The following is a 72,089-nucleotide window of genomic DNA, read 5'->3' as shown; positions in this document are numbered from 1 at the left end:
CCCAAATGTGGCATTTCTGGCTGTTACCTGGGTAACCTTGGCCTTGCAAATGTGGTGGTTTTACCCAGCTGGGCAGCTGAGCTCCACCACAACTGCTCTTTCATTCCCCCTACCCAAAAGGAAAGGGGGAGAAAATATGATGGAAAGGGCTCAAGGGTTGAGATAAAGACAGGGAGATCGCTCAACAGTTATCATCATGGATGAAACAGACTCATTGTAGGGAGATTGATAAAATTTATTGCCTATTGCTAAAAAACTAGAGCAGTGAGAAAACTCAAACTAAAACCATCTTCCCCCACCCCCCACCCTTTTCTACCTCCTCCCCACAAGCAGCACAGGGGAACGGGCAATGGGGGCTGCGGTCAGTCCATGGCACTTCGTCTCCGCCGCTCCTTCGCGGTCACTCTCTGCCCATGCTGCCTTCTTCAACACCTCCTAAGAGACTTCTGTCAGGATTTGGGCCTTCCTTCTGGAAAATTTCCTAGCCAACGGTGATATTGCTGAAATAAAAGACTTATTACTACAGATTAGAAATGTTTTAGCTGCTCTTTTTCTTTCTGTGAATCTTTAGTAAAAGGTTTTGAAGTATGTTTTTTGGTTGTTTTGTTGTTGTTGTTATTTTTGGTGGAGTTTGGCATGGTATTCAGGATTTCCTTGGTGTCACATATTAACAGGGCCACACGACTCTTCTTCACATCTGGGTCTGCTTCTCCCATGAGAGTTAGCCCAGTGGGGTGATGCTGGGACATGAGGAGCAGGAACAAGAAAAGCTAACAGAGGACAGAAGAGAAAAAATATCCCCTGCAGGATGATTTGAAAGGTGGGGCAGCAGATGAAGCTGCTGGGAGCCTTTGGGAGATCAGCAATCCCACATCCAAAACTAGAGTGGGAAAATGCTGGCCAGAGCAGCTTGCTTGCTCCAGGCCAGACTAGACCATCTCCTGGAAGGTTTTAAAGAGAGGTCAAATGCTTTTTCAGCTTCTACCACAGCTGCAGCATGTATTTCAAACAATCAGGCAGGTACTGCTCTTGGGACTATAACAAGGTGTATGTGAGCATTGCAGAAGGAATAGATGCTGTAGACTACAGAAACAGTAGATTTTGTCTGCAATCTGTAAAGCATCTAAGAGAGTAAAAATACATATATATTCACCTGACTTACAGAGAGCTTAAAGATTTCCCCTGTGTGCAGCATCTGACCACTCTAGCCCTCACACGAAACAGTGTGGAAGGTTTGCAGCCACGTACCAAGCCCAGCCCTCTTGGGCTGGCAGCAGATGTTTGGAGAGGAGCAATGTTCCCATCTCACCCCCCCATTCCCAGCTCTAGCTGAAGCCTACAGGCCTCCGATTCACTGGTGTTTTATAATAAAACCCCAGGTCTCAAGGGCTTTTTGCACTTCTGAAGCCCTTATATTCAAGCAGAATGCTCTTCATCTCCTCTGCGACTGGGAGGAGGGGACGGCTGTCCTCCAGGTCATGGTGAGCTGTCCCTTCCAGTTACGTGCTGTGCGAAAGTGGCTGCTGGTTGGGAAGCACCAGGCTGCAGAAGGTGCTGCTCCACTGTCTCTTAGGCTTGTTAAGCAGCTGCAATAATCCGCTGTGGTTTTGGAGGAATTAAACATTTATGCAAGTTTGTTTTGTAAACCGAGAGCTTCAGAAGTGTCAGGGTTTGATTCAGCCACGAGAGCAGCCCCAAGGGCTGGATATTTATTGGAGCTGCTCTTGGCTGTGTTGTGTCGGACTCTGCTTCCAGGCCACCTCGGGCAGCACAGGAGCCTGCCACACAGCCACCACATGCAGCACTGATGTGAGCAAACCTCTGAGGAGCTACTATCAGCTCTCACCATCTTGTCCTGGTTTTGGTTCATTCATCCACATTTCCAGACTTCCTTGAAATTCCTGTGGAGGAGAGGATTGCATTAGGGAGAGGTAAAGCCTTGCAGAGAGAAAATAGGAATTCTCTTAGTTTTCCAAATGAACTCAAAAATATCCTTTCAAAAGGTCCTGAGGCTTTTGGTTAATTTCATTTTCTGTAGTGTTTTCCTGTTTTATCGTCTTCTACCTTTTTGAGTTCTGGCCACAATTAGAAAATAAAGTGCCAAAAGTAGCTCAGGGTTTTTGTATACTCTTCCTATGCCATCCAATCCAAGGGAGGTAGGATCCACGAGAGAGCTGGTTCTCTCAAGCTTTCTGACATTGTGAAGCCCAGAGTTCTACAAACTGGACTGAGGAGTTTTATGAGCCCACATGTTGAACCTTTTAGTTTTGTCCAGTGGTGTCCTCAAAACTGACTTGCCATGGCCAATATTTGCATTGTGTTTCTGATTCAGCAGCAACCTGAGATGTCATTGTCTTTGCTTCCATCTCCAGCTAAATAACATTTGCGTGAAAGTCAAACTGCTGAATTTAATCTCAGCGTGTATCAGCATTCAAAAACAGGGACGCTTGGGAAGCATGGTTTTAATTAAATAATAACTTTGCAGTTTCTCCAGATTTCCCAAGGATATCTGGCTCCTGGAGGATTTGGCGTCCACATTTCCTGCATTGTGTAACATGGCTCTGTCTAAGAAGAAGTAGAGAAGCATGAAAAACAGAGCCTGTAGCCTTTCAGCGCGGTGAAACCAGCATCATGACATACAGGCTATGGGAAACGTGACAGTAAGGGACTTTCAGGTTCATTGGGCTTGCCAAGTTCCTTGCCATCACACACCTCCATGTTATATAATCCTCTTAAAAAATACTGAACTGCATCCTAACAGTCACTTCATTTTTTGCTCACGTTGTTCTTGTTGGAAAGCTATTGCCAGGACATCATTCTTACGGTTAGAGGCGGTTTAATTTTCTGCCAAAATCTATTCACGGCTGTACTCATTTGCTTTTGTGCTTGCACGGCCCTGCATCTTTTCTCCTGTTAGAGGTCTACCCTTCGTGTTATGTATAAATCAAAACTGTTTCTCTTCTCAGTCTTAACTTTGTTGGTTAAACAAGTCAAACTCTTCCTGTCGTCTCTTGTATGATCCTCTCTCCATTCCCCGTCCCTCCTGTGTGCATAACCTGGACGTGGAATGTGCTGAATTTATCCTTCTTGAACATGAAAAGTGATATGTACTTAGGAAATAAAGTGCATGTGGCTTCTACAGTGCTATAACTATCTCATCTGTAATTATACTACATTGCCCCTCTGGAAAACATTTTATCACTACTGAAGGTGATCTCCTTACAGGGCTGTGTTACTCTGATGCAGCCATGTATGTGGTGAGGAGTGTAAAACCGCCACGTGCCTGGCTTTACCTTCATTGCTTTGCCTTCAGGGTCTACTGTAGAGAGACTGTGCACCGGGTTCACATGTCCTAAATCCCCTGCAAAAGCCAAAGTGGTTTGAATGTCTCAGGGACTTGCCCCCTGAGACCCTGGGGAATTAAACATTTTATCTGAAGAGAGGTGTTGGAGGTAGGCAGTATGGTTTCTTCTGAGGAAGGAATTGGCTCAGGACAAAGCCTAGAGACTGGTGTAAATAACACATTTAACTTCTGAGGAGCTGATCATATGTTTTCCTCCTGTGGGGATGGGAGACAGGGCAGTCTAAGCAGACAAGCTGGAATTTGTTCTCTTTTGTGGTCTGCCTTTATATTTTTAAGACAGTGGTGTCTAACCCATTTTTTCAGTATGTACTTCCCTGGCCAACCTAAAACTATGGAGGAAGTTTTATTTCTGATGTAGGTAGGGGGGCTAATTATTGCCACTGCAGGCAGCTCTAAAGAGATATTTTGGTTTTATACTTGCTGTATTCTCAGAGGATATGGCAAGGGAAGAGTAATATATTACATGTAACTGAGATACCTTTTTCCCATTACTTCTGTCTAAAATCATTGCTGCCTATACTGTCCTGCTTCTCTGTTCCTGCTGGCCTTTGGAATTATAATCTGCTGTGTTCATTAAGAGTCCATTAAAATCAATGGACCCTTAAAGACTACCTGGTAAATCTTGCAGCAGTCAACAGATTCAATCCAAGGTCCAACCAAACGTGTTAGAAACAGTTTCTTGCTGACCACGGCCACTACATCTAAGGCTGGTGTCTGCGGAGGAAATACTGTCATCTCTTCGTCTGTCAGCTAGCCTGCTGTTATTTGTGCTAAGGCTTCCCCTGCTGTGAAGATGGCTATATTTACAGCGGTTATTTATTCAGCACCATATTATGCCTAGCTATTAATCATATTGTGACATACTCTTTTTCATTTGGTTAACTGGAAGAGAACACCTTGCATATCAACCACAACCTTCCTTTTATTTTCTCTTTTCCAACTTGAATTGCCTGGTATTGATACAATAAAATTAAGTTCTAGAGTTTCAAACAATTTCTTTGCACCAAGATCTCTTCTGACAGATGAGGCAAATGCAAGGAGAACTTCCTACTGTTTGCTACATACACCTCATATAACCCTGCGTGCACTCATACTTGCGCCTCTGTTGTCAGGATTAATTCTGCTGGCATGAGTAGGACTGTTGCCAGCGGTTATTACACACCTTCAGAAGCATTTGTAAGAGCTCATCCATAGATTATAATTGCTACTGTGTCATTTTCACATATTATTAAAGCAGTTCACTCCTTATGAACTAAGCTTTCTGAGTATAAGCAGAACTTCTTACATCCTCAAATACAATTCGAGCTGCCTAAAAGCTAAGCATCTTGGCCAAGTGAGTTGACTAGGGCTTCCAGAAGTCAGAGAAGAGAGAGCATCCTGTGTGGGTGAGGGAGCCCTGGCACAGACTGCCCGGAGAGGCTGTGGGGTCTCCTCCTTGGAGATCTTCAAAAGCCGCCTGGACGTGGTCCTGGGCAGCCTGCTCTGGGTGTCCCTGCTTGGGCAGGGGTGGCACCAGATGGACCCAGAGGTTACTTCCTACCTCAGCCGTCCTGTGATGCTGTGATATACAGCAAACCGTTCCGGGGTTTGGAGAAAAAGCTCCTTCTGGAAATGTTGTATAGCTCAGACTAGGCAATTGACATTTTTTGGACCAATACAAGGAGAATGAATTCCTTCCTGTTCCACAGATGCATATTATTTCAGAAAATAACAGCCTGCTACAGAAGAAAAAGTAATGCTGTAGAGGACTTATTTCGCTTTTATAGGGCAAAATAACTCTTTAGTAGATTTTTTTTTTTCATTTTACATAAGCCTATTTTTGATCCCCTCATCACTGGAGAAAACTGACTGGGTGGGCATAGGGTCATAATTCTTTTTCAGTTTTAACCCAGAACTACTTATTCTCCTAAAAAAAATCAGAAATTATTTCAAACTGATTTTTATGCATTTCTCTGAAAAGCAATACATATAAATGTATGGGACAGAATGGAGATAAAGATGAATAAGTAACAGCATACTAGAGACATGGAATAGCTTATAGCATGACTAGAAGCAATATCTGATCATTTCTGAAAAGCTATTTCTTAAATTAATCGCACAAGATTTTGGGTGCAAAATCCTGTTGCTGTCTGGCAAAGATGTAGGTATAGCCTTATTTTATTGCTCAGATCTTACGTAAAGTAATTAAACTAGACTGTAAAATCAACTATCATCTGTACTCATGTTCACTTAGATGGGAGCAAACAGATGAAATTCATAGTCATTTTTTCCAAGCAATTTGCAGGCTGGAACTAATTAATACAAAAACGATTACAAGAAATATACTCTAGTATTAACCTCTAACTTAGATTTGTTCAGCAGGCTAATATGTTATTATTAGCTTCAGATACATTAACTGCTATTGAAATTTGATGGTGACACAAATATAGCACCTTTTCTCAGTTTAATCATCTTTTATCCACACCCACCGGTGGGTCTCAATTGAGCGACATGCATTTTGCATCTACAATAGCTTTTTAATCAAGCGCTCATTAGTGTACAGCTGCTGGTTGTTATTCAAGGTCCACACCCTGAGGTACAGCTTTTATCTCCCCTTGGCTTCCACAGGATGTATGGATGTTCCATTACATAGATGATAGTTCTGAAAAAGGGCTGGTATTTCACTAGCATCCTGACCAGTCCTGATATGTCAGTCAAATTTCTGTCATTTTGGGGTTTGTGAGGGTTTGTGTATGTTCTCCATGAATTCAAACATTGATCGTTCCAGGAGAAATCGCACGAATTTATTTGATTTTTTTTCTTCCTAGAAGCGAACGAGGAGCTGCACTTGACATTTCCATTTTGTTTTTTCAGTGTGAAGTTGTAAATTAGTCCCAGATGCCTTGCAGTTTGGGCATGGAGACTCATGAACTTCTGTAAACCTTTTGATGTTCTCTCTCTCTGATTAAAAGACTATAATAAATCTATCCACATAGAAGATGCCAAAAGCTGAAGCTGGAACAGCTTCTTACAAACAACCGTATCATCTGTCTAAAAATATGGGCTTGTATCAAACAGATAAACATTTCTTTACTAAAATTTCCTGGATTATCAGATATTACACAGGGAGCTCTACATCATGGTATTCCAAACACCCTGATCTTCTCTCACAACACACATTGGAGGCAGAAGAGAAAACACTTTTCCACATAAAATGGAATTAATTGCTGTGTTGTAATGTTATGGCTGAAACTGAGCAAGCTCTCAAGCACAGCTGAATAAATATCAGACACATCTGGGTGTAATGATGACTAATTATAATTTGGGAACATCTTCTTTATCGTCACCCTCTGACACAACTTCAAAACACCACCTTCAAAAAGGGCCACAGAACTACAAGCCAGTCTGATTTTCTTTGGTCCCTGGAAAGATCATGGAGGAAATCATCTCAGAGCACATTTATATGTGCAGGAAGGAGAAGAATGTGACTGGGAACAGTCAGCATGGATTTACCGAGTGTCAGTCATGTCTGGCCAAACTGACCTACACCCATGATAAAACGACTGGTTTTCGAGATGAGGGGAGAGCAGTAGATGTCATTTACATTGACTTTAGCAAGGCATTCAAGATTCTTTTTCACCATATTCTTGTATCCGAGTTGGGATGTTATGGTAGGGATGTACAAAAAAAAAAAAAAAAAAAAAAAAACAGATTATGATGTTGACTGGTGGGCTTTTGGGGTAATGGATAATTACTAGTCTCTACCTGGAGACTGTAGGGTAACCCCATGGTGGTCTGTCCTGGTACCTTTTCCATTTCAAATCTTGATCAGTGGATGGAAAGAGGCAACAGAGTACTTGGTCATCACGTCTGCAGATGACACCTAACAGGGACATCACTTGATATGCTCCAGAGCAGGGCTGTCATCTCGAGGGACTTGGAGAAATGAGCTGACAGAGACCTCATGAAATTCGGCAAAAACAAATGTAAAATCTCTTCATCTGGAAAGGAAAGACCCTTTGCAAGAAGTGGAGACTACCTGAGAAGCAGCTCTGTAGGAAAGGTTCTGGGGGTCCCAGTGAGCAGCAAGCAGGACATGGGCCAGCAGGGAGTCCTGGCAGCAATGATGGCCTGTGGCAGCCTGGGCTGCGTGAACAGGGGCAAAGCCACAGACTGAGGAGGCCATGGACAAGACAGAGGTGGCCTCTTCACAGCCACATAGGCAGGGAGGGTGAGAGACACAGATGGACAAGATGAAACAGAAGAGGTTCAGCCTGGATATAAGGAGAGGCTTTTTCCCCACAAGGACATTCAGGCAGTGGCACAGGTTGCACATAGACTTTGTACAATCTTTAGAGGTTTCCATGCCCAGATTGTGATAAAGCCTTGAGCAGCCTGGTCTGTCCTCAGAGCTGAGTCTGCTGTGAGCAGAGTTTGGGCCAGAGGCCTCCTGAGGTCCCTTCCAGCCTGAGCTACCCTGTGATCCTGTGACTTCATCCTGGTCTTCGTTTGAGACAGAGCACCGGCCAGTACAGCCCCTGAAGTGGCCTTTTAGTCATTTCAAGCAGACCATTCTGGGATTGCCATGACCTTTCATCATTGACTATATTTTAATTTATTTTTCTGTGGCTCCACTTTTTTTCACGGTATAAAAAGCCAAAGCCCAAACAGAAGCAGGTAGAAAAGTTCAAAGATCATTGAGTCCAACTGCCTGGCTCACCAAAAGCTAAAGCATATTTTTGAGGGCACTGTCCAAATGCTTTTTGAACACTGACAGGCACAGGGCATCAACCACCTCACTAGGAAGCCTGTACAAGTGTCTGATCACCCTCACGGTAAAGAAACTTTTCCTAATGCCCACTCTGACCCTGCCCTGGTGCAGCTCTGTGCTGTTCCCATGTGTCTTATTATCATTTACCAAGGAGCAGAGATCAGCATCTCCCTCTGCACTTCCCCTGCTCAGGAAGGTGTAGAGAGCAATGACGTTGCCTCTTAGCCTTCTTGTCTCCAAAATAGACAACCCAAGTGTCCTCAGCCTCTTATTGTCAGGTGAAGGGCGGTAGAGCCATTAGGGAAAATGGGCAACCATTCATTCAGACTGTTCAATCTTCCCTAACGTTTCATTTCAAATAATACTGCCACACTCAGGTTACAGAAACTCCCCACATAAGACAAGTCTTGGAGGGCTCCTCAGAAATCCAGCTCATTTACCTACTTTGGGGCTTTCCTATCTTTTCCTGTACATCCATTAGGCATTAACAGAAAAAGATCCCACCAGCTCCATCAGTTCCTAGTACGAAGTCCCTAGGATCACATTGAGAGCTCTGTAAGGAGCAATTCCTGTAGTTTAGCTGTTATTTAATGTTTTCATTCTTTTTGTGAATGTAAAATACCACAAACTCTATTTTCAAGGACTTTTTTTTTTTTTTAATACGATGGCTCAAATCTTCACTGAAGCCAGAGTGCCCAGAGCACACTCTAGGGCTTAGAAAGGTAAAGACAGAATGCAGCAATACAGCTTTTTTTATTTGTTTCTTTGTTTTAACCCACACCTTTAGATGGTGTGTTGCACAAGGCGGTTCACAGCATGCTGTCTGTCCTGGCCTCTGCTTCCTCTAACCTCAGCTACTACCCTTACTTTAATTAGGCGGAAGGCTGGTGACCACCCATGTTCCTTTTCCTTCACTCTTCTCTCTTTCTGCATCTCCAGCTTCTCAGAATACAGGCGATGTGTGTGAATTTATTCCAGTTCTGCTCCTCTGTCAAATCGTGTTGACACTGGGATAGCGGTGCCTGACTGCTGACTGACTTGCCAGCCCGCTGGCAGCGAGGTGCAAAGTGGCCGTGTCACACCTGAGCAGCTCGATCCGGTTGTTCACATGCACGAAATCTGCTGAGCTGAACAGAAATCCTCACAGACACGAAGATGCTGCTTATATAAATATTTGCCAGTTACAGTCTTAAGTCAAGAAGTAAAGGCAGGAATTAATTCCTCCGAGCACAACTTAGTAAACTGATAAATGATAAAATGAGAAATCCTTAAAATGCCCTCCCTCCTTGGGAGCTTTGTTCTGATTCATCATCTTGTGGTTTGTACTTCAGGTAAGAAGTGACAGCAACTTTGCACATTTATTTGGTGAAGAAATCTTTTTCCAGTGACTTATTTGACTTGTTTGCTGTCCTTTTTTTTTTTTTTTTTCTTTTGAGTGTCACATAATTTCGCATCAGCTTTCTTTTCTGGTCATATCTGATTCTTTCCATCTTTCTGAAGAGGATTTGTCCCCTATTCTTTTTATCAGAGCCTTTTTATCATTTTCTTTGCTCATAGTTGGAATCTCTCAAATTTCTTCTGGTTTATCAGTATCCTCCTATAGTGGAGTGCCTAGGAGTGCATGCAGCTTTCCAGCTGCAATCTTTCCTAAAGACATATAAAAAAGAATAATTATTTCTCTGGCCTTATAAATGATACCCCGTAGTATAATACACCAACAGCCTTCTGCAGCAGCACTCACAGTGCACTCTCATACTTATCACATTCAATATGTTATCTACTATCACCTCCAAAATTAATAAGTTATTAGTAACTTTGGAGCTCCCTGGACCCTCTGGGACTTTTCTCTTTAAATATAAGCATCAGCCTCATTAATGTCATTATAATTTATTCATCGCTCTCTAATGTTCTGTTTAATCCCTCTCTACTTTCAAAGTTAGTATTATATACATGTATGAACCCTGTTTGTTTTTGACTGACTAGAAACCCTCGAGGAACTGATGGATTCGACATTTAGCTGATGAATGGCAGTCAGTGCCTTGCAGCACCCTCAGTTATCAATTAGATTATGAATTTTGGAGGATTGAAACTATTGGCTATTTTTCCTTTTCCTTAGCCTGATCTTTCACCACTGATGTCAAAGGGTGGAGTGTGTTTGATGTCAGTGAAATGATATCAGGAATTCATGTCATCCTTTAGCTTTAGACATGAACTTTACTCACAATATATCAGCAGACACAGTAGGAGGTACAAGGGAAGAGCCTTGCTGGCTTTCCCCTATGACCTGTCTGCAGCTGCTGCAGGGATGCTGCAATGGAGGGGGCTGCCAGCAAATGTTGCCACAGGCAGTGCCAGGCCTTGGGAAATGAGTTTCTCCCCTGAGCATAGAGACATGCCACCCCACATCGAGAGGGGACTGTAAAGATGAGAGGTCTGCCATCTCTAGGGATGTAATTTCTGAAGTGCTGAAGGAAAGCAATTGTCAGCAATCTTCCGGGAAAGGAACAGCAAGAGAGTTATTGATTTATTCTTATTGTCAGGTAATCTGAGTGCGAGGAAAGACCAAAGTGTCAAATATACATTTCACGATTTCTGAGAACGTCTACATCAAGTTGACAGTGGGCAGAACTGGAGTACCCTCACTTCAAGTAATATATGCCTGCAAAGTTCAATAGCATTGTCATGATTCAAGTGTTTGCTTCAATCATCATTTGTATCTTCTGTTAACACTGGAGCTGGGAATAATGAAAATATTATTCATAGAATGTATTAGTTCCCAAATTCCATGAATATCATTGAATACATTATTCAGCCATTATCTCCCTCTTCCCCCTCACTCCTCCTCCCTGTCCCCAGGGATCCTCGGGTGACTGCCCATAAGGAGGAACAGAGACAGCTGCAGGCTGGCCCAGGGGGGAGATGCTGCAGCTCTTTGTGTGACCCAGGCAGCTGGATGTGAACATGCAACTGCAGGGGGTGTGTGGCTCTTCCATTTCTTTCTATCAATGGGACCCAAAAATATATTCTTGGGCAGGAGTCTAAAATGACATCAGATGCCTGGGTATAGACAACAGAATCAAATCCTGAATAATATTTAGATAAATATGCTTTCTTCAGAGGCAAATCATGTCTGGGGTGGCCTGCTTGTCACTCCCCAGGGACAGATGGGGCAGAGACAGCTTCTGCTTGGTGTCTGCAGCTGAGCTGTGTTTGTGGTGCTTCTGGGAAGGCAGGAGAGGGGCAGCGCCCTTCCAAATTTGTCACAGCGGGTTTATGTGTGGCTTATGGTCAAGAGGACATTGATCTGAACTATGCAGTGGCCCCTTTTTCTCTCCATTGGCTTTATGGAGAGGCCAGGGAGACCAGACATTTGCCTTGCAGAAGCTAAGCCACATTGGCGGACAGGAACACCAGCCTACAGGAGTTATGTGTTGCCTTTATTACTTCCCCTGATCATTTACAGTGTACTTGTCAAAGGCTGTCTGCAACAAGTGATTTTCAGCCCATCTCATCTGCCATTAGTCTGGTCTGCCCCACCACCCCTCACCCGGTGAGCAGGGCATCCTCCTCGTGTCATTTCCCTCGGCACGGTGAGAAGTGAGCACAAATGCTTGTTCACCCCAACGCAGCAAGAGACATATCTGAGGGGAAAATATCGCTGAAGCCATTTTCACCATCCAACTTGTAAAAATGACCTTTTTTTTTTTTTTTTTCCAAAGGCTTAGTTATTTGTTATCTAACTCTCACAAATACTTCTATTATGCCCTTCCGCATGTGGCTGCTCACAGGCTTTTGTCTGTCTGTCTCCCTCCCTTCCTCAACTGTTGGCATGTGTGGGATGCCTTGGAAACTCCCCTCCCTTCTAATGCCGAGCAATAGTTCAGGTCACTGGGGGCTGGGGGAGGCAGCATTCAAGTATACATAGGCTTGTAGTCTTATAAATGCCAGCTGGCAACCCACATGAAAGTGCTCTGCAGAAATAGAGCTGTAGGAGAAAAGCAAGGTGAAGCATGAGCTATGAGGCACTGCAGAGGGTGCAGCACCCCAGGTAATGTGGGCTAGCCCAGACGTTTAGCCCTGAGAGGAGAATCGGACCAAGAAGAAAGTGAAGCTTGTCCTTCACGAGTTGCAAACCATGAAGGACCATTGCAAACCAGTTGCTCACCCAGTTAGCTCTTCAGCCATGCCCTGTCAGCACAGCTTATAAAAATGCTTCTCTCAGGCATGGCATGGGCAGAAAAGCTCATTACATTGCTCATTTTGGCCAACAAAAGTAGGCAACGTGTCTGGCGATGCTTTCAGTGCTGAATGTCTGCAATGTGGACTACAAGCACAACCCCTTGCCTGGCACTATCCTTTTATTTCACTGAAGTCCTGCATGCTTCAGCGTGCACCTGAAGGCTTCCCTCGTGTTCTGAATAAAGCCAGTTTGAGCACATTATGGGTGCCTCTTCCTTCACGAGAAGGGAATTAACCTGTGAGATGGAAATGCTCTCCATCTCACAACCTCTCCCGAAACCCTGTAACATCCCCCCAGCCTGGAGTCTGCTCTCGTGCTGCTGGTGGAGCTCCTGTGGCTCAAGGACAGCAGCTTTGCTGCCCTGTCCACTCCTGTGTGAGAGCTGGGCAGCTCTTGCCTTTCTTTTGTCCCTAGGTGCTGCTCTGTCCTCTGACACAGGGAAAAGTCTGCTCAGCTCAGGTGGTTTAAATCAAATCAGGATTTAAGCATTTTTTAATTATTATTTTTATGGCATATGATTAACTGGCCACCAGTGAGCCGTGCATGCAAGATCAATATCAGTAATATGACAGACAAACCACAATGATAAAGGCCTACAAAAATGTTAATAAACACCTACAAATATCGAAAGAGCCCTCATAACTAATCCCCCCACCAAGGAGTGCAGTTATGTGCACACCGCCTCCTCAGAGGCCATGTGGGCTCCCAGCACTGACCCCTCTGCTGGCCACGGGTGCTCACCCCTCCTGTGAGTTGTGGGTGCTCCCCATGCACACACCAGTGACACCGTTTTGCTGTCCAAGAGGTGCTGTGTGACCTCCTGGGGTCTCAACAGACACCTCTGTCTCCTTCCGCGCCTCCATCTCCCCTCCCTGGCATGGAGATATACCTTATCTCCCTGCCTTTCATTTTCTTTCATTTCAAAACTGTTAGCCCTTATCCTGTTGCTACACTCCATGATAGGATCCATCCCCAGCTTTCCTGTAGGCCCCCTTTAGGCACTGGAAGGCTGCTGTAAGGTTTCCCCAGAGCCTTCTCTTCTCCAGGCTGAACAACCCCAACTCCCTCAGCCTGTCTTCGTAGGAAAGCTGCTCCAGCCCTCTGATCATCCTCATGGCCCTCCTCTGGACTCGTTCTAATACTTCCCTGTCTTTCTTGTGCTGGGGGCCCCAGAGCTGAATGCAGGCTCCAGGTGGGGTCTCACAAGAGCAGAGACGGGGGAGAATCCCCTCCGTCATCCCGCTGGCCTCGCTGCTTTTGGTGCAGCCCAGGACACAGGTGGCTTTCTGGGCTGCAAGTGCACATTGCTGGCTCATGTCGAGCTTATCACCAGCCAGCACCCCCAGGGGCTTCTCTTCAGGGCTCAGGGCTTTTTTCAATTTATTCTCTGCCCAGCCTGTGTTTGTGCTTGGGTTTGCCCCACCCAGGTGCAGAACCAACCCTTCCTTCCTTCCTTCCTTCCTTCCTTCCTTCCTTCCTTCCTTCCTTCCTTCCTTCCTTCCTTCCTTCCTTCCTTCCTTCCCTCCTTCCTTAAGCAAATCCCCAAAAGGAAATAAGGATGAAATTGAGTTTGGTAGCAACAGTATACTGAAAATATTAATAGTTCTCAGCTTGGCATTTCCAAGAGCTAAGGATTATTTTTTGAAATGTTATCCAGTAAAATGGTCAAAAGGGTTTCTTAATTAACAGTGTTAGCAGAAAATTCTGGGTATTGCCATGTGGTTTGATTTGTATAAATAGGTCCTGGAAAGTTTTTTCTATTGGTCTTTGCAGCAAAAGGCATTTGCTTCACAGCCTACTGCTCCTCCCCCAGTTTCAAATCAAGCAGAAGACAATTCAAAAGACAGTTTTTGGCTTATTCTATTTTGGGGTTTTATCTGACAGTTTCCCACAGTCTGTGTTTGTGGGGGACGGTTATCTCCTGTTTGCGTAAGCGAACGTCGTGTGATGACGTGGCCCTAAGAGACGTAAGAGACACGTAAGAGACGTGTGACTGACTCCCCTGCACATCAAGATTGACTAGCTCTGCAGGCAGGCACTGGAGCTTGCTGCTGCTGCCTGTTACAATAAGTTGGGCTTGGGAAAGTGTCCTGAAGCATGTTCATGTTGCAGCTGAGCAGCCCACCCTCTTCTCTCTCCCTTTTCATTTCCATCTACTTTATTCTTCTGTCTCAACAACCTACCCCAACCCTTCTCCAAGAAGACAGCAACTGCCCAGTGATGGTCTGGAAAAAGCCCAGAGGAGGTTTTTGACTGTGTCCTTGGTGAGGATCGGCTGCACCACTGGTCTGCCCAACGATCACAGGGTCCACTGGCTGTGGTCCGCTGAGCAGCTTGATCCCTTTGTTGATGCACACGTGGAAACCCACTCCACACCTTGAGGAACAGACTCAGTCCACTTCTGTGCAGAGCAGCTCATGAAGAGATGTGGCTCCGCTCATCGCACACCCCCCTCCTGCACATATCCGACAGCCCCTGAACCTTCCCTTTTCTCCCCCTTTATAGGGAAAATTTTCTTCAGCTCTGAGGATAGTCCACGTGCCATTCCCATCCTGGAGCAAAGCCCGTTATTTCATACAGTCAGAGACAGCTCAAACAAGAGAGTTTCAGTTGTTAATTGTTTGCCTTTTCTGCCACTCCAGCAGGAAAATCCTATCAAAAGGAAGTTAATTATTTAAATGCCTTCTCCATTTGAATTGCTCATTCAGAGCTGTTTCTTACACCTCAGTCACCCTGAGGCTTTTCATGCTTAGAGCAAACCCATCTTGGGTTTGTATTATTTACCAAATAGAGCTGCTGCTGACCGCAAATTTACAAAAGATCTGCTAGAGACAAAGCAGTCACTGTATTAGAATACAATTTTAGTCTGCACTGGCTCTGAAATCATTGCATTGTGCTGAAGATAATCACACAGAGGGCAATTATAGAAGCTGGAGAGGATCAAACACAGTAATAGGGATATAAAAGGAAACCTGCATTCTTTATATGCTACTCTCCGTGCATGTGAAAGCTTCACTTTTATCTTTCTCTTTACAGATGTTTCAAACTACATAGTAATTACAAATGCAAAAGGATTTATTTTTTTTTCCACACAAAACCATCTGATCTTAGCCACTCTCCTGAGCAACACTGGAGCAGCTTCCCAAGGCTTGCAGTAAGTTATCCATCACCGCAAACTCAGCCTGTACAAGATATGATGTAGTTCTTTTGGGGCTCAGGTCTCGATCCAGAGACTTCTGCAGGGGTCAGAATTGACAGCACAGTGGTTCCTCATGGATTTATTGTCTATTAAAAGATGTAAATAATATCTTGGCCAGAAAATTGATTGTCTCAAATATTACTAAAGTATCATTAGAATCTAAATCAGTATTCAACTGACTGAGAGTGCAGTGAAGTGTCAGGATAATTTTATAAGACAGTGATCATTTACAGCCACGCTAGAAGATTTGTCCTACCACCTAGCATGAAAAATCAGAACTAGTGGTTATGGCATGACTTTGGAACGTGCGGAAGAGTGGATCAGTGCCCAAGGAGTGTACGTGGTGGCAGCTGCAAAAACGCCATGTGAGGAAAGGTGATTAATAGGCACAGGGAGAGCCTTCAGTTTAGATCTGAATCAACTCTGCTCAAAAACTGCAGGCAAGTAGTCAAGTCAGTGGAGCACACAGGACTGCATTTCCTTCTGAAACTTGCACGTGGAGGCTTCCAAGGGTGCACGACTACATGTTATTGGAATTTGGTTCAACAGGCAGATAAAAGCAGAGAGGCAATGACAGATTTTGTCTTCTTGTGAGCCTCTCAAGCAGAACTAGTGCAAAGATAGCCAAGCACTCTGTCCAGGAGTCTCATTCTCCTAGCAATCCATGAGAACTTTCCCATGTGCTTCAGTGGGTCAAAGCCCATTTATCATATCCACTGAGAGGCCCTGAAGGAGAGGAGAGATGCTAATGTACCATGGTCCAGAGCAAACTCACGCAGGCAAACAGTGCTAATGGAGAGTGGGAAGAGGAAAGGAGTAGGTGAGGCTGAAGAACCCATAAGTCATCCTGCTAAATTCATTCCTGTGTACTGCATTAGTAGTTCAACTCTTCTGAAAACAGCTGTACTGAAAAACGCTGCCACATAATTCATTTGCAGCTCCTACAAGACTGTTTTTTTTTCTTGTTGTTTTGTTTTGTTTTGTCAGGCATCATAAGAAGTGTTTGATCACTATTATCCGACTGTTTATCTGAATGTTTCCCAGAATTGTTCCATAGCACACGAAATAAAAGAGAATATAACAAAATGCCACTCCTGCACCTTTCATCTTTTATCTTGGTTGTTCATCAGCAAGGTCAGCACTTTTTCCTGAAAGATCATTGAGCATCATACAGAACATGATAATATGCTCATAGCAAATATGGTGCACAGCAAATATGAATATAGGACCCAAAGCCTTCCGTGTTCAGCTCCACTTGCATGTCCTGCGCTGTTGGGACCCATGTCATCTTTGCAAGTACCATAAATGCTCAGGTTTGGGTTGATGAAAACTTTTCTCCTTTTTGCTTTCCTGAAATAAATTGTGTGAAACAATAAAAGAGGAGAAAATTAAAGGGAAAACACAAACTTTCCATTTTCATTTCTTGTCTAGTGATTTATGTAGCCTTGTATCTAATATTTCTTCCATTGCTAGGAACTGGCTCTAACTGCTTTGCTATTTCCTGTGAGTAATGATCAAACCAATAGACATTTTAGTACAAGACAGAGATTTGTTATCTTTACTTGCTGTAAAGGTATGTGTTGGTCTGGATATATTTCCTATGTATCAAAGTGTTCCAGGCAGAACTGAGTTTGAAGATATAAAAGTCTTTCATTATATTAACACCATCAGTCATCAATTAGGAAGGTATTTTTCCTGTTTAAAGAAAGGGATCTGAGTAAATGGCATAAGTTGTTGCAAGCTTTTGGTCTTCATGGAGGGTCTTTTTCAGAATGATGTAGTTTACAAAGTCTCTGAGGTTCTTTCATTATCACTGTCTATGTACATTTATGCCATCAGCAATGACTTGTATAGATTTCTATCCTTGGTGTTAAGCCCACAGAAAACTTGGCAAAGATCCTTTCCTCACAGCCAGATATCACCATTTCACTCAACCAAGTATTTCCTCTTAATTTACACATAGGTTGTTATTTCTTTGAGTCAGAGGCTTTTTGTAGTTGCCTTTATAGAGTTCCTAACACAATGAGGTGATGGTCACTTTGGAGGAAGATGCTCTGACTAGAAAAACCGGCAGGAAAATTCATTGGTACCGTTTTGCTGGGCTTTCATCTGGCTGATTTCCTAATGACTCACTTCATTAGGAAATGAGGCACTATGAATACATGCACGCACACATGCGAACTCGTGGATTAATAGGAGATGGGTTGGCAGCAAGGTGTCTACCAAGGATGCTCGCTGGCTCTGGCTCCGAGTGGCTGAGCCTGATTTATTGTCACTACGCAGGGTGCCAGGAGATGGTTGTAATGTACCAGGAGCTGGGGACATGCAGAAGAGTGCAATAATAGTATTATGCATCTCAAGGTGTATTGTGTGTGAATCTATTTGTGAGTTGTGTGGTGTACATTCTGGTTTCAATAGTGTATTTCCACTGATATAATACACTCAGGGCAGAACTGGACACTTAGAACAGTCTAAATGTGTTTTAAAAGAAAGCAGCAGCAGAATAAGCAGGGAAAATGCTTCATTTCTTTCTCTTCCCCTCTCTGTACCACAGAAGAGCATTCTGGTGAGTGCACAAAAATCTGTGCTCCCTTCGACACCAGACTAGCAGCAGAGGAACTCCAGGGCCATGCTCCTGGAGCCTGCCAAGGGCCAGCTTGTGTTCAGCATCAGTTCTCTCAGCCCTGCTTTAAAGGCCTGGGCCCTCTGGGCACAGACCAGGACTGTGGAGACTTGAGCACACAGCTCCACAGCTGCAACTCGGTCAGGTTTTGAATGGAAATTCTGGGGCTTGGGAATTGTCTTTGTGTTAGGGAAGACTCTTACAAGATCACTTGGTTGAACAGTGGTTGACCATTCTCTGTGGTAACAGTGTCAGTGGCTGACAGTGGTTAACCACTGTCTTCAGTCTTTCCTGGTGGATTTATACGGTGAGGGTCTTGGAACCCGCTGCTTTTGGAAATGAGAGCCTTCAGTTAACTCAGGGCATCATCAACAGTCCAACAAATGTGTCTATTCTGTGCTAGGAAATAAGTGGATCAAGTACCTGTGGCAAGAAATTTCTCTTTTTCTCTACCACCTTACCCTGAAGCAAATGCAGGAGTTATTGCAAACTGTATCCTTCACTTTGTGATGTCTGACACAGCCATCACTCCCAGCTCAAATGGAAAAAAAATTAAAAAAATGAAAAACACCCTAAACCACAGAGATTTAAGGCATTTTCTTATGTACTTTCTAATGCCCTACCAGTGTATTTTGCAGTTCTGCTGCCTGCTCTGCACATTGAGCCCACGCATATCCCTGTACTCACACCAGGGCAAAAAAGCATCACCAGTAATGTGGTCCAGTGAGCCTTGGGCACTGAAAAAGGAAGAATTAATGCAACGTATTCCCAGCTAGACAAACAAGCTCTGAACGTGATGAACCTGTGGTGAAAGATGTTGACCTGTTACTTAGTGGCAGTGTGACTTACGTGCCAAATCCATCTGGTGATTAGCATCACCCGTCCTCTCAGGAAGGAAGGCTCCAGCATATTTTTCAAATGTGATTAATAATTTATTTGGCATCTGGAAGTCACAGCACAACAGTTCATATGGAAAAGGGAGGATGTAAATTTTCTGCATCTCCCAGGCCCTACCGGGTTGTTATTCACAGCTAAGATACTATTTGTAAAATATTTGTGGATTTCATATTTTAAAGAGAAGTTCTGGACACTTGGGTTGATTTCAGATTTCCTGAGATGGAGGGGGCTGCACATTCATGAGAGAAGGCTGTGTTTGTGTTGCAGTACTGTCATCTGGAAGATGTGCTCTGATCACCAACTGAACCAGCCAGCAGATTTTTGTATGCAAAGGAACTGGCTCTAGAATAAGGGGAGGTTACGGTGAGCTTAGGCAGTGCCTTTTGAATGAAGATTGTCATCCAAATCCATGGCAGTCAAGGGGAAGCTTTCCAAGCCCAGTCCCTGGTCACGAACACAGGGCACACTCTGCCTAACCTGGAGCTCAGGTCAGAGTCTATTACATGCAAGGAAATGGCTTCAAGGTTTTAGAGCTGTACTGGTGATGTATTACTGTCTTTCTGCAGCTATCACTCAGTGATGATCTCATTCAGGCTGTGACAGCTTCCCTGATTGTCTTCTAGGAATTCACCTGCTAAAATAACATAGTATTTGAACCTACGTCTATTGACATGCCACTTATCTGCACTATGATACCCGCAGTATTTCTTCTCAGAGCTGTAATTCTATTTACCAGCCACAGATTCTCAGGAGTTGCTAACAGCTTTCATTGGCTTATCAAGAGGTTTTTAATAGATAAGATTACTTAACCAACTGGAAAGGAGAAGAAAACTGCTAAATGCTGTATCATATTCAAGGCAAAATGTATTTATTTTAATTTGATTTTTAAGAGGTTGAAGTTGCAGTAGGTGAAAAGGGGAAACTGCGGTGCTCATTCTTGGCTTTCTCAGCCAAGAAATTCAAGGAGTGCCCAAGTTTAGATACCTAAATCCCCGGCTTGACCTACAGCAGTAACAGAAACCAAATACTCTCTTGTGCCACACAGCTGCGTTGTGTGACAAACTGTACCTTGTGTTGGCTCTCCTAAGAACACGAATTACGGGTGCCTACACCCACATGTGGATCCCAGGCAGTACCACAGAGACAAAGATCACAGAGGTAGGAAAGGAAGCAGATAGGAAATGAGCACAGGGTTGTGACAGAGCCAGGACTTACCAAGCAGGCCGGTTGCCGTTCATTCCCCACGCTGCCTCTCCTGCCTGATTTGATGGCCTGGATGAAATTGTCAGTGAGGAAAGCAGAGTGAGCAGGCACGGTGTGCTGTGATTAGAGAGGGCACTGCTGGAGAGAGGAGCATGAGAGCAGTCAAGCAGAAGTTTTCTACATGTTCCCTCTGTCTTTCCTCCTGAGAGGCACTTGCCTTTTATTCCCAGCTCCTTCCCTTTCTGTTCTGCTGTTGCAGTTTGTGCCTCTTCTCTGAAATGTAAAATGCAGCCACTTTCTGTGCGATGGAGGCAAAAGGAGCTGATGTTCCTTCTGCTCTTCGGTGGATAAAAATGCCACAACACTGATTCTGCCTCATAGGGAGGGGAGAACCTAGACTTCTATATCCACAACAAATCACGGTTATTGAAATATGTGGGATCACTGTTTATCAAGATGTTTCTGCCAAATTCTAGCCAGTATGGAATCTAAATGCCCCATAAAATAATTACTGCTTGCTGACATTTGGCCACATTTGTAAGAGTCAGTTGTTGGTAGGTAAGTCAAACCAGTGCTGGAGTGACTTAACCCTGAACAGGCTGTTCCACACTGCTTGAAGAAAAAAGAAATCCAAAGCGTGTTTTTTTTCCTAACAAATCACAGATGATGTGGGCTTCTCCATCCCTTGCTGTAACTGCTTAGGAGGATGAATTAGAGCTGCTGCATAGTGGAAGGGGGGATGCAGTTTAAGCAGAAGCTCCCAGAGGTATTTCAATTCACCAGACCTGGGAGATGCTGGGCAAATGTGTCTTCCCTGCTGCAGCAGGAGCAAGCAGGGCTTGGTAGCAGACCCAGGGCAGATTGGCGGCATTCTCTGTTACTTCTGTGGGGCAAATGGGGAATCCAGTCAATGGCCAGATTTTGGTGTCCCTGATTCAAGGGGGTCCTATGGGCTTCCCTGGGTCATCTCATCTCCTTGTCACATTCTTGGAGTGCCGTGACCTGTTTTTGTCATCCCCTCCTTAGTAACAGTATCTGGGCTGCAAATACAGGCCTCCTGCACCTTCTCCCTCCCCACTGCACAGGCTGGGCACAGATGTGATTTAATCTCTTGAAAACTCCCGCTGAATCTGAGGGGGGGAAAGGAGCCAACCCTGAGGAACAGATAGCCTTCAAGGGGGGACAAACATTTTAATGAGATGCACACAGCACTCACCCAGCAGTGTCCAGGTAGACAGGGGGAAAGCAGGTGGAATTTGTTTAGCTTAACACTAAAAAGCGCAAGAACGAAAAATCACAGCCTCCCCTGTTCTTTTAAGGATCCAAACTCTCTCTCTCCCTCTCTCTTTTTTTTTTTTTTTTTTTTTTTTTTTTTTTTTTGTAGCACTAGAAGAAGGACTTTGGAAAGAAGAGAAAGGTTTGTGCATTTAACCCCTTTAGCCTGATGAAGAGAGGAGCTATATACCAAAGCAGACTTTCAGAAACTAAAAGCACAGCAGTGACTGGCTGCATATCTGCATATTAATCCCCAGTAAATGCTTTCCAAGATGAATGGCACAGTCAGAAGATATGAAGAAGGACAACACCCTGCAAAGCAGTAAGAAGCAAGCAAGCAGATGCAGCAGAAAGTGCAAGGAGAGTAAAGCCAGCTTTGAAGGAACAGAAACCTTACAAGCCAGGGTTACTTTAGCCTGCAATAGGAGAAGAATAATGAAAAACATAGATTGCTCAAATGAATCATATCATAATGGATGCCCCAAATGTCCTGTGATGGACAGCTAGGCAGCATTTAGAGCCACTAACACTGATGCTTGAGCTGGAATACAAAACAGACATGAAGGAGGTTTGGGTCAGAGAAAGGCACGAGCAGCATCTGTCAGCAGAAGGGCAAAGCCCAGCTCCTGGGGATCAGCCACATCCTCCAACCTCTGAAACAGGGGAGAAAACCCACGAGGAGGCAGCAGGCATCGCTCAGACAAGGGCGGTGATGTCAGGCAGTGCAGAGGCTGATGGATGTGTTCGGGAGTGCTCTTTATCACCTGGATCTTCCGTGTGGGTAGCTGCACAGTCACAGTGCATCAGGAGGTCTCATGAAGCTGGTTTTCTGCCCTGTGGTGTGCTCAAACCAAACAACATTTTAAATTTGCAGTTTGGGTAGAAGCCTGAGCATTTCACACCAATTCACTGTAGAAAGAGATAAGATTATTAATAGGTGCTCTGTATATGATATCTTTTTTGTAATACAACAGTGGCTCTTCAATTTACTGGCAGAGGTAGCAGGGTTCGCTAACTGGCACCTGATAAATGCCATGTCTGCCTCCCTGGGACACCCGCCAGTAAATAAATTCAGTGCAAGCTATTGAAACATTGCTAGGTGGTGAACGAATGGCATGCAGGGCTGGCTGGCTGGATCAGAGGAGCCACAGATTTTCAGAGGCTGCCCCTGCTGCATGCCCCTACCATCCGCAGCAGGGCCAGTTGTGCTCCTCTCTTGAGTTTCTCCTCCCTGTGCCATGGGAAGTGTAGCTGTGCCACTGGAAAACAGGCAGAGCCTGCAAAAAAACAGCAAGAGCTACCAAAACATATAATAAAAGGGTATAGCAACTTGTTTCCTTTTGACAAAAGGCATTATATGGAAGAAAAAAAAATAGAAAAAAAAAAAAATCAAACAGAAAGAGGTTCTCATTACTCTCCTTGCTGGGTAGAAGCAAAACTAATTAAAATAAGCAGCAGGAGAGCCAGGGGGAGAGGGGCATGTCACAAAATCTTTGTGTAAAAGCATGCCCCCTTTTTTCTTTTTTCTTTTTTTTTTTTTTTACCAAATTTTATACATTCTCAAAGCTTACAAGTCCTGCCCATCAGAAGTTGTAGGTGACAAACTCAAAGAAGTTGCTAGGTTCCATCTTCTCTTCTGGGACCAATGTTTCTGGAGGGGTGAAGCAAGAAATTGAGACATTCTTAGCAGCACCACGATTGTTCTTCCCTTGCTGACTGCACTATAGCCCATTGGCAACCGTAGCTGGTGCTAGTGGGGAAAGCAATATAGAAAAGGAAAAGAGTGTATCAGCAGCCTTTGGATATCACTCCAGTAGGAACTCACAAAAAAAGGAGGGAAGGAAAGATGAAAGAAAGGGAGAAAGAAAAAAGGAAGGAAGGAGGAAATGAAGGGAGAGAGGGAGGGAGGGAGGGAAGGAAGAAGGAAGGAAAGGAAGGAGGAAGGAAAAGAAGGAAAGGAAGGAAGGAAAGGAAGGAAGGAAGGAAGGAAGGAAGGAAGGAAGGAAGGAAGGAAGGAAGGAAGGAAGGAAGGAAGGAAGGAAGGAAGGAAGGAGGGAAGGAAGGAAGGAAGGAAGGAAGGAGGGAAGGAAGGAGGGTTTAAAGAATATATTACTGTACCTGGGAAGACTTGGGAACAGTGTTATACAAGTTCATAGCTACACCAGTTAGCAGTATGATGATATGCAACCTGTTGCCCTAACAGGCTCTATAATTAACAGCAAAATGTACCAGTTAAATGTAACTGCCAAGCATCAATTTCCCTCTTACTAACGGCCCAGGAAGTGCATGAGCAAAGCCTCGCTGTGGTCCTGCAATACGTGTGAAGAAAGCACAGCCCTTCAAGTGTATTCCTTGTCTGATGCAGCCTTTCGTTGTCCAGGCACCAACTCTTGGTCATGTCTGCTGTATTAAAGATATGACACAAAACCACAGGGGGAAATGAAATTAAAAACAAGCAAACAAAGCTAGCCTGGAGATTCTGCTCTGAAAAGTAGCTCTACAAGACCACGCACTCCCCTATGCAGCAGATAATATCCTCTCTCGAGTGATTAGCACAAGCTCTCACTTGCAGAAGAGCTGACACAGCTCACCCAAAGTATTTACATAATGCAGGAGGAGAGGAATTTATTCATCCCGTTTCTCCTGCTGCGATTAGCACCGGGCGATGGCTGACCCCTCAGATGCTCTCCCCGAGCTGTCGAAGTCTGAGCCTGCGGCGTGGGGACGGGGCCGTGGGCTTGCCCCCACACATAGGGTCAGGATCACAAACCTGTGGTTTCTGCCTGGATGGTGGGAACGTGGACAGAGAGTGAATGCTGTGAGCGTCTGGAGGAAACTGTCTCATCCAGGTCCTGAGTCTATTTGTCTGACAGAGCAGGAGGGACTCACATCTTTAAAAACCCTTTGCTTCTGTTACCTTTTATCTTTCTGGATATAGTTGTGGATTTCCATGCTCTTTCTGTGCACACTTAAATTGAATTCATTCCTGCGCTTCCTCCCTTCTTTCCTTCCGCTCCGCCCCACACCCTCCCCTCCACAAGGCGCCCCGAGGAGACACCCATCTGGGGGAAGAGCCTTGTCTGTCTTTATCAGGAGGTTTGTACATGTACACGTCTCTGCAAGCCTCTGTGTGCTGGTGCTTCCTGCATGTCCTATTCTATTAATTTTTGAAGCTTCGAGCTGGGTTTCCACATCCTCTTTTGGGATGCTAGCATGCAGCCTGAATTTCAAGGTTGTAAAGCTCTCTGTGGAGCTCATGGAGATCTGAAATAAAGCCCTCAGGAGCATGGGCTGGAAGCAGAGGTGTAACAGATGAGATTTTTTATTTTTTTATTTTTTTTTCACCTCAGACTCATTTCTAGGTTTGAATTGTTTAACTGTAGCTGCAAAACGCTGCAGTAGGGCCTCCGTGAGCCTCCCGGCTATAAAAAAACAGATGATGCCTGTTAGTGTTGCTATAGTGCCAGAGTGGCATTTTAGGATTTAAAGGGATACATGATAGCGCACATCCTCTCTGTCTGCCCTGGCAAGAGATGGGGGAAACGGGGTACTGGAGCCCATTGCCAGGGAAGTGGAGGGCTGGGGGCAGCAGCCTTGGGAACATGCAGGTGCCCCTTGGCTGGCCTTGGGGCAGCACCTTATCCCAACTAAAGATGAACACCCCAAGGAGGTTCAGAAGCCAGGCTGCTTTGGTACACCAGAAAGAAAGAAAGAAGGGAGACGAGACATGAGAAAGGTCACCTCTGAGTGTATAAACCCAAGAACGAAAGCCAGCACTTTTTGACACAGGGGATTTGCTTGTCCCAGAGACTGACAATGTCTAATGAGGCAATCCAAGGGCTGGACAGGGGATTGAAGGTCTCCTCGAACCATTAATTACGAGTCACTGGGGTAGGTTCTTTCAGCTCCACCAAAAATGCTGCTGTCCTTTATTTCATATTGGAGTAAGGCCGAGCTTAATGCTCTTGTAGCTGCATTGCTTTATTTGGCTTTGTTGCTTTTGCATTGTCAAGACTTTATTTCTGTTCGGCAGCATGTGCTCCTCACCTTGTTACACGCTGTACTAATCATGCCTTTATTATGTATTTTTAGATCCTTCCCACACTGTGCAGGGATCTGTGGGGCTTTTTTAGCCTGGAATATCAATAACGCTTCCTGCCAAAGCTCCTGGAAGAGGTATCACATATACTTATTCCGACAGTCCCTTGAAAAAATTAAATTGTTGCAACGTGAGTGCAGTGTAGGGTTCAAGGTCCGCTGCATATGGAAATGGAATTGATTACTCCCAATGAACAGAGGCTTGCAGCTCTTAAGAGCATTATATGATAAATATGTTGGCACGTACTATGCATTTGGCATGCTAAGCAGTTTACTGAACTACTCCCTGAAGCATATTTTAATGAAATACTGACACTTTGGCGTCTTATTGGATAACTGCATTCAGTGGCATTGGTCACAACTGACAGATGTTAAGGAAGGCATACAAAGCACTCCGGAAGATGGCGACTCTGCCACGACTTTCTGCTCTGTGTTGCTCCACTCTCCGTATTTATCACAGTCAGCAATGAGAAATCAATAACGAGCACATGGCTTTCCTCCAGTTCGGCATCGAGAAACTTCTGCCACTAAGACCCCCAAAAAAATTGCACGCAGGGCATTTTTTTTCTAAAGAACATGGTCTCATCTGCTAAGGAGATGCCTTTAGCATCCCATGGTGGATGAGGTGTGAGAAAGAGCAGCTTGCTGATGGAGAATCTCTGCCTCTCGCCTGGGCCCTGCTTTGCTGGCTGGTGTACCAGGCAGAGCAGCTGAAGATGGGGTGAGCAGGGGAGCTGCAGGGACCACTCCTGGCTCCAGCAGCCTCGGAGACATGCACAGCACCAGCACAGAGCCCGTGGCTGGCCCTACCTCTCCTCCACTTTTTGCCTGTTTTTTTTTTTTCCTGTGCCTGAGGAGAGGATTTATTCATGAAAACAAGATAAAAAAAGACTTAATCATGGATGAGACTGTTTTTTTTTGGCTGAAATGGTTCCACAGTGGAAGCAATCAAACTTTTCAGACAGGTCTTCCTATCTTATATCCTCACCTGCTCCTAATCCTGCCATTACTTGAGGTCTCTTGCTAGGATAATGTTTTTCTTACATTTACTGTGTCAAGACTATAAACAAATAAACTGATAACACTTCACCTCTCCCAGGATCACAACTCACTTTGAACTGGGGAAGGCTGTAGAAGGGCCCTGATTCTTTATATTGTTGGTGCCACCAAGCGTTGAAAGCCTAGAAGTGGCACTGCAAAGGCACACACGAGAAGGCACAGGCAATGCCGGTTGGTATTCCCATGCTTGTTGAATGAATTTTAGGACCCATATTGACAGGAAAGGCCAGAAGTTCAGAAGTATGCAGGAAATAGTAATGCTCAGGGATTCTGGTATATAAGCCATGTCTATTTTGATGACTGTATCCTTAAATCCAGCTGGGCCTAACTCCATGAACACTTTATCACCTGCAGTGCATGCACTGCTACAGATTCAGGTTGAAGGAAAATTGACAGCATTCCCTCAGTGATGCAGAGCAAGAATCCTAGATTATTCCTATTAGAAGTGTAAGCAGTGTATTTCACTCTTTTGGGGGCTTTTGGTTTGTTGAAAAAGAGGAATGTGGGGTTACAGATATGAAGTGTAGTATTACAAATACTACTACTTTTTTGCAAAAAAAAAAAAAAAGGGTGTGAAAATATGTTCTTTATATTTTATAGAGATTTTTATATATATATATATATATAATAGTCTATTTCATTCTATGGGAAAAAATCTCCATAAAAAGGGAGAGAAAGATCTTAGAATCACAGAATGCTTTGGGTTGGAAGGGACCTTAAATACCACCCAGTTCCAACCCCCTGCCATGGGCAGGGACACCTCCCACCACACCAGGCTGCCCAAAGCCCCATCCATCCTGGCTCTGAACACCTCCAGGGATGGGGCATCCACAGCTTCTCTGGGCAACCTGTGCCAGGGCCTCACCACCCTCTGAGTAAAGAATTTCTTCTGAACATCTAATCCAAACCTATCCTTGTTTAGTTTAAAACCATTATTTCTTGTCCTGTCACTCCACTCCCTGAGAAAGAATCCCTCCCCAGCTTTCCTGTAGGCCCCCTTTAGGTACTGGAAGGCCGCTGTAAGGTCTCCCCAGAGCCTTCTCTTCTCCAGGCTGAACAACCCCAACTCCCTCAGCCTGTCTTCATAGGACAGCTGCTCCAGCCCTCTGGTCATCCTTGTGTCCTTCCTCTGGACTCGTTCTAACACTTCTAAATCCTTCTTGTGCTGGGGGCCCCAGAGCTGAACGCAGGGCTCCAGGTGGGGTCTCACAAGAGCAGAGCAGGGGGGACAATCCCCTCCCTCACTCTGCTGGCCTCACTGCTTTTGATTCAGCCCAGGATATGGATGGATTTCTGGGCTGCAAGCACACATTGCTGGCTCATGTCAAACTTATTTTCAACCAATACCCCCAGGTCCTTCTTCTCAGGGCTGCTCTCAATCCATTCTCTGCCCAGCCTTTATTTGTGCTTGTGATTTTCCCGGCCCAGGTGCAGGACCTTGCACTTGGCCTTTTTGAACTTCATGAAGTTCTCACATGCTCACCTCTCTAGGCCTGCCCAAGTCCCTCTGGATGGCATCCCTTCTCTCCAGTGTGTCAACCACACCGCACAGCTTGGTGTCATCAGCAAACGTGCTGAGGGTACACTTGATCCCATTGTCCATGTCACCAACAAAGCTATTAAACAGTGCTGGTCCCAACACTGATCCATGAGGAATATCGCTTGTCACTGATCTCCACCTAGACACTGAGCCATCGACCACAACTCTTTGAGTGCAACCATCCAGCCAATTCCTTACCCACCAAGTGGTCCATCTGTCAAAACCTTGTTTCTCCGATTTAGAGACAAAGATATCATGCAGGACAGTGTCAAATGCTTTGCACAAGTCCAGGTAGATCACATCAATTGCTCTTCCCCATCCATCAGTGCTAGATGGCCTCGAGCTACCTGGCAACTTGCGACTGAATCAGGTGTGGATCATACCAACAATGGTGCAAAACAGACCAGTCCCCCCTAAACATGAACCTGCGCCAGCACAACACATATTCCTTTCTTAGATGGATCATACCTATTTCTGGTAGACACCAGAGGCATCTTTCTCTTTTTTCACATTGGCAGCACTGTGTAGGTTGCTAGGCCAATTCACTTCTCTCTGAATTGAGCGGAGCTGCCCCCTCAGACAGTGTTGAGCCTGGGAATTTTGTTGGGCTTCAGATTTATATTCAGACAGAAAGCAAAGCGTTTCCTGCCTCAGTGTTGTTCAGGCTTCGAAAGACAGTTGTAAAGCCACTCTTACATGGGTGAGTACACAGATATCTTGGGGAAGAAGTGTCACAAGGAGCATCGAAAGGCTGTGTCCTTTTTCAGCGGTATTTTTTCTGATTTCATCTATCAGAGAAGAGCCAGGTGCACTGTCACCAGTATTGGAACATAAAGCTGTTGAAACAGGGCCACAGGACAAATATGTTACACACCTGGATTAAGAAGTGGTGTGTATAGAAGAGCATGGGAAAATACCTGAACAGCAGAGAAGGTGAAGATTATTCTGAAACTCAGTGAAACTGGAGCTCTGAATTTGGGTGGTTCCAGTATTAAAGGATATAATTCCCACCTAATATCTCCTCATCCCCTTTGCTTAGTTCTTTCATATTGCTTCCCCAGTTCTCAGGGATGGAGCCATCCACTGTGTTCACCTCTCCAGACAGAAGCTCCCTCTTCTCCATCTGAACTTTCTGCTGTGCTTCCAGGTCTTCTGGATATAGATAGTCCATTTGCCACTAACTTTGCTAATAGCATCCCACCCTCAGCTCCATCTAAGTCATCTTCCAAAACACAGACCTTTTGTTCAAGAATCCATAACTTTCTTAGTGACCCTCACAATCATCCCAGAAGATTTCTTCTCCATTGTTCAGAAGTCCTGTACTGGGATTGTCCTTTCATGGATTTCCCTCTTTCTGCTGTGATGTTAAACCAGCTTCTTCTCTAGACTCCATGATGTGGCCTTTCTGTGACAGAACTGAGCACCTCCAGTAGGACACAGTCCTCCTGCTGTCGTACTATGCTGTTTTTCAGACCTTATCCTGATGAGCTGAGAAGCAGAGAAAACTTGTCTCTTGGGTGTTTCAAGGCTCCTGGTCCCAAACATTAAGCAGATAGTATCATCAGTCTTTTTAAGAATGATTTTAGAGGCAACCTTACCACCTACTAATTACCCTTATATGTAGTTTCAGCCAAGAGGAGGAACAAGGTACCACCAGGCACACCATCCACAACTTTGTGCCATTAACATTCATTTATAGGAGCCAGATAGGAGTAATGGGTTGGTACCTCACAGAGTGTCACACTGACTGAGTTTGTTCTTTCTTGAGCAGTCAGGTAATAACTTATTGCCTAAAAGCATGAGAAAAGACATGCTGCTAACAGAGCAGCATAAGCATCTCTAAGCTCAGAGCTGCCCACTCCCCAGCTCCCAAATCTCACTATTCCCTACCTTCTTTCCCCATTGTTCCACATGGTCTCTGCTCTTCCAGTGGCTGTGCAATAGCATTTAACTATTGCCCTGTGACCGCCCAGACCACACCTCCACTCACCTCTAGTGAAAAGATTCGTGCTGCTCATATGATACAGATCTCCAGAGATCACTGCAGAGGAGAGGATTACGACATGGCTTCTGGATCATCGTAAATGACTTAACCTTGGATGGCCAGGGCGACAAAAAGTCTCCCCATTCAGTCGCACTTTGCACTCACACTTTGGCTATAGGTTCCTGGGAACATACAATGCTGGAGGAAAGCGTTGTTTTGTCATGTGTCCACTTTTCTTTGAAAGGTTATTACGTAGTGGTGACGGAAGTCGGAGCTGCTCTTTTACTGTGTTTTACAGTACATTTTCCCTGTTTCATTTATGCTGCCTGTGACACAAGCCTGTCTCAGCAGCAGCTCGCTGCACTGCCAGCTGGCAGTCTTACAGCATGCATGAGCTTAGATTTGCAAGCACAAACCCCGGGCAAATGGTTAGCCGTGGGTTACAAGGAATGGTTTTGACTAAAATGTCTTACACGCAGTTTGTTAATTCATGGACACTGGCATAAGCCCTCAGCTGCTCTAAGTCCTTTCCCAGCCCTGCTGCCCAGAAGGACGCCGGCAGCAGGACAAAGCAGCAATAAATCAATCAGCCAGCCAGTCTATAAGTGTATTGTATAACCGGGTAAATAAACAAGTACTGGAAACAATAAAACACTGTAGCTATTTTCACCTTGTCAGGCTGAGCCATTCCAGACAATCAATAGGGGGTACAGGAAAGGTCACTGCCTACCTGAATAAATCCCGTCAAAAAACAGAGGCTAAACAGCAGTAGCTCCCTCTGAGAAGAGGAAGGTACATGTTTTAATGGAATAAACCTGAGATTACAAAGTTACAGTGAACAAATATTAAAGCATAACCACTACAGGCTACAGAAATGTTGTATAAAAGTAAGATATTCAAAGCATTGATCTTTTTTCTTGGCTTCTTACAGGTACAAGGATCTCTATTCCTTTTTGACACATGGAAGAGGAGTTTTGGAGGAAACATTTGCTGAGCTAACCTGATAAATGCAGCTGTAGAGTAATAGTTTTCCATTTATTTTGCTACTCTGGAGAGATTTTTAGTCAAAAAAAAAATCCAAATACATTTAGAGCCCTAAAGATATTTTGCAGATTAGCACATTGTTAGGTAGGTCAAGTGGTGGTTGTAAGCCATTTCAGGAGAGATTTTCAGAAGTCACTCAAGTCACCTTCACTGACATGAATACCCCAGGAATCAGGTACTACCAAAGTCAGCCTCCTGCCCAGTGTTCAAGAAAATTCTGGCTGAACACTTATCCCCTCCCCCAGAGATGGTGACACTGGCCCCCCAGTACCTCACCTTGGTGAATACACTTCGGAAGGATAACAGTAAAAAAAAATAAGGAAGCTGACACTTCTCAGCCTGTGTCTGCTGAAAAGGTACAAGGTTCAGTTGTGGCCCATTAATTGCTGATCTTAGCCCACTGTCTGGCATGGTTTTCACCTGCTGCTCCACGTCGATGCAGAGCACTGAGGGCTTATTCCCCTGCTGCATGTTGTGGTACAATCACAGCCCAGCAGATCACAGCTGTACAGAAAGCTCCATGTCACCATGACCATGCATGGGCCATGCAAGGGCCTGCAACGTGGCAGCAGATGCTGCTGTGTGATCATTTACATCTTCCAAACATCCTCCAGCAGAATCCGTGGTTCTGTTTGAGTATTTGGCAGTAGCCAACAGCCCTACATCCATCTGTGCTGCTAAAAGCTGAAGTGATCGTACAATAGACTCTGAGGTTGTTGATATAGACAAGCATGCCTGTTTCTTTACATCCATAATTGTGCAAATGCCAGATCAGCTGTCAGGTCTGCCCATTCAGCGTGATGAGCCAACAGTGGTTTGGCATCGCTGAGCGCTTGGAATAAAACAGCCATCAGTGCTTCATCTCTCTCCATCAACAATGAGCAATTCCTGCGACAAGGTGAGCCTTGGTGAGCATCTGAGATAGGTTGCCAGTATGCTCAGTACTTTTTTAGTTACCTCGTTAAGCATGTAGATTTTAGCAGGCAGCTTATGTTAGCAACAGCCAAAGCCTTTAATGAATCAATAGCTGTGAAAACGGGAGTTAGTGAGGGTAAATCTGGCCAAACATCTGGCTTTTATTTATGTACCTAACTGGGATTTCCCCCTATTCCCTTTATAGCAGCATTACATAAGTAAACAAGTAATTACCAGAAAATTACAGGAGTACACCTGCAGTACACCTGAAGATAACTTGCAGTGAGTGGCAAATAACCTTCACAGAGACAAATTAAATTAATTAAGGCAATTGGATATCACAGGCATAAAGCAAGGGTGAGATGGACTGTACTTGTTGCTTGCCATGGAGAGGTTCTTACCCTGCTGTGCTGTGACAGTATGTTGGGACAAGGCACAGGCTGAAGAGGTGTTTTCAGCAAGGCCCAATGAAGTGCTGGTGATGTTTGAAGGTGTCTGCAAAAGACTTCTGAAGCCTTCATATGAGGAAAGCTTTGATCTTTAGAAGGTCCTAGTCCTTTATAAGTAGTTTGCTGTTGTTTATCAGCCAGCACTATCTTGTTCTTGGTAACATGAAGGAGGGAGGCAGCGCTATCTGTCACCATGCAGGGCAATGCATTCCTGCAGAAAAACTCCCTGAACCTTTGGGCTAACAAAATATTCTACCTGCCCAATTTGAAACCTTTGAGTGAAAATCACTGAAGGGGATGCACCATTATCTAACCTATAACAGGTTTTTGGAGAGGTGAGAGGCCTGGTAGGACTTGGATGCAAAGCCTACCATCAGGAGCATCTCATGGACCTCAGAGGAAGGTCACCATGAGCTAGAAGGTTGCCACAGCAAGGCTCAGTTTTGTCCCCCACCTAGGCATGGCAGAAGCACTGATATTTGGTGGGAGCAATTTACTGGGGGGTAGGGGGAATCTCTGTTGAAGAGAGACATCTGTGTCATAGAAAGTGCAACTTCAGGCCACAGTCAGATCTGTTATTCGTACATGAGCATGATGACAAACGGGTAAGCAGATCTTTAACATTAAAAATGCGGAAATATTGACTGTGCTGTAAATCCCAAAGACAAAAGGAAAATGTGCACAGGTATTATAACATAAATATAGCCCGTGTGCCCTCCTAGTGACCTGCTCTTTAAAAAAGGATTGATTTTTGCCCTCTGAAAAAGAAATCATCACACAGAGACTAAACCTCCTTGTCCTAAGGGAAGAAAAAGGCATATTGGTCAATGGTAAGTGCAGTGATAGAATAATATAAATTATAGCAGAGGGGGAAAAGAGTTTCATTGTTCTCCTGATCTATTCTAAATATGACAAAATGATTAAACGAAGGCTTCTGTTACATGAAGGAGTTAAGAGCTTATTTTTCTTTGTTAAGAATGAAAGATTATGGATGAGAGGCAGCCAGGGGAGCACGCCACAGTAAGATAATAACCTTTGCTAAAATACTTGGGAGAGAAGAACTGAAGTTTGAACTTTGCCCATTGAAAATAACATTAAAGGTTATTGCTTATTATAGCTGCATGGTAAGAAAATAGAAAATCTTCTGTTGATATTCATAGGACTAAATATTTCAAGAATAGGTTGCAAAGTGAGACTAGAGATTTGTGTATGTTTTATGTAAGTGAGAAAGGTCTACATCGCTACACACCAAGCATAGCCCTTGGGCCTCTACATGTGCAAAGAATTTGCATCCACAATTTATAAGATTAAGCTTTATTTTTGGCACATGAATTTATTTTATTCTGAATAATTTGCAAAACTTTAGGTAGTGTCATAAAGCAAGATTGTTATAAAGAATTAGGAGAGAAAATACTAACAACTAAATAAACTTCAGAGAAAGCTATAAAAACTGCATAGCACAGCCCACACGAAGTCTTTCAGAAAAAGAAAAAAAAAACTACCCTAAGTTTCTCTGTTTGAGCTCTTGTACTGCTTGAGAGGTGCCTTTGTGCACAAATGGATGCAGCACTGCAATACATGTATGTGCTGTGTACGTCTCTCCAGAGGAGATGCCAGGGATCAGATGCAGGCATGTTTAGCTCCATCATCTAATCTTACCCAAACGATGTAGGAGACTCTAGAATTAAGATGTGTCCTCTGTGCCCACCACACAAATCTCATGCAACTTATTGGTGCAGTTGTGCTGCGGGGCAACTGCAAACCTGTAGCTTCCTCCTGCAGTTGGAGGCCCTGGGGTGATTCACAGAGCAAGCAGCTGCAATTGCTCTGGCTTGCTTTTGGCATTTTCAGTCAGATCCTGTCAGTCTTTAGCACAGATCCATTTTGTGCACCACCACGAGCACAGTGTCTGACCGCCGGAGGCAGAATTTCTAATTTGTCCAAATAACATACAGCATGAGCTCCATATGATAATTAATCAGCAGTCATTAAAGCAAGAGATATCTACAATGCCCCTGATGTTTATTAAAGCCTTTTCATGGCGTTTTAATCACAGTATTGCCATTGCAGGATTTCCTTTTATTTAAAACAAATGTTGTGCATTACAAAACATTTTAGGGTTGGTTTTTCTCAGATTCCTGAGGGTGCGATTAGTCATTGCTAGTGATTCTTTCTGTCTCTTAATGGTTTATTAAAATGATTGTGAAAGCAACACTATGATTAAAACAGTCTCCAGATCTGGAGCCTCATGCACCTCAGATGTTTGCTTAAACTTTGATACAGGTATTAGGCAGCATTACTACACCAGAACATTCATTCCTCAGCAGATGTAACAAGATCGGGATTCTCTTAAATATGAAAAGCTCAAACAAGATAAGAAAATAAATGCATGGAAGAAAAAAAAGAACAAACTCAACCACCTCAAGGAATTATATATATATACATATATATATATATATATATGTAAAGGAACATCAGGTTTTGGTACTTCCCTGAAGTGCAAATTCATTATTTAAAGCACAATGATTTTACAAGTCTGTTCTTACATTGTGTCAAAAGAATTTGATTTTTAAAGAAAATTAAGGGTTACCTTGCTGCATGTTTCAATGCCTCGAACACTGGTTTAGAAAATTCATTCTCAAGAGGCTTCTGGGGATTTGGGGCCCTCAACCCTCCCAAAGATTGGGGGGAGTAAGAGGGGTCACAAGCTTGTGTTTTCCAGCCCCAGCCCCTGGCTGGCGAGGACAGGTAATATTTAAGATGTTTGTGGCTGGAACTGGGCTGTTCAAGAGAGTAAAGTGCAAACTTCAAAGGAAATTTAAACAAGGTATTTCTTTGTTTCTGTCCTGTCAAGCTATCTCTCTAAAATTGTCTTCAGGGAGGTCCAATGTCTGCGCAACACAGACATGGGTTAATATCTCTTCATTACTAAGTCAAAGAATTTGGTTTCCATCAAGGGATAAAGCATAGCCTGAAGACCAACTTAGCTCACGGCCTGTCATGACATTCAAGAACTGTTTAGCTTTGTAACATGTCATGGCAAATAAGATGCTGTTGGGGTTTAACCCGGCAGGCAGCTCAGCCCTACACAGCCTTTCGCTCACCCTTCTTTCCCCCACAGTGGGAGGGGGAAGAGAATTAGGAAAAAAAAAAAAAAAAAAGTAAAAGCTTGTGGGTTGAGATAAAGACAGTTTAAGAGGACGGAAAATAAAGAGAAATAATAATAATGAAAAGAGTAATAATAATAGTATGCACAAAACAAGTGACGCACAATGCAACTGCTTACCGCCTGTTGACCGATGCCCAGCCTGTCCCCAAGCAGTGGTACCCCTGACCCTGACCAGCCACCCCATATTAATCATTCAGCATGATGCCATGTGGTATGGGACATCCCTTTGGCCAGTTGGGGTCAGCTGTCCTGGTGCATCCCCACCCTGTTCACTGTCAAGATGGTGTGAGAAGCTGAAAAGTCCTTGGCTTAGTGTAAGCACTGCTCTGCAATAACTGAAACAACAGCATGTTATCAGCAATATTCTCATCCAAAATCCAGAACACAGCACCATAACAGCTGCTAGGAGGAAAATTAACTCTATACTAGCTGAAACCAGGACAGATGCTAAGTGCAGTGGCAACCCAAGGGGAACATCTAGAAACATATTAATACATACGTACGCTTTGTACATTTTCCCTTTTACACGTCCATTTTGCAAGCCTTTCATGATATAGTTTTGCTTCCTGCACTACAGTATCTAAATTTTATAGGTTAACCACGCATCATACCAACTTCAACACTTTCTGCTGTTACAGTACTATGACTTTACTACTTAAAGCTCACACTTATTTGCTATCTAAAACCAATCTTCATAAGTAAGCGCAAGCATTGTAGGTTTACAGAATTGCCATGTCTTCAGGAGGGATTTTTTCTAACCAGCAATATCACTTTAATATCTTCTTGGTAAAGGATTAGCTATTGCATATACCATCCTACCCACAATTCATTCACTTCCATTGAATGACATGTGACTCTCAAGCACCTATTTTCTTCAACTTGTACTTCTAAGGAGCTAAAAGCCTGTGAAGGGCTGACACCTACTAAGACACCATTTCAACTGTGCTATTTCAGCCAGCTATTCTGTATCTGCTGCCACACAAATCATTCCCGAGGGTATTGCTTTTGGTGGTAAGATAAAGTGGCAGCTAGTAACAAGATCAGGAGATAAGATATCAAACCACCTAATTTAGTTCAAAGTGCTCATATTTTTTAAGTACTCACTTTAGCCAATAACCAGGACTAAATAACTTTGCTACTTGAAAACCCCAGCAGAAGAGCTCTTCCTACCTGATCCTACCGCATACAGGCACACACAAAAGGATTTCTCAGGCAAGAATGATTTGAGTAAATAAAATGACAAGTTATTCAGCTTCCGTGGCCATAGTCTACTATATATGCTACTATGAATAGTGATATTGATTTTAACATGATAACTTGGACTATTCCCTATTCTTAAATTTTGCTACAGTGGTGAAATAACATTAATGTGATAAGGCAAATGTCAATTTAAATTTAACAGAGACAGCCTTCTCCTAGACAGAGTAGTTTGTATTACAGCACCAGGCTTTATCTTTGCTCTGTGATAAAGAAACCTGCACATCATACCCTGTAATATTCACTGCTCTGTTTGCAGAATCCCTTGACGCAAACAGCTTGTTTAAAATGATGTATAGCAATAATGATTTCTGTGGTTCTCAGCAGGATTTTGGGCTTCGAACACAGAAAACCCTACAGGGGAATCTTACTTTCCTAGTGTCTTCTTCTGATAAGATGGTTGGTTGGCTTCTTAAAAAATATAAGGAAAGAAAGAATGTGAGACTTAAATACAAGCCTTAGAAAATGTAAACCGGAGAATGTAAGCCAAACAAAATCTTCCAAGGAGTAACCCAGACATGTTCAAAGAGAACATTATAATGCACATTTGCTTCAAGCTCAGAGTTCTTCTTTTCTCACCCTTGCAGCTGCATACAGTAGGAAATATGGAAAAAAAAGTCAATACTGGCAGCTTTTCAACTCTGTTTTTTGTAAGTTGTTTTCAGTGGCAGACTGGCAGCTCCTCTGTGCTTTTCCTAACGAGCCTAGAGATGCCTTTACTCCAAGTTTGGCTGGCACATACAGCAGATCTGATTCCAGCAGAAGGTATAAGAAACAACGCTTATTTCTGCCAGAGGGCACCTGTGAATCCTGGGACCAATTGTGGGTCTCAGCAGCTGGCTCTGTGTATGTCTTTCACCACCTGTGAGCACCAGGCTGGGCACTGGCCTCCCCACGCATGGTGATGAAGCTCATTAATGATGAAGTGTCCCCCAGGGCTCAGTACTGGGTCCAGTCTGGTTCAACTTATTCATTAATGACCTAGACAATGGAACAGAGTGCTCCCTCAGCGAGGTTGCTGATGACACAAAGCTGGGAGGAGTGGCTGATACCCCAAGAGGGCTGTGCTGCCGTTCAGAGGGACCTCGACAGGCTGGAGGGTTGGGCCAAGAGGAACCTCATGGAGTTCAACAAGGGCAAGTGCAGGGTCCTGCACCTAGAGAGGAATAACCCCAAGCACCAGTACAGGCTGGGGGCTGACGGCTGGAGAGCAGCTCTGCAGAGAGGAACCTGGGAGTCCTGGTGGACAGCAGGCTGACCATGAGCCAGCACTGTGCCCTTGTGGCCAAGAAGGCCAATGGGATCCTGGGCTGCATTAAGAAGTGTTGCCAGCAGGACAAGGCAGGTGTTTCTCCCCCTCTACTCAGCCCTTGTGAGGCCACACCTGGAGTCTTGTCTCCAGTTCTGGGCTCCCCAGTACAAGAGGGACATGGAGCTACTGGAGCGAGTCCAGAGGAGGGCTACAGAGATGGTGAGAGAACTGGAGCACCTGGTGTATTAGGACAGGCTGAAAGAGCTGGGCCTGTTTGACCTGGAAAAGAGAAGACTGAGGGGAGACCTCATCAATGTGTATAAATATCTGAGGGGAGGGTGTCGAGAGGATGGAGCCGGTCTCTTTTCAGTTGTGCCCAGCGACAGGATGAGAGGCAAGGGGCACAAGCTGGAGGTTCCAGCTCAATACGAAGGGGCACTTCTTTACTGTGAGGTGACAGAGCTCTGGGACAGGCTTCCCAGAGAGGCTGTGGGGTCTCCTTCTCCGGAGATGTTCAAACCCCGCCTGGATGCCATCCTGCATAATGTGCTCTGGGTGATCCTGCTCGGCGGGGCATTGGACTGGATGATCTTTAGAGGTCCCTTCCAACCTCAGCCATTCTGTGATTCTGTGATTTGAATCAGCCATGGGCTGTACACGTTAGCCAGGTGGGGCGGCCACTGCCTGGGGACTGACTGGGCATCAGTCAGTGGGTGGTGAGCAGTTGCATTGTGCATCGCTAATTTTGTATGTATACATATATATATAATTATTATTAATATTATTTTCCCTTCCTTTTCTGTCCTATTAAACTGTCTTTATCTCAACCCATGAGTTTTACCTTTTTTTCCCAATTCTCTCCCCCATCCCGCTGCAGGGTGAGTGAGCAAACAGCTGCATGGTACTTAGCTGCCTGCCGAGTTAAACCACAACATCCTTTTGGCAGCCAACGTGGGGCCCAAAGGGCTGAAATAACAACAGATCTGACCAGAGCATTTAAAAACAATATTTTTATAAGCATTATATTAGTTTAATAGCTGCTGGTCACAAGGATGATTTATCAGTTCACAATGTTGTTTTATGTACTTTCAGGGTTGTTTTTCTTAATTCTTTTCTTGCTGTTTATCATCTCTGGGGACTGCCCTAAATTTGTTTATGGTTTTTGCCAGTCTGTTAGTACATGCTCGTATTACACCAACCGTGAATTTAATCTGATATTTGTACTCATATAACCATCACTCTTGCACTTCGGGAAACTTACCATGGAAATTATTAACAAGTACATTCTTTACTCCAGGCAAGTTAAAATAGTTTTTAAATTTTTAAATATACTTGGGACGTTCAAACTGGCACAATCCTATTGCTACGTCTCCTGCATGTGCCTCTGGTTTTGTCTAAGCATAGACAACTATTTAGGAATATTGCTTAGAGATCTGCCCCGAGGCAGGATGGTTACGGGTGGCAAGGTGTGCAAGAGGATATGGGAAGGTGTCCACCATGATTGTCACTTCTGGTGGTTTTGGAATTCACCCCTGAACAGATGCAGAATCCTCAAAAGCTGACTGAATGTTTTAAAAAGGTGTGCCCCGGTCCTGGCAATGCCAGAGAGCTACAGCTTGCTGCACTGTGCTGGGGTCTGGCCTTCAAAACACAACTTCAACACTATTCAGCACCTTCAAGAAGAAGAAATTGCCTCTGGCTCTGATCTTACTCAGGTGACAGGCACGGCAGCTGGGTAGAATGGTCCCACCTGGAGCCTCTGGCAGAAAGCTCCAGGGGACACTTGAGGTTGACCCTTAGGGTTTTGGAGTCAGGGATACAGAGGACCCGAGGCCCACTGTCCTCCAACTGAAAAAGAGATGTTGGCAGCATATGAAGAGGTTCGAGCTGCTTCAGAAGTGGTTGGTACTGAAGCACAGCTCCTCCTGGCACCCCGACTGCTAGTGCCGGGCTGGATGTTCAAAGGAAGGGTCCCCACTACACATCATGCAACTGGTGCTATGCGGAGTAAGTGAGTCGTACTGATCACACAATGGGCTCAAAATGGAAACCCAGTTGCCCTTGAATCTGGGAAGTGATCATGGACTGGCCAGAAAGCAAAGATTTTAGAATATCACCAGAGGAGGAGGTGACGTGCACCAAAGAGGCCACACTGTATAATAAGGTTACAGAAAATGAGAAGCAATATGCCCTGTTCACTGATGGGTCCTATCATAGCGTGGGAAAGTATCATGGGTGGAAGGCTGCTGTATGGAGTCCTGACACAGAAACTGCTGAAGGAGAATGTGAATTGATTCAATCTGCAGCAGTGAAGGCCATCCAGCTGGCTTTAGATACTGCTGAACAGGAAAAGTGGCCAGTGCTCAATCTCTATACTGACTCACGGATGGTGGCAAATGCCCTGTGGGGGTGGTTACAGCAATGGAAGCAGAGCAACTGGCAGCACAGAGACAAACCCATCTGGGCTGCTGCATTGTGGTAAGATATTGCTGCCCGGATGGAGAACCTGGCTGTAAAAGTATGCCATGTAGATGCTCATGTGCCCAAGAATCGGGCTACTGAAGAACATCAAAACAACCAGCAGGTGGATCAGGCTGCTAGGACTGAAGTGGCTCAGGTGGATCTGGACTGGCAACATAAAGGTGAATTATTTATAGCTTGATGAGCCCGTGACACCTCAGGCCATCAAGGTAGAGATGCAACATACGGATGGGCTCGTGATCGAGGGGCGGACCTGACCATGGACACTATAGCACAGGTTATTCATGATTGTGAAATGTGTTGCAATCAAGCAAGCCAAGCAGTTAAAGCCTCTTTGGTATGGAGGACGATGGCTGAAATATAAATATGGAGAGGCCTGGCAGATTGATTACATCACACGTCCTCAAACCCGCAACGGCAAGCACCATGTACTTACAATGGTGGAAGTAACCACCGGATGGCTGGAAACATATCCTGTGCCCCATGCCACCGCCCGGAACACTATCCTGGGCCTTGAAAAGTGAGTCCTATGGCGACATGGCACCCCAGGAAGAATTGAGTCAGACAATGGGACTCATTTCTGAAACAAACTCGTAGATATCTGGGCCAAAGAGCACGGCATTGAGTGGGTGTATCACGTCCCCTGTCATTCACCAGCCTCTGGGAAAATCAAGCTATATAATGGACTGTTAAAAACTACACTGAAGGCAATAGGTGCTGGAATATTCAGACATTGGGATACACATTTAGCAAAGGCCACCTGGTTAGTCAGCACTAGGGGATCTGCCAACCGAGCCGGACCTACCCAATCAAAACTCTTACATATTGTAGAAGGGGATAAAGTCCCTGTAGTGTATCTGAAGAACATGTTGGGGATTGCTATGTGTGCTGGGGCCCTGCTTCCCAGGAAGCGGCTGGACACCTGCCTGCTAATGGGAAGTAGCGTATGAATGCTTTTTGCTTTGCTTACGTGCACAGCTTTTGCTTTCCCTTTATAATTGTCATTATGTCAATAAATGAGTGAGCAAGAAGATGGCTGAACATTTTGCTGTTGGCTGGGGTCAATCCACCAGTGTTGCTTAATGGAAGCTCTGTCTGAGCTGTGGTGCGTATCCGCCTGGCATGGTCTGGGGTTGTCTCAGAGGGAGCCAGCAGGACATATTCAGAAGAAGACTGGGTACCTAGGTTATGAACATGTTATCACACACTGTAGATGTATCTTAAAAGGTCACGTAGTGGGTGGCCTGAAATACACCCAGGGTACACAGGATGAAGAGCAATGCCTTGCAGGTCATCTGTAGGCAAATCCCAATGAGAGGAATTGAATGTCAGGTGCTGCATCTCTGTTTAGGTCAAAGTTGTTTACTTGCCCTTTGGGTTTCTTAGTCATGGAATCATATTCCCATACCAAGCCAGGCCTCTGAGAGAATCTCCACTTTTTCTTTTGATTGCCTTTGATCTACTAGCTCAGCTGGAAGACTGAAGACTTGACTACCTGTACTGACAGGGCTTGAGCATCTTAGAATGGAGGCCAGCAGGCTCCTGGTGCTTTTGTGGATTTAGCACATAAGAACTGCTTGGTAAATTTGTGACAGTCAGGAAAACATTCTCCCTGGAACAGTGCCAAGGCAGTGAGACACAATGCAAGCTAAGAAATCTGTTAGCTGCTGCAAAGACAGGAACCTGCCCATAAGCAAGTGCTCTAACCGCAATTCTTTTGCCTCTAAGTAACGATTCTTAGCAACTTCCATCCATGCATCCTTATGAATCCTTCCCAGCTCCTCAAATAAAATTGTTTTGTCTGTCTTGGTGAAACTCCTCTTCCATACTCTCATTGTCCATTTGCGTGATAACATGAGAAAATTCATTAACAAGATCATTGGATACCTGGAGACAGATGCATAAAGATAATGGACTGCTTTTTGCATTACACAGCTCATTTTGTTACAGCATCCCACTCAGCAGAGAGCTAATAGTCAAAGCTGAAATACTCTCCTGGGACACTGGCCCATTTCAAGGCAAATTCACGCATCTGAGTGGAAAGAGGTAATTAAATGTGTCATCCTACTTTCTTGGAGTCACTGAATCATTCAGTACTCATTCAGTTCATTGGGTCATTTTCTCTATGGAGGAATTATATGAAGAGAGAGGTGAAATAAGGTCCCCCAAGACTCTCTCCCCTTATTTTTAATGCTTCCTAGCTATGTTTCTGCCACTGGCTACCATAACCAGTGCATCCTGTCTCCTCTACCAAGTACTCCTTGGAAGGACATCCTGCAGGTTCTGTTTTTCATAGATATTGGTTTGAGATTCAGACCCTTATGTTTTTGCACCCCTCTAGGTGTCTGGGCTTCTGCAATATGCTTTGGAAATCCAAGACTCAGCTCAGTTGCCTGGGCATTAGTATCATGTTAGATAATGTGTGCTATGGCATCACCTGGATTGAAAGTCTCAAACCCAGAGTTTCTTTGTTAAAAGAATCAAAAAAGGTGCCTCACTGTGTAAAAATTCGTTTGCTATAAAATCTCAGATATCCCATTCAGTGTCCAGCTACATCTCCTGTAAGTCCAAAGCCACGCTTGCCAGCCACAGGAGCACATAAAGTACATCTGCTGTTGATGACTTATTTTCATAGGAAAGTCCTGGAGATGCTTGAGATTCACAAGACATTGACTGAAAGCTGCTCTCCACTGGCAAAGACAATCTTGAAGCTGGTGGCACTGAAGAACTTCACCATGGACCCCTTGCTCCAAAGCAAGCTTCCACCTCAGCTCCTCCTGGCTACTGTGCACCACTGTGCTGGTGTGACTGTTCCCACATGCCACTTAACTGTAAAACAACCAAATCTGTGCAGTCCAGATTAGTAGGTATAACAGATGCCCGTGCTATCCATGGCTTGGAGGCTGGGTAGTGTGTGAAGCTGCTAACTCTTCCGAAGATCTATGCTGAAAAGAAATCCAGTGGAGAAACTACTTCTTTTGAAAGCATTGCTCTATCACTAGATTTTATCTATTTTACAGGAAAAAGAAATGGAGCACAAGCTTTGAAATCAGATAAATGAAGATGCAATGTCCCTTCTTTCCCAGTTTTCCAATCTCTTCTGCTTTTTGAGGGCTCAGGTTTTCTCAGGAGACACTCTGTGCAACATATTTTCCATCATCTTGGAGCATCAAGCATTATTTGAGCATATATTGTGTTTCTGTGTTAAGTTTAGTTTCCAAATCCATTTCCCAAAACAGTAGTTCTACGTGATACAACAGGGCCAAAAGAAAATATACGCATTGGAAAAGTATCTAAAATGCACAGAAAACAAAAAATTCTCTGGGAAAAAAAAGGCATGAAGACAAAAAATATAAAATTGAAAATTGAATAAAACAGTATGTTTAAGTCCTATTAAAACTAGCAAGGACAGAAAGCAGCACTCTTCTATACAGCGAACAGCAGTTAAATATTGCAATGTTCTTGTGATTTATTTCAAAGAATGTATTTGTATTGTTTTCCTGTTGCTATTTATACTGGTTACAGAATAACCCTCAAATCACAAAATCCACCTACATCTTACTAAAAAACTAAAAGAAGGGATTTTCTCCTTCTGCAATAATGAGCTTCATCCATGTTTCTCGGTGTTTCAGTCTTTGACAGTGGTCACATCAGCACCACTCTGGAATGATACTGCTGCTTTTAGACCAATAACACAGCCTTTTTGCAAATTCAAGCATTCATCTTTTTTTTTTATGGGAGTGGTTATGTTCCCAGTAGCTCATCTCTCTCTTCAAGTGGTATTCTCAAAAATCTTTGATATCTGGGACATGGGTAAGGGTGGGGTTTTTGTTTCTTTTTTCCCCAGATTCCTCTGTCCCCAGCTGTGTAACAACAGTGCTGAAAGTCAGGAGGGAGGAGTGTGAGAAACTGAAAGGGCAGAAGAAGCAGAGATGCTCATTTCTGCATCTGTGCTGCAGCACAGAAGACACAGTAAGAGGTATTCCCTCTTACTGGTACACCATCCTATTCTTTTTTGAGAGGATGCGAATGCCTATGTGGTTCCTGAATGGGAAGCTGTCTCCTAAATTAAAGAGCTGATAGCAAATCCTCAAGGTAATGGTGCTGCTAGTTGTCTAGTGGCAAGCTGTAGCTGGAAAGGAGATGGGTGCAGGGAGGTCTTCAGGAAAGAAAGAAATAGGGAAAGCTTTTTAGGGATTTATATAAGGAAAGAGGTTAGAAAAGTGGAAAAATCTGTCTCATAAGAGAATATTAAACAGTTCCAGGTAATTAATTTTTTCTAAGAGAAAAATGAAGTTGGACAAAATTTGTCTACTTTGACAAACGCTGTTAGGGGGAAGGTGTATTTCAGACAGGGCAAACAATTCCAGACAAATTCTGGGACTTGGAGAGGACAGAGCTAGAAAAAGGGAACAGAAAAGTTTATTGGTTGGGAAGACTCACTCAGTGATCTCCTTCTCCTGGACAGTGGAACATAGATATCCCAGCACTGAAGCTCTCGGATAACGTACAAGAACCCATAGAGGTGATTCTCCGGCTGGAATGGGACAGATGGAGAAGTGTCCTCAACCTCTACTTCAGGGCCAGATTGTTTTCTGTTAGAAAACAATTCTAGACACAGTTTTGAGGCCATGGTTCAAAGGCGCCTTTCCTCATCCCGGAAGAAATGAACCTTTTTAACATGGAAAAATTGATTTTGCCCACCATTTACCTCGGTGTTGATCCTGGATTCAGTTTTTCCCCAAGAACTTTGCCACAAACATGTGTGTATACACACACACATACAGACACCTCTTTGTTTCTACAGTCAGGTTTGGAATATTTTGATATCTATTGTCTTCTAGCTGGAAAGATACACTAACTTTAAGTCTGCCTGTTGTTCCCACCTTGTTTAGTGGATAGAAGTGTTGTGGAGAAAAGCATCATAAACACAGAAAGTTTTAAAGACAAGATGTCTGTAAGCAAATTTTCCACGACTGACAAGACGAGCATTCCTGAATCGCACCTTCTTGCTAAATACAGTGACATGATGAAAAAAAAAAAAAATCACATCTTAGAGAAAAGCAATTATTTCAGGATATTGTGGAAGCAAAAAGCGGAGCAAATGAAAATCACAATCCCTGAAGGGATAATTTTCTCAATAAATGTGCAAGACAACATCTATAGCCAGCCACTGCTGACTTTCAGAGTACCTATCTGGCTCTCAAAGACCTTTCTATCACCTTGGGGTCTGTGTAGAGCCATTCTGAGAAGCAGTTAGCAAGTGAAAATCAACTGACAAAGGAGTTTGAAATCATGGAGATGAGCAAAGGGAAAATGAATGGAAAAGCTGCCTGGGTAGGTGCTGCAATGGAGAAGATTTAAAACTACCTGTGCCTACAGTGGTGAATGCTGCCAGAATGACTGATGAACTGCAGAAGACACTTGAGCTTAATGGAAATTTCCAGACTCTAAGTGACCTAACCAAACATGTATGTAGGACACACAGGGATATGTGTCTTATATTGGGTGCTCTTGTAGCAGGTCTAAATGGGAAACCTCTGCGTTTTTGTGTCTTAACTTTTAACTACATTATACTGGATGCAGCAGATGGGCTTTTTCTTCTGGAATATGTGTCTCACTGTTGTATCAGTCTCTCTTTTAGCCTAGCTCATTTATAGTGGAGTAATTGAAGGCAGGAATGTGATTCAGCTCACCCTTAATCAGACTCCTGGTTGTCCACTAATGAGCTACCAGTGCCATTAGAGATGTCTGAGGGTATCTGAGGCAACGTGTGAGTCTGATCCAAGCAGGCATCCATGTGTGTCAGCAACCAAACACTGCGTAAGTGATTTGGTATGGAGAGGGAAGTGTTATCTTCCCCCCACCTCTATGAAAAGTTTCTAGCATAACCAGGAGTTAGAAACTCCAAAAGTTAAATAAAAGATCCCATTCTAATATTCTCTACCAACTCTAGCAGTTCTGGATTGTTCTTCCACATGTTTTTGCAGACCTCCAAGTCTTGTTGCTCCAATCCTGTAAAAGCTAAAATATGTTGTTATAACCTTTCTATTATGGTAGCAATAATGGGGCACTACATGGGTAGCTCCCAAGGACCAGTTGGGTGTTCTGTAACCTTTTGTAGTTTGGATAGCTTTCCATTTTTTGGACAGTTTTCCTCAGAAATTCAAAATTGGAGCAGACCTCATAAATTGTGTGGAAAGCTTCTTTTAGCAATCAGGACTTAAACACAGATGTCAAACAAGTTTTATATCCTGACTCTGGGATTCTGCTGCAGGGACCTGTCCTGATAATCAGATTGGGTTTAAGAAATAGACTGAATGAAAGGAATAGAAGTGCCTGGGGAGCTGAAAAAAAAAATAGAAAAGACCCTGAGTGGCTGCTTTAGCAGGTGAAAGCTCAACACCACCCACTGGAGATGATAATACAAGGGTACATTATACCTCTGGAATTGATTTCCCTTTCGCTGCAGGTTTCTATGCATACAAGACTTTGAAATGATAGAGATTTAGAAGAGTTAGGGAAGACACTGAACCTCCAAAATAAACTCCACCGTCTCTTTCTAAGCCACTTTGACACTGACTACATTTTCTACCAGGAACTAACTCAGGTGGGAAGAGATTTCCTTCTCACTTTTTTGAATCTTACAGATGATTTCTGTTTCTCATAAATCCTATAGAATGGAGGATTGGGGAGGAGGGGGGGAGGAGGATGGGGGGGATTGGAGGACGGAGGACCTTTTATGAATGGAACATTAACAGACCATTTCACTGTCTTCAGGTATTTTTTCAGACAATCATCAGAAGAGAACTTGCTCCTCGTTCAGTTTCACGTTAATGAGCCACAGAGCAACAAACAACTTCTATCTTGTGCCAAGTAAACAGTCTTTCTTCTTCGCTTCTATATTTCTTTACTCAGGTGCAAAGTTAAGGGAAGATGCAGCAGTCAAATAGTAATGGGATACAGCACTAGTTTTAGTGATCTGTTCAGTAGAGTTATCACAGACATTGTCTTATATCTTTACGTGTATATCTGTATGTGTGTGTTCTCAAGCCTATGTTCTGTAGCTTAAATTTACAAGTCTGCTTGTTAAGAACATGACATCCCTAACCTCGCCTCTTTCGTTTGTCTAAAAGAGCATCTTCATTTTGGGAACATGTGTTTTGCTTTATTTGCATATTAAAACCACCTTTCCTCAGCATGGTTGACAGCATATGCTGCTCCACACAAGGTCTAACCATTTAGTGATCAAATCAAAAAACTTAAACTGACATTTTTTTTACCATTTGAGACATCCTAGGGGCATGACAAGGGGTGAACTGCTCCAGCACGGGTCCCCCACGGGCGGCAGCTCCCCCCAGACCCCCTTCTCACAGAGGCCACCCCTGCAGTCCCCTGCTACCAAACCCTTGCCACCTAAACCCAATGCACATTTGCATTAATGACATAGATGATAGGGCACGGTGCACCCTTAGTAGGGTTGCTGATAATACAAAACTGGGAGAAGTGGCTGATACATAAGAGGGTTGTGCTGCCCTTCCGGAGGGACCTCAACAAGAACATCATGAAGTTCAACAAAAGGAGGTGCAAAGTCTGGTGAGGAATAACCCAAGGCAGGTTGGGGAATGCCTGAATCTTGGCCACCACCTATTTCAAGGTCTTTCTTTGCAGCCAGAGGTAGATTGAGAAGGAGAAAGACAAGGGAATGATGGAAATTTATATCATCCATCACAATTCATCCAAGAGAAAACTGAATTCTTCCAATCTTACCCTAGGCAGACAAGCCTGGTTTTACTAATACATCAAAACTTCTGCTTTTCGCTTTGTGACACGTTCCCAACACAACATAAAGCTATAAATCACAGAGCAGTGAGATGATTGATTTAACTTAATAAAGGGAGGTGGTAGGAGGAGGAAGTAAATCATATGGATAGGCTTGATTTGTGGCTACAAAAGCAATGTGCCAGCCTGTGTACACAGACAAGAACATACCACTTAGTTTTCTCCACACAACTACAGCTCAGCTCTGTTATTTACAGTACTCCTAGAATCACTGCTGCCCGAGCGTCCTGCTGATACACCCAAATTACTGCCACTTCTTTTGCTCCGAAGAACCTATGTTGTTAGAATTAGGAAGGAGATGTTGTGGTCCCTGGAGACCCGCTAGCAGTAGCACCCATTTGTTCACACGAGCTGGGATGTAAACCTCTGTCTGCTGCCCCAGCTCAAGGGGGAGGAAAAATAAATAAATAAATAAATAAATAAATAAATAGGGAGATATAAAACCCTCAAGGAGCAAGCAGTGTTATGAAATAGGGCATCTCAGCACCACTGAGGATGTGGCCTAAGGCTGCGAAGTCCAACTCTGGTAACTGCACAGCCAGCAAAGGAGCTGGGGTACTCCCAGGGTGTGGTGAGCTCCCTGTGCTCAGCCGGGCAGCTCATGAAACCCCGGCTGCCCTGTGCATGTTAGCCAGTAAATATTTGCTTTGTTCTTTGGAGCTGTGTATGTCCTGCTTGCCGTGCTTCCTTGCACATGCTGAAGGGTGCCCAAATGGAGTGACCCCAAGGGAAGTCTCAGATCGCAGGATGTGATGGGCAGCATCACGGGTCTGCTGCTTGGGTTTGCCAGAGGACGGCTGGGTCTTTGGGAAGAGCCGTGCAGCAGCAGGCTGTGGCTGCAGCCCTTAGCGGAGGGCTCCTGGGGGTGCATATTGACCACTGGGCCAGGAGGGGACTGGCTGGTCTGATCCTAGACCTGCTCATGTGAGGTCACCGAGGTACTCAAATGTCTCTACTGCTGATGAAAAGATCTTCTTGAGGAGTCTTGAACCACACCTGATTTGGGCCATGGAACAAGAACAACACATCTAGGATCACAGGATGGATACTGCTGTGCAGGGAGTAGCAGGACTCACAGGAACCCCAGAAACATCAGTGAAGGATTGTAACCCTATTGCAGCAGCATCCTACCTGGCCACAGTGTTGGTAGTTCTAGAAGATGAACCTGTGAGAGGGAACAACAGCAGAACCCACTGCAGGGCACTGCAGAGGCACAGCTGCTCTCCCTAACCAAGGCGTGATTGCTCAGTTTGGAGGAACAGAAAGCTGAGGAAGAACCAGAGGATTTTTCTAATCAAGAAAGCAGGTATTGAATAAGGGATCGGATTTCATTCAGGAAGGACCCAGACACCAACCTAATGCTGAGGTTCAAAATTAAACTCGCTGTGATGGATAGACTGGTACCAGCTACGAGGGCAATTACTGAACCCATAAATCAACAGCATTTGATTCGGCTCTAGCTTAAGATGAAAGTAATTCAGGCAGAACAATTTTACTGGGCACAGGTAGAAAATGTAAAGAGAAAGAAGAAGGGACTGTAAAACAGTCCAAGCAGTAGCATTTGCCACTGTTTGCTCCATTGGAAAGGAGGATAACAGAGAAAGTATTTCAAGGTTGAGGTAAAGGCCAAGGATTTTGCTGGAGTATTGGGACAGAGGTGGCAGAGAGAATTTCAGTAGGTCACATAGCTGAGGACTAAAGAAGAAAACACAAATGCTGGGGGAGGGACACCCTTTAGTGCCTTTTTGGAACAGTAATACAAATTAACAGAACCACAACAGCTGGAAAGAAACGAGAGGTAAAGACTGATCCCCAAAGTGCTAGCAGATAGAGGAATCTCAGTTGGCTTGAGTGGCAAGAGTCCCTTGAGGACCCCAGAGAGCCACCAAACAAAGCAGCTGTGCCCTGTATGGGGCGTGAAGGAGAGACACAGATTTTAAGACTTCTTCATACTCATATGGGGCAGGCAGGTTGCTCTGGCAACTTGCCCTGTGTGTGTTATGGAAATGTGGGAGGATTTGTCACAAAACAGCTGAGTTTCAGTTGCACCTTCTGGAGATGGTATTTTGGTCCATGGGCCTTCTACAGAAGTGAGAGTAAATTAAGAGGTAGTGCTGCAGTGCCAGGTAAGAAAAAGCCCATCTGGTATAGTAGAAACTTAAAGATCTGGGCATAATTTTAGGTCAAGACGACAGATTGCTGATAAACAACAAGTAGAGCTCATTGGAAAAACCACCACCCACCCACCCCGTAACCCCACCCCAATACAATAATATCAGGATTATGGGCCTTAAAAGGAACATTTAACTTTTGGTGGGGCTTATTCCAACGTTAGAAGCCAAAAGGCAGATGCTGGACATGTCTCTGGAGGAGAAGATCCAGGAACCATGGGGCCTGGACCAGGCAGGAGCACTCAGAGAGCTGAAAGATCTTGCTCAGGTTCCTGGGCCAGCATACCCCAGCGCAGGAGAACCCTAGCATCTTCAATGACCCATCACCGACAAGGCAGGGGTGGCCTTGATGCAGAAGGAAAACCTACCTGCAGAGCAACAGCTCCGAGAGCCCTGAGCCAGCTCTCGCACCACGTGGAGGAGCACATCTGGGAGATGTGGGAGTGCTGTCGGGGAAGTCAACCCTGGCACAGACCTGGCAAAAGCTCAAAATGACGAGTGGCAAACCTGGCCCTGTGGATGCAGGGGGAAGCACTGAAAAAGGGCAAGTTTTTTGCACCTCTACCAAGTGCGAGGATATGAACATGATAAAATCAGGAAGCAAATTTCACTGTTAATTCTGGATTAGGACTTCAAAACGGGAAGGAAAATTGCAAAAACTGTTTACTGATGGATGCAGTTACTATAAATATGAGGAACCAGAATGATCTATTTCTATTTGGATAACCACAAAAACGTGCTAAAATGAAAGTACTGCTCCGTTCTGCTCAAGCAGCTGAAATTTAGGCTGTTAAAGAAATATTATAAAACAAGGACTTACAGAAACTACTTGCTGTTTTCAGGGATTTGGAATGGGTTTGTCAAGCTATTGATGTCTGGCTACCAGCACAGGAAAACAAAATGACATGTTCAGGAGACAGCAAGCTAATACGATGTGTTGCTCTCTGGGAACAAGTGGTCCAAACCCAAAGGAAAGGAAAGGAAATGGTGTTAAACAAGTAATGTGTGTGGAAGTCCATCAAAAATCAGATGAAAGAGGGGACTGTGGTAACAAAGTGGTTGCACTAGCAAAAGATGTGGCCTTTAGAGCTGTAGAGCACACAGAGACACAGAGATGGAGCAGCTGCTCTAAAACTAAACACAACAGAACAAAAGCAAGGCTGAAAAAAATGTTGCAGAGCTAGTGTGGGCAAGAGAAACAGGCTCTGATGGAAAGAAATTAAAAAAAAAAAAGAAAAAAAAAAGGACAAAAAACAGAGCTCCTCATGAGATCAGGAATGACAAACCAACATATGTAAAAACAGTGAAATCAAGGACTCCCTTCTGCTCCTGCTTATGGGCTGGTGGCCAAGTACCAGGAATGATGCCTGACTCGGGGAAATAACTGCTTGCAGTGAGCAACAGTTAGCTTGTGAAAAACAAACCTCTCCATCCTCAGAAGGTCACTGTCCATCGGGCAAGAATTCAAACACATTTTGCTTGTCCATTCTCTGCAGCTAGGACAGGAAATAAATATACTTTGGTCATAGTGGATCCTTTTAAAAACGGAAGCAATTCCATTATTTTGCAATGTTTTTGCAAAGACAAGAGCTTGTCAGTCAGTTACTACAGTTCTCGCTCAACGGATGTCTCTAAGCACAACCTATGCAGACCAGAGTTCCTGTTTTACAGGTCAGTACTTCTGTGGAGTGAAAGTTCAGGAATCAAGCAATGATTTCACGTAAAAGGACATTCCCAAAGCACTGACTCAATGGACAGAGGGAATTGCTCATTAAAGGAAGCATTAAGAAAGATAGCCAGCAAAACAAGAAAAGACTGAGATGAAAAACTTACGGTCACTCTAATGGTTAGATGTTCTGTCCCCACCATACATGGGTCTTCATCTCACATGTCAACAACTGGCCAAAAAATAAGACTCCCCAGTCACAGAGCATTGATACCAAAGTACCAGATGAATAGCAGCTAAAATTATGAAGTATTCAATAGTTATATATTCAAACAAAACAAGTTAAAAAAATGTCAAGGGATTTGGAAAGCCCCAAAACTACAAAGGTGGCAATGTTGGAGGGCAGGCCGAGTGCCAGCATTTCAATGAAACCCTACAGGGGCTTACAAAGATAGGGCGTGATCCAGCTATAACTGTAGAAGTTTTCAGTCCTACAGTGTGACACACATAAATGCCAACAGAAAGAGCAAATCCATCTTGGAAGAAGAGGTTTCATCACTCTTAGTTCAAGCTTTGGGAAAACACACTCAGTCATACAATAACCCGATGACTTTAATAGGTCTTGTTGGCTTGTGCTACAGGGTGGTTCACCAAGGGGCAAGGAATAACTTGGAGGGAAGCAGCTCATCTTACTGACACCAGTGAGATATTTAAAGCAAGAGTGAAGATACGAAAAGAATCTAGGACAGGTGAATAATAAATAAAAACCAGTATCATTGAATTTGAACAGAAGTAACGCTGAGGTCAGATTATACAGATTAAGTATTAGAGGAAATTATCTGCCTGGTGACCAGGGCTTAATCATGGCATTTCATAGAATCATTTACATAATGGTTCCAAAATTTAAACCTGTAAGGTAGATGGTTAACTGAAAAACTCAACTGTTGACTGATACACTTAATTATTTTTTAAATCAACATCTCCTTTAGAGTAAAAGAAAGAATGGCAAAGACACCACTTTTTAATAGTATTAAACAACCTATCTGCTGAACACTTTTTTGGCACACAAGGTATAACAGAGCATTAGGAGGCAATGTTAAAAGACCTCCACAGTAAGACTGAGTATGCCTAGAAAACATGAGGATTTCAGTAGTTGTCATTCTGCTGCACTAGGATGTCACTCTGAAGTTACTGATTACTTACTAATGCCAAATATAAAGATTATTTGTTCAATTGTGGTCAGGGATGGAACACACGAATATCAAGCAAATGAACAACAAAAGCAAACAAAGGATCAGAAAGAAATAGTGCCTTGCTGGCTGGAACATTAGCTAATAAATTAGTGAGAGTAAGATATTTGCTTGGCTGCTTGAAATAAAATACAATAGAATAACTTGCGCTACGGTTGATGGGTTCTTATGCCATCCCCTCTCATTACAAACTATGGGAGTTTATATAGATTACTGACATTTGGATAGATTAGAACAAAGTGAAGCAAATATATTTCACACATCTAGTAGAAAGTTTACCAATGAGAATACTGCTGTCACTGCAAGTACTTGCGAGTGCCACACATCAGGAAGCCTGTTGTTAAATGTTTGAAGTTGTTACATGATACAACTCTGCAATACATGTGCTTTGATTTGTGTGTGTTCCAGCTGGAGACAGAGACTCACAGCTGACGTCTCTGCATTGCCAGAACTAAGGATGCTTGCTCAGGGAAAGAAGCACCGATTGTCAAGTTTTGAAGAACTTCCCTTAAGCTAACACAGCTTTCAGCCCAGTGATGCCCCATTCCCTGTTTCCTCAAATACTGCAGCCTCTGGTACTCGTACCTCTGGCTGGCTGCAGAAGGGACAAAGGTGACACCACAGGCAGAGGTTGGGTGCTTGAGATGGCATCACTGTCAGCTCAAAGGCTGGGGGAAAACCCCAGTGTGGGAAGGTGTGGAGCTGCACATGTCCTGCTCACAGCCTCTCCTCACATGTGTCACCACTGCCTGAACAGCGTAAGGTGAAGGGACGGTCACAGCAGCCAAGAGAAATGGCAGCTGGGCTCAGGTTGCTCTCGTGGGAGCCTGGGTCCCCTATTCTTCAGGGCACAATAGATCTGCTCTTGAAAGGGTGTTGCTTACCCTTATACCTCAATTCAGTCTTCAGTTGCACTGGCCTTTGAATCTGTGGCGAAATGGAGAGGTTAAAGATTTTGCCTGAACAGGGAAATAATTCTGGATTCCTTTTTGAGAATACAGAAGTTTCCACAAAATCTGCTATTTGTACCTCTAGTGTTTGCTTTGCTTCTGTCCAACATAGTCCCTTTTGAACAAGTATATGGACATGCACCTTGCCCCTATACCAAGGTGTGTTACACACATCCTGCTATCCACAGAAGCCATTTTAATCTGTCCCTTAATGGTTCAAAAACCCTGGGAGCATCCTATGCCATCTCTGAACTGCCTGTGCACAGGCTCTGCTTGCTCTGGCCCTGCCAAAGACTGTCCTTCCTCTTTCATATGGTGTGCAAGCTTCTTTCTGTGGGGTAAAAGTGGGGTAAAAAAACACCCTGCCAGGTACTTTGCTCTTTCTTGACCTCCAGGAATTCAGATCTTCTAGCCATGGTGGAGGTGGTGCCTGAAACATCACAGCCAAAGAGAAGCCAACACAGATCTCATGGGTCTGGCAGGGCACGCTCATGGGCAGCTCTTCCTTCATGTGTCTGCTCCCTGCCCAGAATGACACACAGTGAGAAGGAAGTCAGAGCCTTTATAAGATTTTCACTCCATGCAAGTTTATTTCTGCAACGGTGGCTCCAGAGGTCTCAATGTTGCTCTCTGAGCCTCAACAGCACACAGGTAGAGACAACCCCTGCCTATAGCAGTGTAGGTGTGACTGGATGAGACCAATTATAGATGACAAAAATGAAATATGATTATCTCAATTTTGTACAAGGAGAATCAAAGCTATTTAGATACATACAAGGCAAGAGTTTAACAGGTGCAAAGTAGGATCCAGCACCCAATTCCTAACTGATGCCCATGTGCCTGATCCCATATGTGCCCTAAAATGCTTCCCAGAGACAACTTGTTCAATGTTACAAAGTTTTCAGCACTGCTAAGTACCTATCCCTGAGCTCCTGAGTCACAGCACTTCAACCACGAGTCCCTCCTTCCTCCTGGAGAAAGGCCCCTCCGCACTGAACCCACACTCAGCTGAGCACAGATCATTTGTATGCACACCCTCAGAGAGCCATTAGAAGGACAGTGAATAATACCAAAGCAAAAGTACGTTTTTTGTTTGAGCTAACACTGACAAACACTTCTTTGCAGAATTTGCCAAGCTCTACTATTGATTAAAAATAATTAAATGATAACATTCATTTCACATTTATTCTGTTAGGGTTGCTGGAGTGTTTCTAAGTAGGCAAACTTCCCTCTGATCATGTCATTAGGTTCTCACAGTGCTGCAGGCTGAACAAGGGTATAAATATGCAAAAGCTGCTCTATTTCACTGTTGCATGGATACTAAACAGACGGATAGATGAACAAAACTCCTTCTTAGAAAGAGAGTGACCTTGTCAATACAGACTGCACCCATCTGGCTGAGTGCTACACCTGACGTGGTGAAAAAGAAGGTGAACATAATATTTAAACCCAATCCCATTTTTCTAGAGACGCTGATAGCATTAGCTACTTGGCACGCTGTTTCGGTTTTTGCAGCATCACACACCCCATCCTGCTGGTTGATCCCCTCTGGAGCACACAAAGACACTCTCCCACCACTTGCTTTCAACCCCATATAACCAACCTATGTGCCATGCCACCACCACATCAGTGGTCCCAGCTCCGAAGGAGTGGCCTGGGACAAGCACCCTGTGGTAGCTGCAGCAGCAGGAACCAAAGAGCACATGTTGCCCATGGACAGATCAGCTCCAGGATTCAGGTGCTGCCTCCCCAGGAACCAGCAGGAGGTATCTATGAGGACAGGTCTCCAGCTCCATCTCAGCTCCAAGCACAACATCCACAGGCCAGGTTCCTTCATCGGCATTGCCCATCCTGCTCATCCAACCAGGGAGGACTTAATGATGCATGCTGACAAAGCTGTGAAGACCAAGAAAAGTAGTTAGCGTAAAGTTATTTTTCTGCTCTGGGCAAAAAAAAAAATCATTGACCTTTTTGTGTAGTTCTCACTTCCTCTGAAAAATGAAAAGCTTCAGCTTTTAGTTTTTATTGACTATTCTTCATTTCTACTCATTTGGTTTCTCTCGTTCCCTGCAGGCAAACCTGTGCAGTCCTGGTTCCTAGCTTGCAGACCTGCTGCAGAGCACCCTCTGATGTCCTGCAGACTGGCAGAGCCCCAGGACCCCCAGCTAGGAGATGCTGTGCTCGGCCAGGCAGATGCTTCCCCTCTCAGAAGGAGAAGGAGCCCTGCGCCTGGGATCCAGCTTGGCTGAAACGTGCCAGCTACAACCAAATCACTCCAAGGCAGGTGATTAATTATGGCTCATTCCCCAAGGCAGGTAGTCGTTATCATAATCCAGAGTCCCTGAGTTATAGCTGTCCTTTAATCACCTTTTATCTGGAAGATCTGGGGAACTTTTGTGCAATAAGCACTTTCTTTCAGTAACTATTGGTTTCAGTTTAAAGCAATGTATGCTCAAATCACTCGTATTGAGCAGTTTATGAACAGACAGAAAGACACAGGAGATGCTAGAGTAATAAATATTCAGCAGGTGACTGGAGAATAAGGAGAGTACAACTGTGCAAAATTACTCCGCTTCGTGGTTATATGAAGGCACAGGGGAGCGACAACCCTTTTCTTTATCCTGCTTCTAGGGGGATTTTTTTTTTTTAATTCAGTAAATTTGTTTCTTTTCAAGCTCTTGATTCAACAGCGCACCCTGCCCAGTGCTGGGGAGCAGGCACTGGCTGCCTCCTCACAAAAATCTGAATCTGCAAAGTTCATCCTTTTGTTCCCTAAGCATTGATAAAGCAAAAACCAATGAAGGACAAATATGGTTTCTGTGAGCAGGGAGTGCCACTGCTGTGTGATGCTGAAGGCAGCTATATCTGGGTTAGACAGAAAAAGCACAATAGTGCTTCTTTTTGATGTCTCTGTAAACCACAGCACATGCATCTATTTCAAATCATGTGAAATGAGGGGGAAGGACTGCAGCCATGCCCTGCTGCAGGCACAGGGGAGGACAGCAGCACTGGGCCAGGCATCCTGACCTTTTCAACGTGTTTCAGTCACTGCACCCTCAAAAACCCATGTGAAACCCTGAGCCCCATCCAGGGGGACAAAGCTACCAGCAGGATCACATCTCCATCAGGGAGGGGTGTCAGGCAATGTCACTCCACTTTATGCTCTCCAGTCCAACTGATTTCAAAAGTTAACTAAGCCTTTCCTCTGTGTGCTGCTTGTGCTAATAGATGGCACTATCTGACCTTGCAGCTTTTCTTACAAAATACAACTGTTACTCACTTTAAGTATTCCTGGAACATGCACTTGCTCTCTTTCTTGCTGCCTGGAAATCTTTAGATCTTTGTCTTGCTTGCGTGGAATAGCACTGCTGCTACCAACTGTGCAGATCCAGGAAATACCCACCGTGTCCTCCCTCAAATCTGAAAAGTTTCATTTCCACCCCCTGTGGGCTCAGTTTTGTGATCAGCAAGCACATTTTTCTGCCTCCTAGCTTATAGTTTCAACAATGTTTCAACCCTGTGCAATGCCGGATCCTGCAGCGTAGCCTTTCCTTTCTTTCCCAAAGCTGTCAGAAAAAGTCCTGTAATTCCAAGGAGGAGAGATGACTGGTAACGTTTGCAACTTGCCAGTGCTGCTGACAGATGTGTCAGTACTTTAGACACGCAGCCGGTCAGCTTTATGAGGCTAATGCCAGTAACATGATTCCCAAAAGACTCCACATCACCAAAGGAGATTTTTTTGTTTGTTTGTTTTAAAATGCAGACATAGAGCAAAATTGTAGAAGCACATACGATTCACATAGTAATTTAGTCTGCAGCAGCCCTCTGCCGGTCGTGTAGTTCAATGCCCGCTCAAAGCAGAGACAAGTTCACAATAATGTTAGGTGGATCAGGGCCTTCAGTTTGGTTTCATTTTTTTTTTCCTTCGTTCTTTTTTTTTTTTTTTCTTCCTTCTGTGAATTACTCTTGTCTCTACTGTCCCATGACCCTAAAATCACTATTCCACTTCTCACCGAACACCTCTGCAGGCACAGATGCACTGCACGGGCCCATGTACTTTAGCACTTTCCCTCCCTTCTGTCAGCGTCGTCTACAGTGGTACTGCCTAACAATTTTAGCTTCTCTTTCCTCTTTTCCCTTCCCCTTTGCCCTCTCTTTCCTCTTGCCCTTTCTCTTCCCCTTCCCCTTCTCCTCTCCTCTCCTCCTCCTCTCCTCCCCTGGGACTAGGGGGAGCTACGTGAGCATAAATGACTTGAAGTTGGGCAGAGGAAGGAGTAGCACTAGAAAACTACAAAGATAAAATAAAATAAAATAAAATAAAATAAAATAAAATAAAATAAAATAAAATAAAATATAAAATAAAAAAAATAAAATAAAATAAAATAAAATAAAATAAAATAAAATAAAATAAAATAAAATAAAATAAAATAAAATAAAATAAAATAAAATAAAATAAAATAAAATAAAATAAAATAAAATAAAAAGCATGACTGTGGAGAAGTGTAAATATTGTCCCGTGCCATTTTGGACGCTGGATTAATATCCCCACCTCTCCCTGAGGCTGCGGGGCCGAGGCAGCCCAGCAGCAGGCTGCCGAAGGCCTCAGCTGGGCTCCAGGCCCCGCAGCCCCAGAGCCCAGCTCGGGGGCCCCTCGGCTGCCGGCCATACCCCCAGAGCCCGCTAGACGGAGCCGTCCTAAAAGCTGAGAAGTCCTGCTGCTTTCCCTGCGAGGGGCTGCCGCGTCCCCGGCAAGGCGCTGAATTTCTGAGGAAATGCTGACGGCTTTCCGCGCCCGGCCGGGCGCTGCCCCTCGCAGGGTGCCCCTGAGGGAGGCACCCGGCCCCTGGCACCCTGTCCCACCGCCCCCTGAAGCCGTGAAATCAAGGTTCAGGGCGGCTTTGGGGCAGGAGAAGGGCCTGACCCCCTCCACACAGCACCCCAGAGCCACAGGCGTGTGGGACGGGGTCACCACCAGCCTCACGCCGGGTGTTTCCCATTTGGCACCCAACGGGCATGCCAGGGGACAGCGTGTCCTTACTGCGTTCGGTTCTGCAGAAAAGGACCTGGGGATCCTGGTGGACATCAAGTTGAGGTTAGCCACCCACGTGCCCTTGTTACAAAGAAAACTGATGGTATCCTGGGCTGCATTAAGCAAAGTATTGCCAGCAGGTCAAGGGAGGTGATCCTTCCCATCTAGGCAGCACTGGTGGGGCCACACCTGGAGTGCTGGGTCCAGTTCTGGGCTCCCCAGTACCAGAGGGACCTGGGCATACTGGAGAGAGCCCAAGGCAGGGCCACCAGGATGATGAAGGCACTGGGAGCATCTCTGCTGTGAGGAGAGGCTGGGAGAGCTGGGGCTGCTCAGCCTGGAGAGGAGGAGGCTCAGGGGGATCTCATCCGTGTCCCTCAATCCCTGAAGGGAGGGTGCAGAGAGGCCGGAGCCAGGCTCTGCTCAGCGGTGCCCAGTGCCAGGACAGGAGGCCATGGGCACAGCCGGGCACCCAGGAGGCTCCCTCTGAGCACCAGGCAGCACTTCTGTGCTGGGCGGGTGATGGAGCCCTGGCACAGGCTGCCCAGAGAGGCTGTGGGGTCTCCTCCTTGGGGATCTCCAAAAGCCTCCTGGACATGGTCCTGGGCAGCCCATGGTTCTATGAAAAGAAAGTCCTCTGCTCCCTTCTCCCCAGAGCCCGGCTGTTCAGGGGCTGTGTTTCCCATGCTATATCGCATTTCCTCCTTGGCAGCAAGCAGCCGTGCCACCACCATGCAGAATCCCAGGGGACGTGTCGTCCTGGGGAAGGTGTCACTTAGCCAGAGAGCACTGTCTGAAAAAACAAATGTAAGGACTAGACACCAAAATTGCAGCTCCTGTGAGGCACGACACACCTCAGGCAGCATTTTGGAACAAAAATTTTCAGAGTAGGGAGGGATGAAATAAATGAAAAAGCCCCAAAATAAGTGGTTTTCCAGTTGTGTTTCCAGACCCTCAGAAGAAGCACTGTCATCACTGCCAGCAAAATCTCCCAGAGCAGAAATTAGGGGCCTTGCACACAGCAGCATTTCCTTGGAAATTACTCATCAGGTTATTTCTTTTTGCTCATATTTGGCAAACTAAGAAAATATGTTCCATTCACACAAAGTTTAATCACATTGCATTAAATTTATATGGTTTCATGTGGTAATCACAGAAGTACTGCTGTGTGGCCCGTACCATAACAACAGTCCCAGTTACAGTGGCTTACCTTGCTGTCCAAAACTTCCAGACCAGCATTTGTTTGCTTGTTTGTTTGTTTTTGTGGGTTTTTTTTTTGGTTGGTTGGTGGTTTTTGTTTGTTTGTTTGTTTTTTGTTTTTGTTTTTTAACATGGCACAAGCACACAGCCATGGAAACGCACCAACAATTAGTCTGAAAATTAGGCTTTCTCTCCATATCAGACCTTTACATTAGCTTCTAGAGAAAATCTTCTTTTATGGCAGTTCTGGTCCATATTACAGCATCACCCTCTTTCTAAGGAGAAGTTGGCATAGCTTTTGTTCACACAAGGCGTGGTCACACAGCTAGCATGGTCTCCAAAATGGGCACTGATCAAGTTGTGTTTCCTGACTTCAGCAGTATGTTTCTTTGGCTTTCCCCAAATCCTTTCCCACTTGGAGGAAGAACACTTTTCTGCTCAGCCAAGGAGATACTGGATCACTTACTGTTAGACTAAAGTGAAAATAGGTTGTACACACCCCGTGTGGTGCTAGAGCTAGTGATCTCAGAGACCACCTCGTCTTTATTCCCTGAAACAGCTTTTCAAAAAAACCATTTGGCAAATTGGGCCATACGTATGGGTAGCCTGGCGATGACCAGCGTTGCGTTATTGCAAATGAAGCGTTCACCCAAAGCTGTTCACCCAGCGCTGCAGACAGGTCTGAGCGGAAGAACAGGCTTGAGGCTTTGTCTAAACTCAAAGCCTTCTGTAATTTAATGGAATTCGGTTAACAAACCAAATTAATTAAACTAGTGCAAATCCCCAAGTGGTCCATCTTAATCTTCTGTGCCTTAAAGCTTGTTTACAGACAGTTTTATGCTGCATTGACCATTTTTGTATAGCTTCTTTGTATCAGTGTAGCTTATCTGCAGAGACCTCATTATATCACACCAGGGGTTGCACTGATTTAGCTAGAGTGATTTCCAAACAGCAAATGAGAACAACGCAAGCATTGTGCATGTGAATTTAAACAACAACCCACTCGATTTAAGCTAACCTAGGTTTAGATGAAGGCAAGTTGCCCTTACAATATTGTGTTGGTCTTAAAACACTACATATTTTTCTACCTTCTCCAGATGAGTTACAGTGATATAGCAGCACAGATGTGCTGGGAACAAGACTGATTCTGCACAGCTCTTTATCCTCACCTCAAACCACTTGCAGCTGAAATTTCATTGCTGAAAGGCAATTGTTGGTGAGCAGCAGTACTGCCACCTCTGCTCGCTGCCCAAGCCAGTCCTCTGCTGGCTTTCAGGGCAGTGGAGACTACACAGGCCTCCAGCCCGGTCTTAGCCCCCACACTTCACGCAACTCAGCCAACGTGACGTTTGGGGATCTGAAGTCAATTGGCTACACCAAGAGGCCAGCACTGATAGAAGCAGATGCAGAGCTCAGTGCTGCACCCCTCTTATCTTTCCTCCCCTGAGCGTTGCTCTACTACCATGCACAAACGGCCGCAAGCTACGCCATCCAGCACAAACAGGAAGGTGGATTAATGCAGAACTATGTCTGCATTGATGAATTGAGCCTCTCCCTGCACAGGCACAAACTAAAACTGCCTGAATGAACTTGAACCAAAGCTGTCAGGTGGTCTTCTTAACTGTCGCGTGACTGCTTGCCCTGACGATAGACACTACCCCAAGGAGAGGCCTGCCTACAGTGAAGGGCTGTATAGCGGTGTTGCTTCTAGAGAAACTGGAAACTACATAAAATCGATGCCTGTAGAACAGTTTGTTGACTTCTTTTGACTTGGTTTGAGTACCAGAAATCAAGCCTTTGCTCCTGGTTCTGCCACCAGGACTTTGCATAGTTCCAGCTGCTATTTTAGCCTCCTGTGGTTTTGCTTTATGTCTTTTTGTCTGTCCTGTACATTGAATTCACAGGTGTCTGGGGGCAGCAAACACTTCACCATTGGAAGTTTTCAAGCCCTTAAGGGATGACACTGTGAGCATCCTGGTCTGACCTCAGAGCTGACCTGTTGTGAGCGGGAGGTTGGATCAGAGACCTCATCAGCTTCCTCCCAGCCCAAGCTTTCCTGTAGTACTGTGATTCACAAAGAGTCACTATGGGGTGGGGAGAAAGGGGATGGTGAAATATTTTTGGTTGTAAGATCATCTGTACTACAAAAAATAGCTTCTGCATTCTGAAAGGTATGGACTTTATCAAACTCAATGGGAAAGTCAGCAGGACATTCAACACGGTATTTATCTCACAGAGCGCTTTGGGTAGCAACAGTAAATGGACAACACGTTCTGTCTGGGAGCTCAGGCCACAGCTTTCAACATTGTCTCTTTAAACTTCTCTGTACAAAGACAGAAAATAAAGTGAAACTACAGCTACTTCAGTCAGATGCAGATTAGGCCATTCAGGTTTGAAGTTAGAGCAATACAAATGAAGTCATCACAAAGGTCAGAGGTTATCTCCTGCATGCAGCCTGCTCCTCAACACAGCCAATTCCTTTCCTCCCAAGACTCAGAAGAATAGTATCAGTAACCGTAGCAACACTAAAATATAAGTATCATTTTTAGCTTCATGATGTAGGCTGCGCAAAATAGAAGAACGTTTAAAAAGTTTTCTGCACATCCTAATTTAAATTTTCATGGGTTTATTTTAATAACAAAATCTGTCTTTTTTTTTTTTTAATTGTTCTTAATGTTTTCATTGAGCGATCATTGGTTTGCACTCATTGTAGCTTGCAGTGAGGAAGTCATTGGAGTCTGAGATCTTCTGTCTCCCACTACAGCCTCCCCAGCACCAGGGAGATAATTTTGGTTCCCCGCCTGCATCATTTCTGGGCGCAGAGCAGAGTTTGAAACCCCTGTATCAAACTATGGAAGAGGCCGAAATGGTATTTCTGAGTAGCCCAGCGGGTCCTGGTGTCCACGTGAGTCTGGCATGGGAGCTGGGGAGAGCAGACCCTCCCCAAGGTGACAGCAGATATAGGGGGCTTGCCTGCTTCCAGAGTGATGCCCACTCCTTCCTGGATGAGGAGAGGAGTTTATAAGGTCTTTTTCCAGGGGCAGTGCCATCCCAGAATCAGTTAGCCAAGCACATTTGGAAAAAAAAAAAAATCATTAAAGTACTGTAGTACTATGAGGATTTTGGATGGCAGAGAAGAAACCCCGGCATTCACAGCGCAGAATCTCTTTCACATAAAGGAGACTTGTCCGGCCCAAAACTGGAAAAGAAGGAACTGAATGAATTCCTGTGAGGTCCTGCTTGTGCTACTCCTTTTCTTTTCAGAAACTAGGAGACATTGGTTTCATTTGTCACATGTCACTCAAGAAGGAAGTGCTATTAAGTGAAACTACGGCTTTGATCTTCCCCACATTCCATACCTGATACTTCCCCACCTCCAGCGAGAGATTTAGCAAATCCCAAAGGGCTTCAGAAGTCTTTGCAATACCTTTATATCCATGGCTTCATTTTTTTCTGATGGATTTGTTCCCCGTCTTTTAATGAGCTATTAATCCATGAGATAATGTGTGCTTGATCTCTGGCAAATCATTATCTTTGATTGTTTAGTGACGGATCTTCCTGAAAGCCTTCTGGAAACCCAAGTACACGAACCGGATTGCCTTAATTCCCATTCTCACTGTCTCTTAGCTATGAACTGTACAGAAGATATGCTGGTCCTTCCCAGATCCGTGTTCGTCCGTGTATCTGCTGACCTTCCTCTTTACTGTAGGTCCCTTCAGCTGGCTGAGGGTGGTCCTTGGATCTCTGACTCCAGCTGGAGAACCCAGGTGGAAAATCAGAGCTGCATTTGTCACCTTCTGTTTCTCTGTCATGAAGGCAGCTTTATTCTGCAGGACTTTTATTATTTAGCAGCTTCAAAATGCCCTTTAAATTCATTCACAAGCACTAAGCTACTTCCACTGATTTAAACAATGTGTTGCAAAACTTTCTCTGCTAAGCCTAGGGTGGATGAAGCCGTGAGCAGCCAGCTCTGACCTCAAACCTGACCTGCTGCGAGCAGGAGGGTGGACCAGAGACCTCCTGAGCTCCCACCCAGCATGAGCTATTCTGCAGTCCTGCAGTGCTTTAGTTTAAGAGCAATCCTCCAATAGTCATATCCTTAAAGAAACACCATGGTATGTGAACCACGCCAACCTCCTCCACCAAAACAAACAATACAATAACTCACGATCTTCTTCTGTTATTGCCCCATATTCTTTCAGAACTTCTTTATCAGACAGATTATTTATAGACTCGCTGGTAGGTGTCTTGCTTCCCATGTGTTTAAGAAATTATATCTTCATTTTTATGCCTTAAGCTCTGTGGTTTTCTTGGCGTGCCTTGCCATGATTTTATGTTTTGCTACCCAGAGTTAATCTCAGTTTCTGCTTTTCTTTTTCATTAAGTACATTTTTTTTAAGGATAGCTTTGCTTATCCTGCTCTTTAACCACGCTAGTTTGATGGTGGCTTTTTTTGGCTTTACTGCAGATTGATGGTGGCTTTCTTGGCTTTACTACAAACACAGTTCAGATAAATGGTGCATTTGCTCAAGTCTGATATTTTCATAGAGTTCTTATGTGAACGCTTCACACTTTTTCCTGTTTCTTTACAAATATCAATAGTTATACTATTGGCTTGTTTTGTTTTGTTTATTTGTTTTTGTGGGTTCTTTGGTTGGTTGGTTGGTGGGTTGGTTGGTTTTTAATTGAACACTTCACAGTGGCTTTGACAGAAATATTTTAAAAGCAGGCCTGTGTACAGCTCTGGATTCAGCGGAGACTTGCTGCTCTACTTGTCATTTCCCTGAAGAGCTCCTCTATGATACAGTCTAAAAATATCTTCCCAGCATTGTGTTGCAGTCACACTGCAGGTACTTAATTTATATAAAGCAACTCATGTATCTCATTCTTACTGCGTTTTCTGTACTTGTCATCTCTTTGATTTCTTTTAGTATGTTACAGTCACCCTCAGCATTCTTCCTGGGTTCAAGTACAGTCTTAACACTGCATTTTTGCTATTTAGGTCTGGAATTTTAATCCACAGTGACTTTGTGTTTTGAGTCACACACACAACTTATTTATCTGATTTGACTCTGTCTTCTTTAAAATATAGCAACACTGTTAGAGCTGAGCAACCCACCCTTTTTTCTGACATATTTTTTCCTAGGTGTTACACTATCCAACAATTTTATTTTATTTCTTTTCATTTCTGAGCTGTCTGCTATGTTGACTTTCAAATTTAAAAGCAAACATACCTGGTCCCTGATTTCATCTTTTAGACTTTTAGCTTTTGAACAGAAGCACACACCCCTTGATACAGTTACTTTGTGCGTGTGCATGCACGCACTTTGTTTAAATAGGACTTTTTTTCTTCAGACTCATCTTCACTGTTTCTCTCCCGAGTTTTCAGTCTCTTCACTATCATTCATCTCAATATGCAGAGCTTTCCATGCTTTCACTCCAGAGGACGTGCCTTTCCAGACACTACACCTCTTCGCTGTCTCACAGCTCATCTCCCATTCAACCTTTTCAATTTTGAATGCCACCTTCTATTTCTAAATGCAGAACCCACATTGTCTCAGCAGGATGCCTCTCTTTTGGAAATCTCCTGGCTTTCCAATGACTGTGAATCTCTGCATCACTTCTTTTTCCCATTTCCTAACTCTCCAACTCAGACTGATTTTTGGTCTTTCTGTGCCATCACATGGCACTGGGAGCATTTCAACAAAGACATCCACGGTATCATGGTGCTCGTCCTCCCACTTCCATCTCACCTCCAGCACTTCTACCCCTCCTCTGATACCCGGGCTTGTGATGCTTGCTGGGTGCAGTGGTGGCAGATCCTACAGGCCTCCAGGGAGGCTCTCAGGGTGTCCTGGGACGAGGCAGACCATCCTCCCAGGTGCTCCCTAGAGGCCCGTGAGATCTCCCACTGCTGCACCCCACAGGCATCACAAACCCTGCTATCTAAGTTTGACAATGAAAGTATCTTTCATTTTAGCTTGCCTCTTCCTATCTGTGGGGAGAAATACCCACCAAGGGAGAATCTCCACTGCAAATGGGTGCAGAGTCCTCACAGGATGGAAGGGGTCCAGCTCCAGGATAATTTCCCCCCTGGCACCTTGCCTCCTTTCTGTAATTTAACTGTTTTCTCCTGTAGCAGCCTGGGTTCACTGGACTAGAGTTGATATTTTTCTATTACTTACCTCAAAGTCTTGATGATGAAGCTATTTCTTTATTCCCAGCTTTAGTTCTTCATGGAAATAATTTTCTTTTTTTTCCCTTGTTCTCTCTAGAGAGAGCAGTTTGTACCGAACTGAGCCCGTTTTTCCCAAATGGAAGACTGCCTGCCTCTGATAAGCCAGGATCCTTAACAGGGATTTAAATCTGCAGTAAAATGAAAGTCAAACTATATCACTTAGGTGTTATCCTGCAGAATTCTTACATCCCTGAACAAAGAGGAGATGACAAAGCCCTAGAAGTGTTTATCAGATTTGAGAGATTGTATAACAGCAAGAGGTGGTGAGCAGCGGGCAGCATTTTTACGTGCCCTGTGAATCATAAGCTTCCTCAGGCTCAGGTTTAACACTGGAAAGTTATCCCAAATGTACTTGTCTTCAGAAGCAGAGGAGAGATTTTCTTCTGACAGACAGCTACGGGCCCTGTTATTTCACCAAAGTAACGGCAGGGGAGAGAAAGGGAGAGGCACAATTTTTGCCAGGCCTTGTGAAAATGAGTAGAAAAAAACATTATCTTGGACCTAGCATGCACACAGAGCCATTATCTTGTCAAAAGGCTGCTTGGAGTGGGAGCAGTTCCTCTCCACGTTTGGAGCCTCCAAGAGCACAGAGCTACAGAAGTGTCTCTGGTGGGCACTGGGCTCGGTGGAGGCTGCTCACTGACTTCAGCAACTAAAGCCCTGTGCAGAAGGTATGTCCACAAACAGCTGGATGTCTTCTCTGCAGCACTGGGGCCTTTGTGGTTTAGAAAAAGAAAAAAAAAAAAGTGTCATTTTTACCAACAGAAAATTGCTGAAAATTATCTGTGAACAGCAATTACGCTCCCACTCACTGTGGTCAAAAGAAGGGAGGAAAGTTGTTTCATTTTTCCCCAGGAATTGTTGTCTGTCATTTTTGGGTTATGATGCAACACTGGACTGGTTTGGTCAAATCCTTCCTACGCTGAGAAACTTGCTAATAATTCATGAAACTTAAGGGACTAAAACCTCTCACAAAGTGTACTGTAATGGTACATGTTTTAAAGATGTTGACTATATTCTTTCCATTGACACTGAGAATAGGCATCTCTCTTTTCATTGCTTAACAGCTGTCAGTTTAATGCTTAAAACACCGTTTAATTCAAGGAGTCAATGCATCAATTCCTGCACATCCTTCCAAGAGATCTGCTAATTTCATTATCTAGCAAACAATTTCTGTGACCTCTTCTTTCACATCACTGTGGAAATTCTACAACTGAGTTGAAACTTCAGGTCCACTTAAGTGATGCACTCTGCATAACAGCAGACAAAAGTCACAGAATCATCTCTTAACCTCATAATATCCAGGTCTCTTTCACTGAGTCTCACTTGTGCATTGCTGGATCTCAATGTGAAGCACTTGGGATTAATGTCCACACTATAAAAAGTGGTCACTGATTCTGATGGCCTCAGTATCTGAAGACCAACTTGAGCAACTGGAGCTGGAACTGGATACAGGACCTGATTTCAGACTGCACAGAGACCCCTATTCTGAATATCAAACAAATTATTCTCTATTTTCTTGATGGGAGACTAATCCAAGAGCTGCTGTTTTTGAATGTCAGTTCCTGCATTGTTGTTTTTATTCTTGGATGGGCTAGAGAGCTGTAAGGAGGAGATCTTCAAAAGCTGTCTTGACACGGTCCTGGGCAAGCTGCTCTAGGTGTCCTGCTTGAGCAGGGGATTGTACCTGATGGCCTCCAGAGGACCTTCTAGCCTCAGCCATTCTGCGATGCTGTGCTTCTGTGATTCATGAGAAGAATGAATGTGGCATGCTTTTATCTACCCATTAAGTCTCTCTGTCTTCCAAAGCTCATCGACTTTTTCATGACTTCTTTTACCAGCTAGAAATCTCTAAATGTCCTGATGCCTCACACTCCTCTTGTATAAAAAAGGTCAAAATGCCACCAAACCCTCCCTTCTCTATCAGTAGACCTCAAATCTGCCTGACCTGGAACTCCCCAAAAATACCTGGGCCTCCTCAAGCCCAAAACAGAGCAATCTGTCTCTGTGAGACCTCCTCCCTCCACTCATCAGCTACTAGCAGAAACAACAAAAGAGAAAGATGCATTAAAAAGTGGCAATGCCTGGTGGAGCTCTCAGACTTGCACATCAACATAAGGAGAAAGCTAAAGAATAGGCTGTAAGTCTTTCAAATTACAGGTCCTTCAGTTAAGAGATACACTTTGGAGTCATGAGTGGCGAGTTTCTTTTTACTCTCATTGAAGAAAAACTTAATCCCTGGATATGAGATTAAATCATAAGCAGCCTTTTCAAAAGCAGCCTTAATCAGCTTAATATCACAACTCTATTCTCCGAACTTGATAATGCACATTTTGTGAAGAAGAACCACCTGTTTCTTCTGTTTTGAAATAGTCAGACTTCCCAAAATGCCTTTTGGAAAGTTGGAATTATTTTTGATTTTGATCATATATGCAAAATTATTTGCCTACATTTTGAATATGAAAGGGATATGTGTGGAAAATACTGGAAATATCAAATATTACCTATTGAAAGGATGATTGTTCCCTATCATAAGTAAAACTTTACTTATTCATTAGAAAGACTTTGAGAAATAACTCTGTACTAAAAGATTCCTTGGCAACAGGTAAAAACCACAAACTATAAAAGCAAACCTTGAAATCCCATGTATGTATATGCAAATTCTTACTGGTGTTGCTTGGTAGAGCCACATTTAATATTCAAGGTCAAAATAAAATTTGTACAAAAAATCTCTATCTAAGTTAAGATTGCTTATTAATGTAACAGAAAAAAAAATAGTCTAGAAAGGAAGAAGCACGCCTTTTTCTGCCTAAACAAAAGATCAGTATATTTAGTGGTCAATGTTTCTGGAGTTTTAATTCAACTGAATGAAAAGAATTTGATTTTTAGAGTTTGGGAATTGTTACATTCATCTAATCCAGCAATTTTACCGTATCTCAATGGGCATACTTAAGAAATAAGATGTCCCAAATGATTTGTCAGCTTTGAAAGGTAGTGGTCCAGATCTGCATTTTCGTATTTGATAGTTCCGAAGGCTTCTAAAATGTTTTGCAACCATAATGAAGGCACAGTTGGTAACAACTGTCCATTCCTTAGTATTTCTGTTTTCTTATTTGAAGCAATGACCCTGGATTTTAATGGGAACCCGAAGTAGAAGATGAAGGTTCTTGGTGCCATTGAAAAGAAGCTGTCGCCTCATATGCCTGAAAAACAAGGTTCTTTTAAGAGATTGAAAGCTAACTCTAAAATCTCTAAAATCAGAGGTAATGATCAAACTATAATCTATTAAATGTGATTCATTGGACTAGAAAATTAATGTTAAAATCACATGTAGAGAAAATTTAATATCAGATGGAAGAAGAAAATCATAATCTTTCTCCATTTGGCAACCTGTTTTCACCATCAAGCAGTCTCCAGAAATGCCGAAGTCCAAAGTAGCTTCTCCACTAATGCCTTGAAAACTAATTATGGTTAAAACTACAATTAAGGCAACTGCAGAAAGAGTGACAGTGATTGATAATGATACGTGTAGCAGTACTTGTCAGACTTGGGTTCTGCTCCAGAAGAAATGACTAAGATAATAGAGTTGAGTATCCTGCTAAACTACGCAGAAACCAGGCCTGCATCAGTACTCAGTGCACAGATAGAAAGTAGTGTAATTTTAAATGGTCTCTCCAGGTCTCCCAATTCATTAAGAATTTTAAATGTCAGGCTTAGTGCTAAATTCCCAATTTTACTTACAATAGGCCTTTACTTAAAATTACAGCAGTTGCAGCAATTTTCTAAGGAAAGAGCAAAAGGCAATTTCCAGAGCTGTTGCAAATGTTCTTGTAGATTAGGACTTCGGAAGTTTTCATGTCACATAACTTCAGCTGTCTGAAAGTTAGATACCCACTGTAAATTAATCATTAAGTTCCCTCTCCAGTCAATGGGGGAAATGAATCACCCTTTGAAATGACTTTTTCTGCCTCTCTCTGGTCGTTAATGGAGGCTATTTCCTAAGCTTAGCCTGGACTTCCCTTTTAGAGGACTGACGTTGGGTGAAATCAGGGAGTGTAGTGGTAGAACAAGGAGTAATGGCTTCAAACTAAACAAGGGTAGATTTAGATTAGATATTAGCAAGAAATTCTTCACTCAGAGGGTGGTGAGGCCCTGGCACAGGTTGCCCAGAAAAGCTGTGGATGCCCCATCCCTGGAGGTGCTCAAGGCCAGGTTGGATGGGGCTTTGGGCAACCTAGTCTCGTGAGAGGTGTACCTCTGGGACTTGGTGATCTTTAAGGTCCCTTCCAACCCAAACCTTTCTGTGATTCTATGATTTTATTAAATGCAATTTGCCCGCCATGATTTCAGCATTCCACAGACAGGGATTCCATAAAGGGTCCAGAGGAGGTCTTGGTGGCAGTGAAGGAGAAAATGTCCCAGCTGACATCATGTCCTTGTGACGTGTATTACTCCAGCATGCTTGTAGTACGTGAGGGGTCTGCCACTGATTAGCCATCAGTTTTAGGTACCTTATTTTCCTATATTCAGCACGAGGAAAAATAGCACTTGATATAGCACCATGTTGTGAACACTGACTTTTCAGCTGTAGTCAGTACATGTACAAGAACCAGATGGAATTAACTGCGTAATGGAAATACTAGATTTAGAAATAACTCTTTGATAGAAGAAGCCAAGTTTCAGAGTTAATCATATAGAGGGAAATCAACCTAGTTAGACAGATAAGCTATATAATCAGTGAAGTCATGTTGATCAAAACAATACTTTAAAAACTTTTACTTTTTAAACACTGTCACAAACTAATCAATGGATGTCAGTCAATTTATCGTTCTCTGTGGTTAGAGATGAGTTCCTGGCAAATGACTGCAATATCTTAGCATGATTACACCGTATTAAATAGTTATTTATTGTGAAGTAATGCTCTTCACCAGCACTGCCAGCAAC

This window comes from Anser cygnoides, chromosome 1 (genome assembly GCF_040182565.1).
Source record: "Anser cygnoides isolate HZ-2024a breed goose chromosome 1, Taihu_goose_T2T_genome, whole genome shotgun sequence".
NCBI lineage: Eukaryota > Metazoa > Chordata > Aves > Anseriformes > Anatidae > Anser > Anser cygnoides.
Note: the sequence above shows the minus strand (reverse complement) of the source record.